General features: G+C 42.9%; 2 protein-coding genes across 3 annotated transcripts; one reads left to right on the top strand and one right to left on the bottom strand.

Moving 5' to 3' along the window:
• Positions 1–28,670: 28,670 nt before the first annotated feature.
• Positions 28,671–46,087, bottom strand: CRELD2 (cysteine rich with EGF like domains 2). Its single transcript, XM_056846948.1, has 10 exons — positions 45,899–46,087; positions 43,761–43,843; positions 41,833–41,943; positions 36,690–36,781; positions 35,734–35,910; positions 33,873–33,968; positions 32,550–32,633; positions 31,408–31,503; positions 29,590–29,730; positions 28,671–28,757 (listed from the first exon to the last, which is right to left on the bottom strand). The coding sequence occupies exons 1-10, from the start codon at positions 46,079–46,081 to the stop codon at positions 28,705–28,707; spliced, it is 1,116 nt and encodes a 371-aa protein (XP_056702926.1). The 5' UTR covers positions 46,082–46,087; the 3' UTR covers positions 28,671–28,704.
• A 659-nt stretch (positions 46,088–46,746) lies between these two features.
• On the top strand, positions 46,747–70,448 carry ALG12 (ALG12 alpha-1,6-mannosyltransferase). 2 transcript variants are annotated; one of them, XM_056846893.1, is made up of 10 exons: positions 46,747–46,770; positions 51,155–51,336; positions 52,914–53,046; positions 53,243–53,416; positions 55,546–55,740; positions 56,381–56,484; positions 57,835–58,058; positions 59,682–59,851; positions 63,162–63,237; positions 70,209–70,448. In XM_056846893.1, exons 2-10 carry the CDS (start codon positions 51,175–51,177, stop codon positions 70,444–70,446), a joined length of 1,476 nt encoding a protein of 491 aa, XP_056702871.1. In that variant the 5' UTR covers positions 46,747–46,770; positions 51,155–51,174; the 3' UTR covers positions 70,447–70,448. The 2 variants fall into 2 exon arrangements, with proteins under 2 accessions (XP_056702871.1, XP_056702872.1); XM_056846894.1 differs by lacking the exon at positions 55,546–55,740.
• Positions 70,449–72,089: the final 1,641 nt, after the last annotated feature.

The raw sequence follows: 72,089 nt of genomic DNA, 5'->3' as shown, positions 1-72,089 counted from the left end.
AACATTCTGGAGTTTGGCCTGGCCATAGCTGCCACCACTCAACAAATCAACAACATCAGTGGAATCATCCAATGTTCAGATGCCCTGGGAAGCATTGTTGGAAGGCATGGCAGTGTGTTCCATCCAAATGACTAGAGCTCTTGGCTGTGGCAACTGCACTTGCTCAAGTGCTGCCAGGATATCAGACTGCTTTCCAGCATTCATGCCATGTCCACTTGGGGAGGAGGATGCCAAAATAAGCAATAGCATATGGAGGAAAGAGGCGGAAATGTCAAGGTTAGAGAATCAACCTCTTCATTATTTGCTCATTTATCCCTTTGTCAGCAAAGAGTGGCAAAATCAATACATTGCACACAACTGCTAACACTTCACTCCCAAATCGGAACTGTGTTGGCTTCACCAGTCTGTTACAGAGAGGCCTAATCCTGCCAAGAAGAAGGATCTCTGCCAGCTGCCTCAACAAAGAAAGAAGGAAATAAGGAAAATGCACTTGACCATTCAATGCAATGATTCTGCCTCCATCTCAGGAGGTCCTGATGTAGTGGATCCTACCCCTATGCTACCATTCCACTGACCAAAGTTGGAAGCCTTCCTCCATCTTAAGGAGTCTTCCTCACTTAAGTGGTTCTTCAGTTGGAGGAAGAGCCATTTAAGTTGGAAGAAGTTTTCTTAGGTTGGAGGAAGGCTCCTTGGAGGCTGGTCTGATACTCCCTAGTAAGTCATGGGACATGCTCACATTTTAGATCAACCCAGATATTTAGGAGAAAATCTTCCCTTCACAAAAGGTGTAATTTGGTGCCTGAAAACCCTTTACTTACCGTGTCACAAGTCATTAACTATCAGGGCAAAGTGAAGCAGAATGAACAAGGATTTGTCACTTTCAATTAATTTTGCCTTGATGTAGCAACATGCCAACACAATTCATGCATTATAGTCTACCTGCTAGCAAGCCCGCACCCACCAGTGCTGTGGAACAACAAGAAAAAAATTAATTAAAAAATTGCTGTCAGCCCATGATGTCACTTCTGGGGGAAACTCGTGTCATCATGTCTCTCTAGGAATCACCTCTCTAGGAACCTAGAAATTCCAAGAGAGGCATGACATCACTTCCAGGTTTTTCCCAGAAGTCCTGGTGTAAAATTCACATGTGAGTAGTTGGTTATCTTCCATTCCTGCATGTGTAGTGCTTGATTCAGATCAAGATTGTGTAGCTTCAGCCTTCCTCCCTGTGCCATTTTCCTGACTTGAAGCAGTCCTGGGGTTGCACTATTTGATATTTTGGGGAAACCCACATGTATACCTGTTGGTTTCCCTAATAGCCCAAAAATACCCCCACAGACCATTTCAGGTGAGGAAAATTGTGTGTGAAGCTCCTTCTCCATGCATGCCAAAGTTGTGGTCTGAATCAGGCACCATACACACGGGAAATGAAGAGAACCTGCTATATCAGGACACAAGATAGGGAATCTGGACCCATCCTGAATACTCTATAATGTGAGAACTGGCAACTGTGTTTTTAGTTTCACCTTTTAAAATTAATCTCTGCACAGCATGATTCCATACATGCTGGAAGGAACATATGGCTATTGATGCATGGGGGCAATTTCAGAAGACTTCTTTCCTTTCACTTCAGCAGCCACCCCCAGTGCAGTTCCAAAGGTTAAAGAAAGAGGTGCAACTGGCAATTCTTTTATCCATTCAACTTTGGGCCAAACTAGACATGACAGCAGCCACGGGGTCAATGACATTTTTAGAGGAGAATTTAGCCATTTAAAATTGTCATGAGGGCTCAACCAGAATCGAGCCTGTAGTACAGCAGCAGCAGGTGATCTTGTTTCCCCTCCTGTGCATTTAAAGTACCAAAACAGCCATGTTTCAGCATTTTAAAAGGCATGAGGGCGAGAACTAGGGCTGTCAGGTCCCTCTTCGCCACCAAAGAGCCTGATTAGGGTGGGGTTTGGGGAGGGGAGGGACTTCAATACCATAGAGTCCAATTGCCAAAGCAGCCATTTTCTCCAGGTGAACTGATCTCTATCGGCTTGAGATCAGTTGTAATAGCAGGAGATCTCCAGCTATTACCTGGAAGTTGGCAACCCTAGTGGGAACAAATCACCTACTGCCACCATGCCATTGGCCCAGTCAGGACTGGTCCCTCTTAGCCATTTTAAAATGAATAAATTATCTTGTAAAATTGAATCAGTGGCCACAGGTGGCAACAATGATATAGTTATTCTTATTGGGAAATGTGTGGAATGGTTTGCAATCTAGTTAAGGGAAGAAAGATAAATGGGCAAAGTCTTCCAGGATAGCTACCCTTTCTGGAAAGTAGGATTTATTATATGGAGGATATAAATCATGCAATCAGTATCAACTGTGTAACAGTCACATCTGACTGGTGGGTTCTCCTCAATTTCCACATGCACAGTGCCCGATTCAGATCATGACTGTGGTGTACATGGAGAAGGGGCTTTAGCCCTACCCCTGCCATGGGTGCTATCTGCCCTATTGGTGAAGTAAACAAGTATACACATGCATTTCCCCAGCAAGTCAATAGGGGATTGCCAGGACCTTTTCAGATCAGGAAAATGCCAATGGGCAGAAGGCTGAAGCCCCTTCTCCTCATATACCACAGTCACAATCCAAATTGGGTTCCATACGTAGGGGAATTGCAACTCATGTGACTGTTGTATAAGACACAAGGTGAGGACCCGTAAAACATGAATTGGACATTGATCTTCATAGAAGCTGCGAATTATTTGCCAGAAAGAAAATATTTCTTTGATATGGAAGCACCTGAAAGCTTCAATTAACTTGCTGAATGTGGGCCTCTTGTTGATTGAGTCACTGGCTGAGCTGCCCAACAAAATGTGTATTGGTCTAAGTGTGCTTTCTACAATTCATCTGAATGACAGCTACCTTTCTGTGTGGCAACTGTTACTGACACTTCAAGACAAAAGCAAATGAAATGCCATTACATAAAAGATCCATCATTTGCACCCTGCCTGTCACAGCTGTTTACTAAAATATGTCTAAATCCTAGGGAAATCTTTTCAACAACACCTTCAAGGAAAGGAAGGGAAAGAATCAACCACTACAAATATCAATCACTTCTGTAATCCTGTCCAAGAAGACGGGAAGAATTTGTCATATACCCACGATGAGCTTCAAAGTAATTTTCCACTGATGTTCTATGCAAATATAATCCTAGTACCTTTCCAGTAAAGGTTAAGTTACTGTTATATCATTCTTTATATTTTTGTTGGCTTTGAAATAAAAACAAGATCTCCTATGTGTTTTCCTAAAAGCAAGAAAAAAAATGTTTATGGCTGTTCATGGCTCCTGGCATATTGCATTGACTGCACAATTTATGCAATTCCATTACAATCTCTAAGAAACATTTATGCAGGTAGGCTTGCTATTTGCCCATTTGTAGCAGGTAACCCCCTGCCCTTGAGAAATTGAGGAGTGTGAGAAAAAATGCCCCCCAAATGGCCTCCATAGTGACACTCTAGGAATTTCCCCATATGGTATTTACCATATAGATTAGGGGAAATTCCTAGAACATCACCTAGCAGTAATGTCGCATCTTCTCCAGACGCCACCCTCCATAGGCACTGCCCTCAAAATCTCATGACGTATGTTGAATCAGTGCTTGCAACCTTATGTGAAGTTGTCACAGAAATCACATAATCAGTGTTGTGAGGTGCATCGCACTTCCACACAGTGGTCATCCCTTGTATAAAGGGGCTTTTGCTTACTGCCCACAGGTACTCTTGATAGTGGTCCATTATAATCCATGTGAAATTCTGTGATAATGTTATAAAGCATCCTATTTGTGTGTACGGAAGTTTACCTTTTTATTCCTTCCTTCTACCTCTGTGATTCTGAGTTGAATAAGAAATGTGCAGTTATTGCTGTAAAGTCTTGGAAGCAAAGATAAAGTTCTGAGGAACTGCACAATTGGGAATCAGAGTAGTGACACAGAGAAAGCATTTTTTTTTTGGCACAGTAAATATTTGTCTCATTTTACATTGCAGGATTCTAACATGAAATGAAAATAGTATTTACGTTGCCCGGTGATTGTCATAACCTTTTTTCCCTTCCTTTTTTGACCATCAAATAATTGTTTCCATGTCTGCTATGGAGACTCTGGCACATTGCAGTGGATTCTGGAGCATGTTTGATCAAGCATACTCATGACCAAACTAGATGTGCACTGAGATTTCCATGTTCAGAGCTGCCAGTGGTTTTTTTTCTTCCCCCAGCTTAAATATTCAGGTGTGTGGGAGCCTGATTTGGATAAGAACAACCACACATTAGGAAGGAGGCTTTAAGCTGGGGCCATTTCAGGTTGGGAAAATTTACATGAAGGTGAGGGCAGGCAGCCCATTCCTGAGCTTTTTGGCAGCCCGGGACAGTGTGGCTGAGGTGCTGCGGCGGCACCTCCAAAGATGTTTCCCGGCCTCCAAAGGCTTCAAAAAGCATCTTTTAATTAAAAAAAAGAAAAAATTGGGTATTTCGCCCCATTGGGAACAGCAAGGCTGTGCCAAGAGAAACCTGGCGCAGCAACGCTGTTCCTGGAGGGGGCGTTCCCAGCCTGGAGGGGCTGTGGACGCTAATGTCATCTCTGCCCCCGGTAATGCCCTGGGAACACGCCCCCCTACACTGGCGCTACATGTCGCTTCCGGGATTTATGTCCCAGAGAGACTGCGCAGCCAGGGAAGCGGCATGCAGCTCCGCGGCACTCAGACGCCGATGGAACTGTTCCCACCACCAGCATAAGTGCCTCTTATCATGGAAGAAGAGGCACTTAAGCTGGTGGCAGGCTCATGCTGCCTCCTAAGCCCAATTGGCCCTGAAACTCAGGAATGAGCCCTTAATCTCTCCCTTCCCAAATGGGGCCCCAAGTGCTTGAAAATAACCTTTAAAAATCACTGTGAGCACCAAACACAGAAATCCCAGCATACCTCTGGATTGACCCTCAGTTTGTACGGAGATCTTTTGGTTCTGTCCATCACTCCTCATGAACTGGGAATGGTCCCCACAATACATCCAACAGAGTCCCACAGGTGAATACCAAAAATGATGTAAGCCATTCTCGGTCCTTGTTGGGTAGAAAGGTGGGCCGTAAGTGAAGTAAACAAAATAAATAAATAACCCATCTATGGCCTCACCTAGTTTATTTACCATCAGCTTATTAACCTACTTAAGGAAAGAATGTAGTAGGCAGCCCAACCTCTACCATAATTTGGGCAATCCACCCTGGATTCAAACTTGGCCAGTGATTTCACTGGCCTTGTTTATCCCTGCCTGCACATGAAACATGCCCACATCCATTCCTAAACCGCCTCCAAGCACTGGTTCAGGGTTTCTTTAGCCTCCCTGGGATCAGCTGGAAGCATGAAATAGTGCTGAGTTTCATCCACATATTGGTGAAAACCCTCACTCAGCAGTTTCATGTAGAAGTTAAGACAAGATGAATTTTGTGGGACCAAATAGGCCAAGTGGGTGAGGAGCAGTCCCCCAGCACCACCTTCTGAAGCCTACTCTCCAGGTAGGGCCAGAACCACTGCAGGACCGTGCGTCTCAATCCCAGTCTAGATAGGGGGTCCAGAACATTTGAAAGCTGCTGAGAGTTCCAGGAGAATTAACAGAGCCGCACTCCCTCTGTCCATCCCCAGGCGCAAGTCATCCACCAGGCGACCAAGGTTGTTTCAGGCCCGTAACCAGGCCTGAAATGAGACTGAAAGGGATCTAAACAATTTGTTTCATCCAGGAAAGCTTGGAGTTGTCCAGCTACTGCCTGTTCAATCGCCTTGCTCAAGAATGGAACATTTGAGACTGGTCAATAGTTATTCAGATCTCCTGGGTCCAGGGTAGGCTTCGTTAGAAGTGGGCACACCACAGCCTGTTTCAAGGCTGGGGCACCCACTTCCTCTCTTAAGGAAGCATAAACTACCTCTCAAACCCAATCAGCCAACTCCTACCCAGTAGATTTAATTAACTAAGAAGTCCAAGGGTCATACAAGCAGGTGGTAGGCCTCGAACTTTCAATGCTCCAATTTGCATCCTCCTACTGAATAAGCTGGAATTTTTTCAAACACTTGGACAAATTGGCAACCTGGACCATCTGACCTTGTCACTGCTAATGCAGAGTCCAAGTCAGAACGATGGGAGAGATTTTATCTGTAAATGCTGAGCAAAATGGTCACAACAGGCCACTGATAGGGTTGCCAGGTCCCTCTTCGCCACCGGCGGGAGGTTTTTGGGGCAGAGCCTGGGGAGGGGAGGGACTTCAATGCCATAGAATCCAATTCCCAAAGCAGCCATTTTCCCCAGGTGAAATGATCTCTATCGGCTGAAGAGCAGGTGTGAAACAGGAGATCTCCAGCTAGTACCTGAAGGATGGCAACCCTAGCCACTGAGCAGTCCACCTCCTGCAAGCCAGATCCCAACAGGCCTCTGACCACCTGAAATGCCTCCATGGGACTATACTGTGCAGATGTAACAGTAGAAGAAAAGTGTTGTTTCTTCACCGCTATCACTGCCCTGGAGTTTGCTTTAAAATGAGCTTTTGCTCAACCACATTCCAATTACATTCCTCAGGTTGTTTCCCTATTCACTGGCTGTTTCCCTATTCAAGGTAGGGTTGTTTCCCTATTCAAGATAGTCAACCCAACATCAACCACAGCCCACGTTTTTTCTATCATACCTCCCATCCTCAATGGGGGTGTGTGCTGTCTCTACAGCTTTTTAGGAGGCTCACCAAGGCCATTTGCTACAGCTATTAATGCGGTGTATCCTGCAGACATTTTGGGAAGGAGAGGGGTCATTAAGGGTTTTATTGTACTTTTGTATATTTGGAATTTGGATTTGTAAACTGCTTTGAACCACAAAGGAAAGATGGAATATACATATTTCAGTCAATCAGTGAGTCAATTCAAATATTGTGTGGAGTCTTTAATAACATTATATTACATGTTCATAGTTGTTAATCAACTCGATAGCACACAGAGGATGGGGGGATATTTCCCTTTGTCCTTTCATGCTTCCAGAATCTTGATGCAGGCAGGGGTGAGGTCCTACTTTTAAACAGAAACAGTGAGTGGTGCTAAACCCTACACACACATACAGATTCTGCACTCATTTCATTCATTTCTCCCTCCCCCCCCCCTTTCTGCTCTTGCCTAACTTGCCAGCAGGCTTTCTTGGCAAAAATTAAATACTTCACACAGCAAGATGTGGTGCTGGATGGCATTTGATTTGTTTCCTTTTGCCCAAATGATCTATTTTTGTAAAACACACACACACATCCAACATACCCACTTTGACACGGGAACAGATAATTTATCTGCTATCTCCGCACCCACACCATTTGGGCTACTTTTAGGCAAGAAGAGAGTTCCAATACCACCTTGCTTGCATCTGTGTATTTTAGAGCTGTTGAAAAAAAAATTCGGTAAAATTCAGATTCAGCAAAATTCAGCCTGTTTTGATTTGGGAAATGCCGAAGTCCAAACTCCCCCGATTCGGATCTGTGGAATTCGGTGCCAAGTTCCAAGTTCGGGGAAAAAATTCGGCCGAATAAAGCCATTAAATATACATTCTAGCCTTTCCGTGGCTCCGGGGGGCATTTTTGGAGGTAGAGGTCCCAAAATTTCAGCTTAGCTGAGGGGACCCTTATTGCAAGAACCCCCAAGTTTTGTAAAGATTGGGTCAGGGTGTCCCGAGATATGGAGCCCGGAAGGGGTCCCCCCAAAAAAATCGCCCACAGGAATAAAGGCATTATACATTTGCACCTTTCCGCGGCTCTGGGGGGCATGTTTGGAGGTAGAGGTCCCAAAATTTCAGCGTAGCTTTAGGGGACTGTTCTTGCAAGAACCCCCAAGTTTTGTAAAGATTGGGTCAGGGACCCCCGAGCTATGGGGCCCGGAAGGGGTCCCCCCATCTGCCCATAGGAATAAAGCCATTAAAAGGGATGTACTAAAATGAATGACAAGTCAGCCCATTGGAAGCAATGGGAGAGGCTGCCCAGCCCATTGAAGATAATGGGGGAGGGGAATGTCAGTTGACTTGCATTGACTCCACTGAAATACAATTACAGGGGATGTACTAAAACGAATGACAGGCTAGCCCATTCGAAACAACAGGAGCGGCTGCATAGCCCATTGGAAACAGTAGGAACCAGCCAGAGAGAGACTCACTGACCCACAGTTAACTCCACACGAAGTTGGCAACCGGTGAAAACAGTAGAAAGCACAGTCCCACCCAGAGGCAATCAAGCCCACCCCCCAGCAGAACAGGTAAACCCACCCCCCTTTGGCTTCCCCCCTCACACACACACACACACACACAATCTCCCCCCCACATACACACACACAGGAAATAAATTATAGAGAATTATAGAGAAAAGCCCCCAAATGGGTCTTACTGTGGATGTCTTCTTCTCTTCTATCAGGAGCAGGGACTGGGAGGACTCAGGAGTAATCCAATACGATTCTAGCAGACTCACACACACATACTCTCTGGCACGGGAGGTTTTGCCTTGGATTTGCCGTTCTCTAGATGCACATTAAGGATTGCCTGCTCCCATTTATTCCAATGGGTGGATGGGGGTGGGACCCCATAACTTGGGATTAATTGCCTTTTAGTCAGACCCCCAGGCCGGGGTAATGGTACGCCCAACTGCCGAGGCAACCACCAGACCAGACCCTCGGGCCGGGGTAATGGTATGGCCCAACTCGAATGTGTTTTTAAAGGCTGTAATGGGCAGATGGGTGGGGGGACCCCTTCCGGGCCCCATAACTCGGGATCCCCTGCCCCAATCGTCACCAGAGCCGCGGAAAGGCACAAATGTGTTTTTAATGCCTTTATGGTTATGCTGCTGATTCGGAGCCCCCGAATTTGCCGAATTTATTCGATGATCACCCCGAACTCGCTGAATTCGGCTCGTTGTTTTCCCGCCTTTTTTAATTTGGTTCCATCCGAACTAGAAACCGCCGAATTGGGGAAAATTCGGCGGTTCTTCGGTTCAGGACGAACCGAATCGACAGCCCTAGTGTATTTGTATTTCTTTCTCTTTTAAAAATATTTAACGGTAGTAGCCTCTACTCTGCCTACCATGAAGCTGTTTTGTACTGAATCAGACTATCGGTCCAACAAGGTCAGTTAAAGGCTGTCTTTCACAGCACTTACTAAACCTTTTTAACTGGAAATGTCAGGGATCGAACCTGGGACTTTCTGCCTGCAAAGCAGATGCTCTGCTGCTGAGCCAAGGTCCCCCTCTGTGAGAATAGAGAATAACACAGAGTAGCCCTTGGCTGCCCACTAAGCAGGACAACTAGGGTTACCAGCTGCAGGTTGGGAAATTCCTGGAGATTTAGGAGATGGAGCCTGGAGAGGGTGGCGTTTGGAGAGGGAAGGGACCTTAGTAAGATATAATGCCATAGAATCTACACTCCAACACAGCTGTTTGCTCCAGGGGAACCGATCTTTAGTCTGGCAATCATTTGTAATTTCAGGAGCTCTCCAGGCTCCACCTGGAGGATGGCAACCCTAAGGACAACACCTTATCTTGCTTTTCAAAGGCTTTGCCTCTTTCCCTAAATGCACCAGGAGTATGGCCGGTTTCTCAGAAGTGAGGGCTTCCAGCGTGGTGTAGTGGTTAAGAGCGGTGGTTTGGAGCGGTGGACTTTTATCTGGAGAACTGGGTTTGATTCCCCACTCCTCCACATGAGCGGTGGAGGCTAATCTGGTGAACTAGATTTGTTTCCCCACTCCTACACATGAAGCCAGCTGGGTGACCTTGGGCTTGTCACACTCTCTCAGCCCCACTACCTCACAAGGTATCTGTTGTGAGGAGAGAAAGGGAAGGTGATTATAAGCCAATTTGATTCTTCCTTAAGTGGTATACAAAGTCAGCATATAAAAAACAACTCTTCTTCTTCTTAGACAGAAAGCCTCTGCTTTGGTTTCCCCCAGGTCACCCATGCTGCCATTGGCTGCATTCACATCTACCTCTTCTTTCCATCACTGGACAGGTTCAAGCAAGCAGTGCCCTTGTGTATCTAGAATGGAAGCCCTCCACAAGCCAGGGAAACCAGCACTGTGATTGGTGCAGCCAATCAGGGTACATGCCTGGACACACGACTTTGGGCTAGTCACACTCTCTCAGCCCCACCTACCTCACAAGGGGTCTGTTGTGGGGAGAGGAAGGGCAGGTGATTGTAAGCCAGTTTGATTCTTCCTTAAGCCTTTGACTGAGTCAGACCCTTGGTCTATTACAGGCAGTATCATCTACTCCGACAGGCTGCAGCTCTCCAGCATCTCAGGCTGATATTTTTCACACCGCCTACTACCTGATCCTTTTAACCGGACATGCCAGGGATTGAACCTGGGACCTTCTGCATGCAACGCAGATGCTCTGCCAGTGAGCCATGGCCCTTTGAGAATGATGCTGTGTGGCATTCTGAACTAGTGTAACTGCAGGTCTGGCAGACAATGTTATTCGCTGACTCACTGTTTCCCCGCAGTGCGTCTCCCCTACCCTTCACCATCCTGGAGAAACAGAAGTTTAAAGACTGCAGGGAAACTGAAACAGAAAGCAGAGCACCACCACCATCATCCAAGCAGTGCTAAAAAGTGGTCTGAGCCAGTCAAGATGGTTCGGATCCAAAAGCCAAAGGAACTTTCATTCAGATTAGTTACGCTTAATAAGCAAGGTTTGCTTGGCTCGGCTTTAGATTAGTGACTCTATGAATACAAATTCCTGCATGAGTTTTGATGAGCTGAATATTTTCTCCAGTATTTGCCTAGCTTTCTTTCCAGCAACGTGTGTGTTCTGTTGTAATTATTACAGTGCATCCCATTAAGTTGTCTGCTCACTCAACCCTTTAAAATATGCCGTCTTTTTCATCCATTTCCAAGCCTCCCCACTTCCTTCCCTGGGGTGCTGTTCATTTTCATGCCGGTCTGCAACAACAGGCATTTTTAAAGCAGTCGGTCAGCCTGACAATGAAATCTAGCCAGACAGGACATGTGATCCATCTGGGACCTGCTTTCTTCTTCTTTTTTTATCCAGGAAAATGCAGATGTCACACTAACTTCTGCTAAAGCTACTGCAACCCAAGGGTACTCAATGACCTGTGCTCAGCAGTTTTGGAAAGCATTTTTTTCATGGGTGGGGGGTAGTGGTGGTGGTAGAATGTTAGCAGCAAGCTGTGATAGATTCTTTTGAAAATCATTGCTGCCCTGGGTAAAATAAATTAAAAGCCAATGCTGCCACCTCGTGGCAGACAAAGAGTAGGATGCCCCATTATTTGAGTTTTGAAGGTTAACTGTAATGTGCAATACAATATATATATAAATACAACAGTCAACATTAGGGTTGCCAGGTCCCTCTTCACCACCGGCGGGAGGTTTTTGGGGCAGAGCCTGAGGAGGGCAGGGTTTGGGGAGGGGGAGGGAATGACAGTTTTAAAACATGAAAAGAACCTCTGAAAATAAAAGGCACAACAATTATTATCCTTATCTACACAGTGGAGGACAATTTTCACATGATTTCAGTCATATTGGCTAATAATTCAGAATGAATTATTCACCACCAGCACAAGGTGCCTGAGAGTGTTGTGAAATCTTTTACTGGGATTGTAAGGTAGAACCCTGTGTTACAATTGACACAGCAGGGCTGAGCAATGTGTAAGGTAATCACATCATGATACAAGGTAAGAGGTCCAGCAGATTACAGGGAACATAGGATGCAGCATTGATTTGCAATTTCAAGCACACTACTGTTTCACACATTAATTTAACAATCCATGTGAACAAGGATCACAGATTCTTCCTTATGTTCCCTTCCTCCCCCACCCCCCAGCAGTCCTGTCCAACCCTAGTAAGGTTGATTGCCAGTGTTGTTGGACCTGCATTGACAAGGGTTGGGAATAGGGTCGCCTTCTCCAGGTTGGGAAAATCCTGGAAATTTGGGGGTGGAGCCTGGGGAGGGTGGGAATTTGGGGAAAGGAAGGACCTTAGTAGGATATAATACCATAGAGTTTACACTCTGAACTGATTCTTTATTTTATTTTATTAGACTTATATCCCTCCCACCCCAGCAAAAGCCAGGCTCAGGGCAGCTTTATGTTGTGTGCGTATTTTGTCAGACTGACATTTTATATATTTATGGTGTGCATGCACACATAAATGTTTATACCATTAGGTCATTTGTAGTACATTGAATGTACTCTTCTCATCTGACTGTATTTAATGCTTAAAAGGGGATGGCAAGATTCCAGGAAATACTACTAAGAAGCTAAGATATGAAGAGGATCAATAGGAAACATTACATTGGATCTTTGAATCCAAAACAGCTGACAAAGGCATCCATGGAAGAAATGGTAAAGACACTTTCCTAGAGTTAGATAATGAGTTTTCCGAGTAAACATCCAAGGTTGGGTTGTTTTTTTTATTGCGCTATCAGGTTCCTTTTTTCTGAATCCATCCATTTCATCTCCAACCCATCACTGGAAAGGTTATCCTTTTGATTTCTTAGCAATGAAATTGTCAGGATAATAAAATATATTTCATGAAAATGCAAGTTGACACAATATATGAATAATTTTAAAAAGTCATGTACAGTGCAATTCTATAGAGTTAAACCCTTCTACAGCATGGATTTAGATGGATGTAACTCTGCACTGGTAAGGTCTGAAGCCAGTGGCTGAATGCACCAACATCTTTTTATGGTACTATTAGTAACAAAATGACTGATTTTCCATGCATTCCTGCTTTCTGGAACTTATAATTCATCTGTCTAGGGCAAACTGGCATCTAATATATAGAATGTGCAAGTGAATTATACACATACAACTGGGGACCCACAAGAAACCTGGGGGAGCAGCTATCCCATTCCCCCCACCTTTGCTTCCTCCCCTCCCCCTACTTCTAACTTTTCTCTCTCCTGTCACCCCTTTTCTTACTCTCCTCCGTGCCTGTCACTTTCTCTCTCTTTCTGCCTCCCCACCTCCCAGCTGCCCACTTGCTTTCTCTCCCCCACCCACAGCAGCAGTGGCAGTAGCGGCTCTCCTGGAATTGCAATGGATCTCCCAACTACAGTGATCCGTCCCCCTTTCCAGCTTGGGAAATTACTGGAGATTTGGGAGTAGAGTCTTGGGCAGGTGAGGGGAAGGAAGTGACCTCAGCAGGGTTTGAAGGCATGGGTATAAAGCCATTTTCCTCAGGGGAACAGATCTCTGTAGTTTGGAGATCAGTTGTAATTCCGGGAGATCTCCAGGCCCCACCTGGAGATTGACAGCCCTAATTATACTACAGTTCTAATCCCTGCATAATAATGCCCTCTTGAACATTTCTGTTTTACACATTCTGTGGAATGATAAACTGTTATGGTATGCTAATAGCCCTAGGCTGCCCTGGAGCACCCAGCAAGGTGTTCAGGACTGGAGCTAGTGTGCAAGGATGGAACAGTTCTTTATAGCCAGAGACAAACAGGGGTTCTCCTGGCATCCATCTTGTTTGTGCCAATGCTGCAGAAGCCGATTGGGCAATGTTCATACTTGTTTGACCATGCTTCCCCCTGAAAGGAACATTGATGGTGCGCTGAAGACAAAGGACAGGCATTTTAACATTTCTTTAGCTCTCCTGCAGTAGACCAGGCACACCTTGCCAAATCTCATCAACTCCATTCAGATGGACACAGTAATCTCATCAAGTAGCCAGCCAAGCCCTCTGACTCACCTTGCTCCAACCTTTCCAGTCCCCACCTCAATCCCCAATTCTATAACCCAGTGCTCGGGTACTCTAGTACCCAGGCATTGTTTCTGATCTGCCTCACCTCCTGGCTTTATTCTACTGCACCCTCCTAATCCAATCTAGAGTTTCTGAGTTCTGTAGGTATTGGGAATTTTGTGTGTATGTGCAAACAAATTCGACTATTTTAATAAAACCCTTAAAATTCACAAAACACATATTCATTCATTCAATGTATACTCCGCCCTCCTCAGCCGAAGGGGGAACCTTTTCCACTGGTATGCTCATCTGGTGTAGAAATTGGTTTTAAAGATCCCCACACCAACCTCTTACAAAGCTTTTCCAGTCTCCAGCTAATTTCCCCAATAAAAGGAGACCCCTCTGCTTGGTGTAACAAAATGTGTGGGAGCCTTTCTGACTTCCTCTGGCAGGCCATTCCTTTAGGGTTGCTGACCTCCAGGTGGGGCCTGAATGACAGAATGACAATTAATCTCCAGGTGACAGATGAGTTCTGTTAGAGGAAATGGCTGCTTTGGAGGGTGGACTGCATGGACTATTAGGCTTTATGCTGGCCCTTAGGAACTAGTGAACCAGAGACTGGTCCTTAGAATGAATTTGAACATGGCTGTGATGTCATTGGCAAGGGTTCAGCTGTCCATTGCAAATTTGGCTGCAGGTAGTATTTATTTGGACAGTGAAGAAAGCTGATAGGAAGAAAATAGATTCCTTTGAAATGTGGTGTTGGAGGAGAGTGTTACGGATTCTGTGGACTGCCAAAAAAACAAATCAGTGGGTTATAGATCAAATCAAGCCTGAACTGACCCTAGAAGCTAAAATGACTAAACTGAGGCTGTCGTATTTTGGTCACGTCATGAGATGACAAGAGTCACTGGAAAAGACAGTCATGCTAGGAAAAGTTGAGGGCAGCAGGAAAAGAGGAAGACCCAACAAGAGATGGATTGACTCAATAAAGGAAGCCACGGCCTTCAATTTGCAGGATCTGAGCAGGGTTGTCAAAGATAGGACATTTTGGAGGACTTTCATTCATAGGGTCGCCATGAGTCAGAAGCGACTTGACGGCACTTAACACACACACAGTATTTAGCCATGTAAAGATAAGCAACATGACTACATCTTCCACTTCTCTTTTTTCAGATGTACCTTTGTTTTGATAATACACATGAATGTGCTAATATATGAAATAGAAAGTATGCTTTTAAAAAAATGGGAACTGCAGATAAATATTCTACCCCATGCCATTTTCTGTATGTAATGTGCCGCCTTCACACTACAGATGCTCACAGTCTGTTGTGAATTAACTTGCATCCCTTTCAGAGGAAACATTTGTCTGTATTTCACACCCTTCTGGACTAGTGACAGCTGGTTACAGGCTTTAAGGAGCTGCCTTCTTGTTTTGAATTTTACCCTCATATCTTCTTCAGATTGACTGGATATAAAAACAATTGCAATGACTACTTATGTGGCACCATATAAAAGTGTTTATTTTTAACCTATGAAAAGCAGTGAAAACTTTGGCTGCATTGGAATGTGTAGGGATTTGTAGGATCTACACATTTCTTCCACAAAGCAAAATTATGATACTTCATCTCAACCCAGATGGCAAAACGTCTGGTTCATGCTCTGGTCACTTTTCATCTTAAATTCTGCAACCTTATTCTCTTTCTGCTGCTGCGCTTCACCCTCATTCCATCTATCCAGCCTCCCACTGCCTCCAAAATAATTATGCTCTCACTATTGTAAATGTGTGACACACTTCCGTAAATCCATACACTGGCTTCATGCCTGCTTCCAGATCCAGTACAAACTCCTGGGGAGAGGCTGTGGATCAGTGGCAGAGCAACTACATGGCATGAAGAAAACCCCAGGTACAATATCTGGCATCTTCAGCTGAAAGGATCAAGTAGTAGGTGATGTGAAAGGTCTCTGCTTAAGAGCTTGGAGAGCCACTACCAGTCTGCATAGACACTATGGATATCGATGGACAAAAGATCTGATTCAGTATGAAGTAACTTTGTGTGTTCCTCATTCTTACTTTGAAAGCCTTTTGGGATCTTTCCACCCTCCTTCCTCGCCACACTCCTACCTTAATATGCCAAACTCCTACCCTGCCTATGACCCTTGCTCTTCTAGTTCTACAACAACCCAAAGAACCACTTCTTCACTCCCTGGTTCAGCTCCTCAAACCCGTCTCCTTGGGTTCTGATGATTTAGTGAATAGAAACACAAAGGAGTTAGGAAGATACTACAAAGCCATCTATTCTTGTAACAAAATAGTACAGCTCGCTTTATATGAGCCACTCACCAGGATTATATTGGACCCATAAACAGACAGCAGATGAGAATAAAATGGACCCTCCCAGCAATGTCTGTGGGACAATAAAACAAGGCCCACCTACTTCAGTATTATCCTGCCCTTCCCTGAGAAGGTCAGATACATAGTTCTTACCTCCTCCCGTTTTATCCTTACAACAACACTGACACGAGGTAAGTTAACTGTGTGACAGACCCAAGGTCACTCAGTCAGCTACATGACAGAGTGGAGATTCACACCTGGGACTCTCCAGTCTTAAACCAGAGCTCTGGGGAAAGGTTTATTTTTTAAAAAACCAAAAACAAACCTCTTTATATTTATATTTAACATTTGCAACATTCAACACTCATAGTAAATACTCTGACCAGACATTACATTACTAGCTAGAAATGGGGGAAGTAGATTATGCCTCTGATCTGCTGTGTCCGTACCCACCCATGGCCAAATATTAGGCTGGATCCTCCAATATTTTCCCACTAGCAGAAGGGAGATTTTTTTGCCAATTCCCAATGTTGTATAAAAAGAAGAAGAGTTGGTTTTTATATGCTGATTTTCTCTACCTGTTAAGGAGAACCAAACAGGCTTAGAATCACCTTCCCTTGCTCTCCCCACAATAGACACCTTGTGAGGTAGGTGGGAGCTCTAAGAGAACTGCGACTGGCCCAGCAGGCTTCATGTGGAGGTCACCCTGCTGGCTTCATGTGGAGGTGTGGGGAAACCAACCTGGTTCACCAGATTAGAGTCCACTGCTCATGCAGAGGAGCTAGGGTTGCCAACCTCCAGGTACTATATACAATTGTCTCAATGACCATCAACATACACAGACAGTGTCAAAAGCAACAAATAAGTGGTAAGTAAAGGTGAGTACACTTCAATTAATAGTCCTTCTATTATATTCTTTTTCCACAGAAGCAGGTATTGATGGATGTAAGGATGTCAGCAGACAAAAGTTCTCCAAGAGGATACGATCGTTTCAAAGTCACATCTTCATCAGTCCTTCATTACAAAAGTCTCATAATTTCCTATGTCATCATCCATATCAGACAGTCCCCGTAGGGTAAACTTTTCAAGGTATTGCAATAATAAATATCCCAAACAGGGTAAAATACAGAGATCTGTATTTTACCCTGTTTGGGATATTAATTGAAGTGTACTCACCTTTACTTACCACTTATTTGTTGCTTTTGACACTAACTGTCTGTGTATGTTGATGGTCATTGAGACAATTGTATATAGTTGCAATATATTTTGCTATTTTCTAACATATTCGCTCCTGTACCGAGTTCCTTATCCTCCAGATATTTGTACAGAGGTGTCTTTTTTCCTCCCCCAACCTCCAGGTACTAGCTGGAGATCTCCTGCTATTACAGCTGATAGAGATCAGTTCACCTGGAGAAAATGGCCGCTTTGGCAATTGCACTCTATGGCATTGAAGTCCCTCCCCTCCCCAAACCCCACCCTCCTCAGGCTCTGCCCCCAAAACATCCCGCCGGCTGGGAAGCGGGACCTGGCAACCGTAAGAGAAGTGGGAATCAAACCCGGTTCTCCAGATTAGAGTCTGCTGCTCTTAACCACTACACCACGATGGCAGACCTCTGACCCCTCCTTCATACTGTTCCTGGAAGGTCCCTACATCCCAGGAGCAGCATTTTAGGAGACATGTTGCATAGCAGCAGGAAGGGGTAGGTAAGGAAGACCCTTCCATCAGCAGAGATTTTCCACAGGACCCAAGACAATCATGGAATTCTGGTGTCTTCTTTCTTTAGCCCAAATTTAGCATTTTTCTCAGTCAGCTTATTAGCGATCAATAGTGACAAGTTGAAAAAGCTCTTGTAAATCTTTGTCTTTTTCCGAGACGAGGAGGAAAATGAATATGCTAACAACAGGATGTAGGCAAATCCCAGAGGAACAAGCCTGGCAACTCACAGACTTCGGTCCCTCCCACTTCCCTTTATGCACACACATAATTCATGGGCCATTTCTCCAGTTAAAGGCTAGCTTTGATGCACTGAGGCTGCCATCCTCTGAGAGATGGTAAATTGCTCAGGTGGTGGTTTTAAGTCGAGGCTTGCACAGTTTATTTGAAGTAATCCCCTGTGAATGATGACAGAAATGTGCTATGAATACCTCTTCTCCTTGGAATTCCAAAACTGCTTTGAACTTGCAGGAAAAGCCCAAAGAATTCAGACGTGGGCTTCACTGATGTGCCAGAGGCCAGCATAGCAGAGGATACATCAGTGTTTCAAGAGAAAATGTCACATAGAGGAATGGTGAGCAGTGAGCTCTCAAGTGGCTGAGCTATGCTGTTCCTCACAGCTGCAAATACTGAAGTTTTGAAAAATCCAGAGTCATTTTTAGAGGTCTTTCCCCCCCCCCAATATGCCATCAAAATCCAGAAATGTTTTGTTCTAGTTTGTGATTTCAAAAGAAGATTCAAAGGAAATTTGGCCATTCTTCAATCCCAGCTGCATAACTGCTCCACGTTTCTTTCGCTGGCTGTCTTACATTTATAACACATGAACACATGAAGCTGCCTTATACTAGATCAGACCCTGGTCCATCAGGGTCAGTATTGTCTACTCAGACCGGCAGCAGCTCTCCAGGGTCTCAGGTAGAAGTCTTTTACATTACCTACTTGCCTAGACGCTTTAACTGGAGATGCCGGGGATTGAACCTGAGATCTTCTGCATGCCAAGTAGAGGCTCTACCACTGAGCCACAACCCCTCCCCTGGTTACTGGCTCTGGCTTGGTGAAATTCCTGGAAATCTGGGGGTGGTGCCTGGGGAGGGCAGAGTTTGGGGAGGGAGCTCAGTGGGGATGTGTTGCCATACAGTCTGCCATCCTATGCTGCCATTTCCTCCAACAAGACTGATCTCTAGTATGAAGATTTGTTATAATTCGGGGAGAACTCACCCCCCTCCCACATTGAGGTTAGCCCTTCACTCAATAGACCTTAATTGTTCTAGTGAAGCAGCCATCAAGGATTGGAGGAGACCACTCCTGCAATTGAAGGGAGTGGGCAGGTGAATGTTTGTGTGAAAAGGCAGTATAATTTGGGTGCTGGAAGAGACAGAGAAGCAGACAGACACCTCTGGGAGTTGAATGAAGCCCATGGAGGGTGCAGGATCTCTCTCTCTCTCTCTCTCTCTCTCTCTGGATCTCATGTAGAGCAGCAGATCAACTGCCCTGTAGGAACATCTCTTTGCTTCACTTCATGTTCTACTTGTATATCTGTAAATGAAGCAAATTCTACAAAAAACTCTAGAAGTCTCCAATACTCATTCCTCCAAAAGGAGCCAATCTAGGGTAGGCACTCGCCCCTACAAATTCTCAACATTCAGAGAGGCAGGTGCATGTAGCCATATACTCAGGAGCAGTCAGTTATGCTTGCAAACACTTAAAAATAAGAAATGATTTGGAATAGTTTTATAATGTATTTAATGGAATGTCAAGAGCACAGCTCGTTAAATAATTTTCTTTAATAGTTGGAGGGCCTTACAGGAAAATTCTGAATAAGGTATTGAATAGTTATATCAGAGGATTATCTGTCTGTCCGTCTATCTATCAATCATCTATCTATCACAAATTTTAATACAAATTTAATACAATTTTTTAAAATGAAAATAAAATTATAGTACCAGAGCAGGGCCTAGAGCAGGATTAGTAATAAAGACAGGAGCTGGAACTAGGGTTGCTAATTCCATCTTGGGAAATATGTGGGGATTTGGGAGTAGAGCTGGGGGATCACAGAATTTGGGGGTGGGAGGGAGCTCAGCAAGAATGTGAATCTGTACAGTCTGCCCTCTGAAATTGCCATTTCCTCCAGGGTAATGAATCTCTGTAATCTGGAGGTCAGTTGTAATTCCAGGAGAACTCCAGACACCACTGGATAATGGCAACCCTAGCTGGAACCCTGCAATTTTATGGTCATTCTAGGACCATTTTCAGTGGTTTACAAAAAAAAATGTTGTTTGGCGGGACTGAGGGTATAATCAAGCACAAAAGCAGGCTACAGTGTTCTACATATTTACCTAGGAGCAAGCCCCATTAAACAATGGGAATTACTTCTGAGTAAACATGCTGTGGCAGAACAGCCCAGCTGACCTGTGAGCACCACTCTGTTCAGCGGCCTGAGGCATTAGGGGCCCATCGACTGTCCTGACTCTCTACCTGACCATATGCCACACTCACAGCTCACCCAACCCAGAGGATTTTCATACTCCTCCTTTGGTATGTTGCCATCAACAGGTCCTTTTAGGAATTACCCCCCCCCCATCCCCCCAAAAGGGCCAGTACTTCCAGCTTCCCTTCTGGCATTTTAAGGCTGCACCTAGAGCCCACATCCAGGGCCGTCTTAACAGCATGATAGGCCCCCAGGCAAAGCCGTGCCCTGGGGCCCCTACCTACACAACCACTCCCAGGAATAAAAATGTAAAGGGTCGATAAATTAAAGATATATTTATTGGTACTTCCAACAAAACCAGTGTTTAAACATTAAAAAAAAACCATGTTGTGCAGCAAAGTCTAATCAACACAAACGTTTGAACAACATATTTATAGTTTATAATACGTTTAGTTTAGTATAGTATTTATTCATTGACAGCAAGTCACAACATACATAGATTAGCATGGGGCCCCTATGCTCTTGGGGGCCCCGGGCAACTGCCCAGCGTGCCCATGCGCTAAGACGGCCCTGCCCACATCTCCCCCATCCGAGGTCTGTTTACCACAGGGATGGGTGACTGCACTTTCACGTTTCTGGGGAAACAGTGGTTTAGCAACAGACTGTCTCCTTTCCCCTGGCACCCATTTTAAATAGTGTGTTTGGATGGTGGAGATCTACTTGCATGTGCCCTGACTATGGCTAAAAGACTCTTGTTATAGCATTGGAAAGATAGAAGCCCACCTGTGGAAAAATCTTCAAATACTATGTCTAGACATAACTTTCCACACATTTCACATGCAGGGATCCTACAATGCAGATTACACCACTGGCAGGATGCAACCGTCTAAGGAGTGTCACACGAAACCCTAAAATAGTAGAAACATTTTTTTCTTTTTAAGTACCAGCCTTGTGTCGAATTGTACATGAATGAGTCATTTTGTAGATCAAAAGGTCTGGGAACTGGTCTTGTTTACCAGAGATGTGTATTCAGGATCTAAGCTTAAAGTGCAGTGATTACACACAGGATCAAAGGGAGAACATCAAATGCATCTGACCCAGCTGTAGTGCACCCACAAGTATGTATATCGCTTTATCATGTCATGCCAAAGTATATTTCCATTTAAAAACAAACCAGATCAGAATGTGACTTGTTGAATAAGGGTCAAGAGTCATCCTCTCTTTTCATACTTTATTCCATGCGGCATTTTTCATGCCTTCTTTCCCTCTGATCCCATTGGTTCAATACGTAATGTCTGATTCTTATGTGATATGCAGCTATTTTCTGCCTGTAGGGATATCTGATGCCACTGTTGTTCATTCCTGAACCATAATGGATTTTCAAAAAAGAAGCTGATTTGATTCTACAAGTGGTACAGGAGTGGCGTAGCCTAAAAACATTTCTAAGTGATTGTTATTGAAAGATTAAAGGGATTCCAGGTTTTAAGAGACAGAGAAAGATCAAATAGCTTCATGACCAAGCAAAATACGTTTCTGAAACCTAAGCCATTGTAGCATTTATTATAGGAATGAGAAACTGGGAAGTATGACTGTGTGCCGGGCTCTAAGTTATTGACCTTAGCTAGCTTAGCACAAAGATGCCTGGGTCTTTATGCATGGTTTTCTATTTATGGGATCACAAAGGCATGACCGAGACATCACGCTTAACCATGATTAGTGAAAATAGCAGCACTTCAGTCCAGACAAGATGATTCCCATTCTCATAACAATAGTTAATAGATTGGGAGCACCTTAATTGCTCTGCTTCTGTATTCTCTTCATCCAATTTTCTTCTAGGATTTTGGAGTTTTGAAATATTTGGTCTTTTTTGCAGAATGAAACTGATGTATTAAGAATTGTTCGTTATTCTTTTTAAAATCCTCTACCTAATTGTGAGCCTGGCTCCTTTGAGGATTGATGGATCCATAGAATGGGGCCAGGAACACACATTAGACATATTTCTGCAGGCCTGGGGGTGGTCTCAGATTTGCAGAATAATGACAACACTTTTTAAAAATGTGGAGCTGGGAATGAAATGGAAAGGCATAGACAACACCAAGGAAAGAGAAGGGATGGTTAGGTATAGGGAAGGTGGCAGTGGTGGAATGGAAGTGGGCAGGGTAGGAGAAGACAATGGCTGGGCTAGAACTGAGCAACGCTGCTGTCAGGAGGTAGAGGGGGGAAGGGAGGAGGTGTCATGGAGGGGAGGAGGAACTGCAGCCCAGTAAGCCAGGCAGGCAGAGGTGATGTAAGCAGGCTGACCAGAAAATGAGCTAGTGGGTGGGCCGGAACACAGGTGGGCCAGTTAGCAAGTAAGTGGGAAGTAGCAAGGACGAGTGAGGTGACTTAGCCAGGTGAGCCCAGGAGGATGGTGTGAGAAAAAGCATGATCATGAGAAGAGGACAAAAAGGGAGGTGGCCGAAGTGAGAGAAGGGATGCCAAAAGGGAGGGAAAGCACCCACAGGGGAAGAAGCAAGAGAAGACAGTGGTGTGAGGCTGCTGGGAGGGAGAACATATAAAGATGGGATTCTCCACCCCTCCTGTGAATCTTACAGGTGTTCTGCTTCTTGTTATTATTTCTGAATTTTGTATGGGATTTTAGACATGTAATTTTCATACTGTCCAGGCTGCCTGTGAAGATTCACTTCTCAAGCCCTGCTCTCATCTCAACCGTAGAGCAGAGGTGAGTGACAACCAGCAACAGGGCTTTTTTTTAGTTGGGGTACCTTGCCTTCCCCAACTAAAAAAAGCTCTCCCCCTTGAAGCTCACCTGACACTTACCTGTCTATTAAGCACAGAGCCAAACCATTGTTGGTGTTTTTAATTAAGAATTTTAACTAATCGCTTTTAAATCTTTTGAATTGATATCCTTTTTAGGCTGTTTATTTATACTCTGCTGTGTTAACGACTGCTTTTATTACTTCTATTGCTGTACGCTTGGTGATTTTAAACTGTTTTATGATTTTATTGTATTTTTATTTGCTTTTTGTTACATCTAAGTAGAGTACATAAAAATTAAAGCAATCATGTTACCCAAATACATGCACTGCCATAAAATCAATGCTGCCTTTCACTGTATTTATTTATGTATTTTGCTGTATGCATACGTTGCATTTTGTGCTGAGCTGCCTCAAGCAGTGCTCTGGAGAGGCAGCATAGAAATTTTCTAAATAAACACTTCCCTGGAACTTCTACATTCTTCAGTTTATGATACCAGTAAGATATTTTACTGGGAGATCTCTTTGTTGCTAACCATGGTTATCTTTAAACTAGGACTTCAATATTGATTATTCAGTTTGGTTATCTTATTGGTACTTTCCAGATATATTCCGGTCTCCTAAATATATCTGGGGTCTTTCGAGAGGCCAAATAATAGGTCACCAAAAAATCCCAGAAATATTCAGGATTAACTGCCCCGTGGCGCAGAGTGGTAAGTTGCAGTACTGCCGTCCAAGCTGTGCTCATGACCTGAGTTCGATCCCAACAAAAGTTGTTTTCAGGTAGCCAGCTCAAGGTTGACTCAGCCTTCCATCCTTCCAAGGTTGGTAAAACAAGTACCCAGGTTGCTGGGGGTAAAGGGAAGATGACTGGGGAAGGCACTGGCAAACCACCCTGCAAACAAAAAGTCTGCCTAGGAAACGTCGGGATGTGACGTCACCCCATGGGTCAGGAATGACCCAGTGCTTGCACAGGGGACCTTTACCTTTTTACCTTTAACTAGGAATACTGAGGGTTTGTGTTGGCAGGCTCCCATGGCTGTTTCCCCCCCGCACGCGCACATACGCGCACACGTTTCTTTCTTGGGGCTTGCTATCAGCTTGCCAGACAGCTTCAGGTAAGATTCTGTCAGTTTCAAGTTGTTGTTTTTCTAAGTTTGTTTATTGCTGGAGTTTGTTTGTGTGGGATTTGCTTTTTTTGGGTGGTTTCTTGCATTTTACATGAAAGACTGTGGCAAACCTCTTCTGTTCGTCTCTTGCCTTGAAAACCCTACGGGGTCGACATCAATCCGCTGTGACTGGATGGTACTTTTCACCACCACATTTCTGGAAACTGCTACCTAATAGTTGTTCTTTTTAAAAAAAAAAAAAAAAGTTTCTTAGCAAAATTTCATTGCTAAAGATATTTTTGTTTTTTTAAAATACATTTGTTATTAAAATACATAGAAAGAAATCGTATCAACAAAAAATACAAAAACCCAGGCCACATGACCAGTCCCCAGGAGAAACAAAATGGACAAAGTAATGATAATAATACTATCTACCATTAAGTGCTGCAAAGACCATCATAAATTGCTAAAGATATTTTTACTGCCATATTCCCAACATGCATGGGCACCAAACAGTCTAGAAAAAAATCTTAAACCTGTTGTAGGAGGGCAAGGATTGGTGGCAACCCTAGAAAATATCTAAATATACAGTAATACGAAAATTAACAAGCAGTTTAAAACAAAACAAAACACAGTGGCTACTCAGAAACTGCCAGAGTTTTAAACAGTGGCTTTCAATACCAAAGTTTCAACATCCCTTTCATGGAACACAGGCTTGGAAATGCAAGATTAATCAAACCCAGGACTTGTGTCCTTTTTTCCTCCAAAGCACTCTAAACATTAATATCTGCATAGATTATATATACCCCATTTCCTTGAGTGCTAGTGTCTGTCCAGTTCTCCTTTACGGGCTCATTTGCACACTAAATTTTCTCCTACAAGCAAACAACCTCAATGGTAATTAGGTGCAATAGCATAGAGAAACTCAGAAGCTTGTTATTTTGGCAAGGAGAACCACTGTAACAAAAAATATTATACAACCTCCAGCACTGTATGGGTCTTCTCTTACCCTTACGGTTCCCTCTTCTGGATACCAGCCATAGAAGCAGTTCAGATTACTCCAAATGCCAGTGTAGGGAACTGAAATGCTACCTCCCAACTAACCTTCAATTTGTGAAGCTCTAAGTACTAGTACGTTGAAAACTAATTCCTGTACTGCTAAGCTTTATCTTTGTTTCAACCACACCGTGGTTACCTGTGGAGAAAATTCAGCCAATATATGCACTTGGAGAGTTTTATTACGATTTTAACAATGCTCATGAAAACAACATGAAAACCTGGGCACCACATACCAAAGAATATTCTCCTAGGAAGGTCACTGGAGTGGTTAAAGGAGATTATGACAACTGAATGATTCCCTCTAGTGGCTGAAATTGAAAATGTTTCAAGTGCTAAACTGCAGTCTACCGCAACATGAGAGGAGTGCTTTTCAAAAGTCAACATTTATCCATCTGGATAAGATATCCTGTGTAGCGGTAGTCCCAGCAGAAGAGGAAAATTTTGTTTTATAACACTGTCCTCTTTTCCAATATAAGCAAACAGAATCTACTACACCCATAGCTATTTCTCTATTGAGTCACTGGAGTATTACAGTCTCTACACACCTCAGATGTTGATTTCTGTATCTCTGTGACTTGCTATTGTATCTGCTTATCTCATTACATCTAGCCTTTATGTTATTACAACAGACAGAAGTTCCTCACATCTCTGCTGAGACCAGACTTTTTTCTTTCACAAACCAGCCCCACCCCTTTCCCCCGGGGTGTATGTAAATAAGTCCCCACATATTAATGACCCGGTGCTTGCACAGGGGACTACCTTTACCTTTTAGAAATCTATACTACCATGTGTTTGATGAAGTGAGCTCTGACCCATGAATTATTCTGCTAAAATAAGTTTTGTTGCGTGTGACTTGACTCCTGTTTTATTTTACAGACTTTCAGGAATCCTAGCCCTGGTTCAGGGGTTGTATTGTCTGTACATGCTAAACATGCAGTTTAATATTAATCTAAGGCAGTGGTACTCACTCCACAGCTTGCTTAGAGCCACACTCACATTTACCATCGACCAAAAAAGCAGTGTGACTGTATGCCCTGCGTGCCACCTCACCAAATGTACAATATATAACAACACATGCCTCTGAGCATGCAGGGTTGTCTCCACCCCTCACTTTAGCCAGCCCTTGAGTATTTGTATTGAGGGGAAGGGCTTCCATCTCGGCCTCCTTGCTCCCTCCTTAGCAGGAGGCACAGCAGAGCAACTAAGAGTGAGATGGCCAAGGTGCCCAAAGACCAGCTGGCTATGGCAAAAGGGGAGTAAGACCACCAGCACCCCACTGTGGCCAATTTGCTCTTTTTCTGGGTGGCTGCCATGATGGTAGGGGTAGCTGTACTCTCTCTGCTTTGTGGCCACATTGCTCTCCTTCAGGTAGCCACCTGGATGAGAGTGCAGAGACTGCAGAGATTAAAGCAGGGTTAACAGAATCTTAGTTGGAAGGAACCACCAGGGTCCTCTAGTCCAACCCCCTGCACAATGCAGGAAATTCACAACTACCTCCTCCCCGCACTTTACTTCCATCTCTGGTCTGGAGCTTGCTGCATACCTGTTCTCTTGTCCCTGCATGGCTGTTTCAAGGTGGAAACCTACTGGTGCCATATTGGGCAACACTGCCCAGAAGAGCCATAGGTGGCATATTGGAGAGCCATGAGTGGCTCCCGAGCCACTGAGTATCCCTGATCTAAGATGGCTTGTGATCACTCACACAGGACTTATTCTGGGAGGGAGGGGAACCCCAAATTTGAATATTATCTTCGGCCTTCATACACATTTATTAAAAGTAAACAACAAATTCCCAACAAGTATGTTGCTTCCAAAAGACATACACTAATCAACTGGAGCCATATAGCTGCCAAAGGTCTGACCAAGTTGCCCTTATGTTTCTTGTATGTATCTCTCCAGGAAAATGGTATAGGCTTTTATACTCCAATATCCCTCCTTGCCAAAGTTCTATACGTGGGGCGGAATTGGATTACCAACTCTGCAGGATTAATCTTTTGGCTACTGCTGCTGCCTGTAGAATCCATAATTGGTTCTGCTTTCTAAGTGAATCACCAGCAATAAATGTGTTGCTGACAGATCTAAAACCAAGTTTATCTGCTTTTTCAGTTCATGCCAGTGTCTACTGCTATCTGGGGCCTCTGTGCAATAGATGACATGACGTAACATTGGAGTTGGGGCCAGCACCTGGTCACCGAGACTATTGGTGAAATTTTTCTCCTAGAAAAAAAAGGGGGGGAGAAATAACTTACATAGCACCTCCTCATAACTGATTGTCAGTTCATCTACATGGTGGAGGGAAAGGGGGAATGATGCTTCTCCACTACAAAGACCCCTGGGTAGTGTATGAAGCGCCCTATGCCAAAGCAGACTGCACATCAACATTGTCTGCTCGACACATGCCCACAGCTAAGGAAATTAGTTTGCTCTCCAATCCAACACAGAAATATCATAACTGGCAGATTGAAAATAATCTACTACCAATAGATGACATTGATAGATTGCTATCAAAAGTGAGAATGAATAGTCGCAACCAGTGTTCTTTACATCCTACCAAACTGCGTGAAAGCATAACACTTTATTCACAGAATCCCTCTTGGAGGACGCTTATCTTCACAAGCTTATTAGGCTGTATTATCCACACTTCATATCCTGCTGACAGATCGCTTGAAGAAGCTATAAACACACTCAATAACAGACCACGTACAGCAACAGAACTTTCAGACAGATGCAGCACGCTGTGTCTTCTTGGCAAGGTTGCCCTATGCCCCTGCAAAATTAGTTTCTAAAAATGTCTAGTTTTTAAACGTGGCACATCTGTCCCCTTTGCTATGCAGATAACAACTGTGCTCTTGCTAATTTTTAAACTATACAATTTATGATGCCCTGGGTCCACAAAAACTATAAAACTTTACATGTGAGCCCACAAGCCATCATGTAGAAAGAGATGCACTGGGCTTCAAGATATCCATTCACGTTCATGGAACTGACGATTAAATAAGAGATGCGTGATAATGAAGGTAGTGATTGGTGAATTAGAACTGCTGCTGGTCACATATCATCAATAAAGGGAAATGCTATGCACAAAGCATACACAATATAACAGCCAAAATAAAATATTTATTGAATGCCCAAACAGACACTGTTTTCACGTACAAGGAGTATCTTCCAAGAAAGAAACAAAGTCTCCGTTTTAACAGTCTTGAAGAGGCATGTTCTAATCATAAAAAAATCCATGTGTACAAAGTGACTTAAGTTTGCCAATCCCCTTTACCAGTTTTTCCCACAAAAGAGCTATTACTCTTAGACTGAATTCAAGGTATTCAACTGCTGCCAATTATTTACCGCCTACTGCCTCTAAGATAATGACTGTGATAATAATAAAAAAGGACAGCCATTTCTATTTATTGAAGAAGTGCAGTTCTAAGGGCAACTTATCATCCATTACCCAACAAGAATCATACTGGCGACCAGCACTTATTTAATACCACGTATACACTGTAGAAGATGTTGATTCCAATAATTTAAGGGCCAGGATACCAATGTCTCTCGTCTTGGAATGTAGATCATAAGTCCTCATGTGTAGCAGGTGAAGATGTGTTTTCTGGAACTGCCTCTTCTGTCAAAAGTAATGTAACCCGTTTAAAAAAAAATATGTTGACACTGTTACATTACTATCATCACCTACGATACGGGCAATACAAGACATTTTCAAGTTTAAGAGACCTGCAGATCCTCCTCCTAGCTCATGCTAGGGGCACCATTTCCCCTCCCAAAGGCCTCAGACAGAGGGGAGGGCATATCAATCACCTTTGCCCTCCTCTCTCCTGACCCTGCTCCCTCTGGCCCAAGGAGCAAGAGGAGACATGTCCTTCTCAGCCTATTTCCTCTTGCTTATGAAAGCCCCCCGTAAGACAGCTATGACTCATGCCCCCGTTTCCCCACCCTTGGTTCAGGACTGCTTCCCAGATGACTGTCTGGTGGTGGGCCTTTCTTTGAAGGGCACATCGCCACCAGCTGCCTGGCCTGCAGGCATCACCTTAAAAGGTTCCACCCCTTCTGCTGTCTTGGTCAGGGGACACAGAGGTTCTCTGCAAGAGACAGCAACCATGGGTGGACCACAGTCCACTTTGTGCCTGCTGGAACCAAATTTTCAACCCTTGGATAATTTTTCCCTGGCTTTGGAATTAAAAAGAAAGCTCAAGCTAACAAACACCCTTGGAAAAGGTCTATGGGATCCCCACATAAATATGAGAAGAGGCAGAAGGCAGAAAAACAAAGGCCTCTGGCACAAGGAACACTCTGTGGGTCAAGGCCTGACTCAGCACAGGTGCTTCCATCAGTGGGGATGGACCTGCTGGATCATCCCAGTCTTTGCAGGTCCTAGCAGTATTAGCATAAAATTGGATTTTCTGCATTTCCCTATCCCAGTGGTCTGTAAACACACTCACCTGTTTTTATAATTTGAGCACAGACACCATCCTTGTCTTCAAAGCCCTCTGCGCACATGCATTTGAAGCCACCCAAAGTATTTACACAGTCTTCATTTTCTCTCTCACACACTTTTCCAGGTAGGACACATTCATTCACATCTGCAAAGAGTAAATAACAGTCATACAATCTAATGAAAGTGAACTGTATTAGGACTCCAAAAATATTTTAAATAAAGGAATGATTGGTTTCTTAATTAGTCAGGTCCTAGTAAGTTTTTTCCCCATTATGTTTAAACAAGAAAACTATTCAAATTCTCCTTCCCACTTAAAAAAAAAAAAAAATTGGGCAAACTGATAACTTAGAGCAGTGGTCCTCAACTCCTTTACATCTGTGGGCATCTTTGGAATTCTGACACAGGGTGGCAGGCACAACTGTAAAATAACTGCCACAAAGAGGTAGAGCCAACCACAAATACCACGGAGCGTGGTTAATCATGACTCTAATATTAACTCTTCAACATTTCAGGAAGAAATTCTGTTTAACAGGATGCCTTTTAAAATGAACGTATTGTTTAAAAAATATTTTCTTACATACACACAGCAAACCTTCAGTGAAGATCCTTCTGCTGTGGTGGCAGCTGCTGCCCAAGCAATTTTTAAAAAAATCTGCACAGCCAAACAGATCTCCAATGACCAATCAGAAGCCCCACCTGGCCCTGCCCACTTTCTGAAAACACTTATCAGGCACCAGAAAAGTTGTTGGCAGGTGCCACGGTGCCCTTGGGCATGTTGGAGACCCCCGATTTAAAGATACTTGCCCCCTTGAAATGAACAACTGTATTATTACAAATGTAAAATCGTCCTTGACTATTCTGCCCCTTTGTTCCTGTGCTTCCTGTTTAGGGCTAAGATTGTCAGTATTTCTAGGACTTCAAAAATTCTAATGTCTGTTTGCTTGCACAGTGTCAGTCCCCCCCAGAATTATGCAGAATGCAAGTTATGGCTATTATGTGCTTATTTTATTTACCACTAGTTATGCTGCCAAAGGAGAGTTGGAGGAACTTGAAATGCAAACTCCTCCAGCTCACAAATGGTCATCCCCTACCTTTCCGAATCCAAGACTCTGATTGCCAAAGGGCAGTTGTCCCTCCTACCCCACACTCACATTATGGAAAGAAACCAAGAATTAAATTTTGAAGGTTTAAGGAATGCATATCTTTGAATTCTTGCTGCTGCATATATGTTTTGTAAAAACATGAATGCTCAGATTTCCTACATCAATTTCCCCTGAACTGCATGATAATATTTTTAAAAAGTCAACGGGATGGATCCAACCATCCTCCAAGGACCCTCCCTTCAATTTAACTGGCTCTTCTTACAAGGGAAGAGCCACATAAGGTGAAGGAATGGTCTTTAGGCTATAGGAATGATTGCCAACTTTGCTCAGTGGAGTGGTAGACTACAGGTAGAGTCCACCCCATTGTCTTAAATGCACTGTACTTGACAGAGGAAAGCAAGCTAATGTACAAATTCAGCTGTGGAAAATATTATGTTTTTCCACAGTAATTCTTGGTTTCTTTGAGCAAAGGCTCACAGAATCAAGCAAATCAAGTGTTGCTTGATTTAATCAAATTACAACTTTCACATAAAGTGCAGGGTGATGTAACTGCTTTTGCCACACATTTAGCCAATAAGTGGATTCTATCACAAAGCAGGCAAAACTGGTTCAGAAATTGCTATGGCGTTTTATTGTAAGTTATCAAGGGCCTGAGAACCAGGGCCAATGGAATCCACCCCAAATTAAGTGTCAACCTCAATGTAAAGAAGAAATCTGACCTGTGCATTTTTCATCTTCCATTTCATAGCCAGCTATGCAGCTTTTACATTTGCCAGGACCTTCTCCCGTGCACTCCAGACAGCTAATATCACATGCTGAAACACAAAATGCAAATTCAAGAACTCACAACTAGGATGCAAGGACAGTTAGGGAAAAAACCTAGCACAGAGAGTGCAAATAAGGCAAAGAGGGACAGTAATGGCTACTCTAGAGTATGAGACAAAATTATAGAGGATACTAAAAACAGACAAAATAAGCTCATATCTAGATTTCTGCAAATTAACCTTTAAGGTTTCAGCCTACATTACTCATCAACCAAACGTACCATAAGTAATCAAAACAAATCAGCTATAAAAACACTTCAGACAATTCCATAAAACATAAACAACTGCAGAACAAAGAAAAGATGCCACATCAAAAGTGTCATGTTAGACTCCCTCTTTTCATTCTCTTCACTCTTCATTTTCTTAACGCCATCCTCTATTTTACCCCATCCACATCCCTACTACCTGAATGGCCTTTTTCTCTCACTGATCCCTGCCTTACCTTCTATTCCAGTCCTTCTTGCAGCTCTCACAATGACAACACCTTCAGATATCTACTCCTGTCCATCTTAGACCTTCCACCCGGTGTGACCAGTTAGGATTTTTTAAAGACTATCTCTATCTCAGTCTACAGAATCTTTTTTGCAGCCACTCTCCATCTCTTGTCTTCACTCCCCGCTCCCCAATTTCCATTACTTGGAATCATCTAACTCACTCTCACTTTCTGAACTCACTCTCACTAACTCACTCTCACTCTGAAGATGCCTGCCACAGCTGCTGGCGAAACATCAGGAAAGAAAATACCAAGACCACGGTTACACAGCCCGGATAACCTACAAGAACCAACAATCTCACTTTCTTATTTATACCTATGGCTAACAGTCCATGACCACCTTGCTTGCCTTGGCTGCCCACCACTGCTTCCACCTTGTTGAACTTCAGCCCCAACTCCATTATACCACTGTTCTCCTTCTGTTCTTATTCTCAATCTTCCACAAGTCTATACTATAAAAAAAAACATGTAAGTAATCTTTTTTTAATCCAATACAAAACTAAATGCTTTACTACTTAGGGTTAAGTATGCACTGAAAGGAAACCTTTGCAAGAGAAGGAGCCATCTGTGTTCAAACAGTATTGGTCACTGCTGCAAGGAGATTCTTCTACAGCACATTCATCCACATCTGAAAAGAAATGCAGAACAAAAGAAAAAAAATCAGACTGGCAGATGAACAGAAAACATCCGGCACTTGTGCTGAACACCAGACCACATTGCTTGGCAGTCTTCTGGCCAAGGGAAGAGTTCCTGTAGCAGTGTGGATTCTTGCTTGTTTGGGCTTAGCTTGTTCCTAGTGCATCTGGCCAGCCATGTGGCTTTGTCTTCCTGCCCTTCCTTGCTGGCATGCCAACATCTTCACAGGTAGACACAACAGGGGTTTGGGGCTAGGGCCAAAAAAGTTGCCGACCCTGTTCTGAGGTATGTCTATGTTCAAAGAGTGTTGGATTAGGGTATAGTGTGACAGACCAGGTTCAAACCCCCACTCTGCCACATTTTCTTTCTAGTTCCCTAGTATAACTGAAAACAGTTAACACCTCCTCCCCCCACCCTGTGTAATCATTTAGCCACAGACTTGTGGGGGGGGGGAAGTACTGGGGGAAGGGAATGCATGCATGCTCCTCTGTGTGTGTGTGTGTGTGTGTGTGTGTGTGTGTGTGTGTGTGTGTGTGAAGTGCCGTCAAGTCGCAGCCGACTTATGGCGACCCCTTTTTGGGGTTTTCATGGCAAGAGACTAACAGAGGTGGGTTGCCAGTGCCTTCCTCTGCATGCTTTTTCATGTACATAAACCCAGCACAGCCAAAACACTGTTCAACACCAGATTTGTAGCAGTTGATTCCATCTAAAGATGGGAATATTTTATTTTTTGACTGCTTGAAGAGCTGGAATGCAGAGCTCAAGCTGATTGAATCCCAACTCCATACTTGATCAGAACACTCTCCTGCAATACCACAGCTGGAAGAAGGAGAGTTGGTTTTTATATGCCAACTTTCTCTACCACTTAAGGGAGACTCAAACTGGCTTACAATCACCTTCCCTTCCCCTCCCCACAACAGACACCCTGTGAGGTAGGTGGGGCTGAGAGAGCTCTTAACAGAACTGTGACTAGCCCAAGATCACCCAGCTGGCTTCATGTGGAGGAGTGGGGAATCAAACCCGGTTCTCCAGATCAGACTCCACCACTCCAAACCACCGCTCTCAACCACTACACCACACTGGCTCTCAATCCATGCAGGTAAACATATTTTCAGTTGTGTCTCCATACAGGGATTTTCATGGTGGTGGTGTCCCCTTTATTATTTCAGAAGTCTATTTCTAAACTGAGCTCTTATTTTGGATTCAATTCCTATCCAGAAGCCTTACTCACCCACACAGGCATCTTCACTTTTGGTCCAACCTTCTTTACAATCCTGGCAGTCTGTATTTGTTGCACCCGTGCAAGTTTTACACGAATCATGACAAACTATGAAGAGAGAACAACATTTTAGATACTAAGAACGTAATATTACATCACACAGAACTTGCTATTTTGCATGCTTTGCATATGGTTTACAAAAAATATACAACGTGTAGACATGATTTATGCACACACATACTTTACATATTGATATCTGGCTTATATCTCAGGAAGGCAATCTCTCAATTCCCCCATATGTTAGTTTTTTCCACCCATACATGCACATATCAATATACCACATCCAGATCCCCAGCAATCATCTCTGTAGGTCACACTTCAAGTAATTTCTTGTAACACATACCCAATCCTCACATAACACCAGCAGTTGTGAGGAACTAGTCAAGTGTAATCCTAAACCCAGCAAAAGGCATGTCCACCCAGTTCAGTTGCCATTTTGATGCACACCTGCATCAGCTGTCAACACAGTTGTCTTTTTTGGGGGGGAGGGGAGTTATTTGTGGATTTCAGATCCTGTGTTTATAGCATCCCAAGGTAGCAAAACAACTATGGATCCTGAACAGTCACACATGGAATGGATTTTTTTTTAAAAAAAACATTCTATTAGATAAACTGAAGATGACAAGTTCACTGCCTTTTTGCATATTTTCTAACACAACACCCAAGAATGATACTTGTTTTTCCATTGCCACAATTTATTTTTCACACACACAAATTGGCATTTAATTGGCTATTCCATCTTGTAGTGCCTGTGTTTAATACTATATGCCAATCACCTGCTTTGTTATTAATTGTGGTATTGCTAAAAGGCTGAGGGGTACACATGTAGAAGGCCAGGTAGTTTCATAAGGACATTATAAAACATGCACTAAATACTTCCAAGGATCCCTGTGGCACAGAGTGGTAAGCTGCGGTACTGCAGTCCAAGCTCTGCTCACGACCTGAGTTCGATCCTGACGGAAGTTGGTTTCAGGTAGTTGGCTCAAAGTTGACTCAGCCATCCATCCTTCCGAGGTCAGTAAAATGAGTACCCAGCTTGCTGGGAGTAAAGGGAAGATGACTGGGGAAGGCACTGGCAAACCACCCCATAAACCAAGTCTGCCTAGTAAACGTCCGGATGTAACGTCACCCCATGGGTCAGGAATGACCCAGTGCTTGCACAGGGGACCTTTACCTTTACCTAAATACTTCCATGGATAAAATCCACATCAACCCTAAGATCTTGACTATATTTCAGCATTTGAACAGCAGCAATCAATTAGCTATTATACGAGATAAAGTCTCAGGTTGGAAAGCGATAAGGCCAGTGAATCCGTTCTGCTAGCACAGGTGCTTTCCTTAAACTGCAGGAAAGAGCAGTTACTAGTGGAATGGATCCAATTCATAGCACTTTTATTTTAAACTGCATATGGGTTTAGTTGATATAATTAAACTGATTTTAAGAGAAGTTAACCAAGATCCTGGTGAAAATAATTAGTTCAGTTTAATTAACACATATGATTAGCATTTTAAAACAAAGTTGAAGGTGTAACACTATAAAGTACACTATCAAGACAGCAAGAAACAATGACTGTAAAATACTATCTGGTTATTGATTTCCTAAAAATTGCTCCATTTGGGCTGCAATTAACAGAATGCATAAATCGGGGGAGGGGGTTGCACTTGCTGCCAATAATCCCAATGGCTTCAATGGAACAAAGCTAATTTAACTTCTTGCCTACCTAGTTCTGAATGTCAACTAAAATAGAAATCCTTCAATATTTAGAACCAGCTACAAAAGCATAATCAATGCACCCAAAGTATATAAATGTACCTGTACAAACAGAATGTGTATCGTTTTTGTGAGAGCTGTAATAGCCATCGGAGCATTCCAAACAAAATTCTCCTTTGTATTCCTTGTTACAGCTGCATGACCCATCACCACTTCGAGTACCATCTCCATCGCAACGGCCGTTTCCATGGCAAGGCCTGTTTGACCCACCACGGCAAGCTTAAATGACACAGGGCAGGATTTCAAGATTTTAGGAGCACAAAACCAACTGCAAATCTTTCTAACGCTTTGCTTACTGCAGCTGAGCTTGTGGTTCGTAATTTTAACTTCACTTTTAGCCAACTACGATAGAAATTATTCCTTCGAACCAGTTGTGTCCTCAACCACTGCCAATATCAAAATTCCTCGTGAGTCATAGTTCTCACACAACTAACCTGTGGCTTGCCATTTTAGGCAGTTATGACAGCTCAGTTACTCTGCCCAACATTCACTAGAGCTCATTTCTCATCATTGACACTCCTGTGTAGAGTCACTTCACTACAAAGAGTCTTCTGGCACTCTGAAGACTACAAACAGTGCATTCCTAAGGAGAGTTACTCCAGTCTAAGCCCATTCATGTCAATGGATTTAGACTGGAGTAACTCTCCTTAGGAATGCACTGTAAATGTATTGTGTTAGTCTTCAGGGTGCCACCACTCTTCTGTTGTTTTTGCTGCTACCAACCCAATGAGTCTCAGGAACAGAATTAATGTGACTGAAGGCAGTTCAGCACACAAGATTATCCTATGAATGCTTAGTTGGTAGAGGATAATGCTGGGATTGCCCATTTTATTCTTCAGGCAGCTGCTCCAGCTGACCAACACTGTACCACTCTTCTTCTCTGCCCACCCCATCCTCATCTAAGATTTACTCTTTAATCTAAACTCAGCACTACAGAAACAAAACTAGAGAACCTCAGCATAAGACATTTCAATACTTTATTATAATTTCTTCATTACCAAGACAATCGGGTCCGTAGGTCCCAGCAGGGCAGCAAACTTCAATCTTTTCTATGCAAAACCATTTAAACAAATCAGGGTTCTTCTTTCTCCTGTAAAGACAATGACATATTTTTAAGGAAGCATAAGATTCCTGTATTTCTAGTTCTATATATCTACAACAGTTTGGGGGGGAGGAGTACAATTTTATACCAAAGGTTCTAGAACATAAAGGCTAAAATGCTCATCTCTGCCTATGACAGATAAACCCCAAACTCATTATAAATGTGTGTGATACATCTGAACATCCACCTGTATTGGCCCTGCACATTCCCAGCACTGGCTTATGACTCTTCTGCTATAACTCCTTCATCTCACACCACTCTTCATGACAAGTCATGCTCCACTACTGTAGAGAGCAGGCAGAATGTGACGTTCCTTATTCTTCCCTTCTGGTTACCAGTCAGAGTTGTTTCTCTATCTCAGAGGCTCATGACCTTATTGAACCTGTGTTCACTTCAGAAAAGGTAGCAAGCATAAAGTTGTTAGGTGGAGTGCAATTTCTGGTTCTGACATTCGCTTTTGTAGATATAGCCTTTGATCCCTCTTATTCACTTTCTGCTTCAATACAATATCTTTGTAGTTTTCTAGTTCACGGTAGTTCTCCATGCATTCTTTTGTAAATTCAGCTGTTGCAAGTTTTTAATTTTGGGTGGTGTTATACACCACAAAGGGGTTCTCTAGCAGGAGGGCAGGAAGGTCTGGGAAGACATTGCTTGCCTTTGAGTGTCCGCACAGTGAAAGTCTGAAATTTTGCTGAACCTCCTTCCTGCCCCTCCTGTCTTCAGATTTCTTTTTCGACTCAAAATGGATGTTTGAAACATACTCCATATTCTTTAAAAAAAGAGAAGCAGCATATGGGATTTCAGGGAGAAAATGGGTAAAGAGGTGCACAAGGTGGGACCAGTCACAAAATGTTGAGCGCTTCCACATCAACAGGGGGAGGCAAATGGTGCTTTCTGCAGATGCAAAGGTGACATTTTCTAGACTCTTCTAAAGCACCTTGAGGTAATCCTTTGTTTTGGGCAGGAGATGAGGTTGGCTGATGGAACTTATTTCCTTTCTTACTTCCTGGCAAGCCTAGTTACAATGTTTTGGAAACAAGATTGACAACAAGAAGTTCCTATATGACAGCAGGCTATTATAAACATAAACAAATAGCTGCTAATTTGGTTCTTTTTACACTGACATCAAACTCTGCCCCAACTTATCTAATAACTTATTGTTACATAATTAGGTATGGTCATCCGAGAACCACATAAAGGCCCGAGAACACTCACCCCATAACCAAGTCAAAATTTGGCTAAGGAATTCAAGATTCAGAAAGTACAGCTGAGACAAAAACATTTCCAGCTGTAAAGGAGACCTACACACTTGGAGGAAGATTTTCTAAGTTGCAGTTAAACTAAATAGACCAAGTTACTCAACATCAATTCCGTAAGTACCTGGATGCAAGACATAAGTTATTTGTGGTCAATTAAGAAGCAAGATGGCGACGGATAAACAGCTTCATCCAGCTGCTCCGATGTTTTAGTCTTTAATTGCTTTTTAATGGACCAGGTTATCTTCTGCACTGGAATACTTGGCTTATTTGGACTAACTGGACTATTCCTATCTATATACATCAAACTGCCAGTCAGACCGCTTTGTTATTTCAGTAAAACGATGAACCGTGATACAAGAGACTGGGAACCTCCTCCTCCCAAAGAAGTAGACTAGAGAGTTCCAGCATGAGGGAATTTGTGGTCAAACTAGTCAAGGCACCAATGAGGCTCTCTTGTTCCATAGATATCCAGTAATTGGGCAAGTACTCAGTAATCGCCAGCAAAGCATGACACACAGTACAGGAACAGGAGATTGTCAAGAGACTAGCTGGCCTAACACTCTGCCTGTTCGGAAACAATGGCTCAGGCTGAGGCCGAGTAAAAATAATAGAAGCTTCTCTCTCTGAGAATCCAAGGTCAAGCTGACTAGTGGGCAAAAAGGAAAGCTATTTCATTGTACTTTTCTCCTTGGCCTAGATTACATCTAACTTTGGGACACTTCTTGATTCTGGGTGGGCCATGCTGGCCAGAGCCCATCTTGGACTATGAAACTTTGGATTCAGTCTTGTCTGGTAACATCTGGATTCAGAACCAGTGCTTGCAAATGCGCTTAGGTTAAATATTTGACCCTTATTATTTTAGCTTCACACTTCTTATATATGGTATATTCCTGCACATTCTGTTAATAAATCACTTTAAATATATTTTGTGGTGTTCTTGGGTTTTGGGGCTTCAATCTGAATCCAGTACTTTAGCCCATACTGACACAGCTACCAGAATAACTGGAACTCACCTTGTAAGCATCCTACCTTGCAGGGGTGACTTTTTGATCTTAGACTCAGGAGGGCTAGAGGCCTAGTCCCTTGTCTGGCTGATGGGGTGGTTAAGGGGACTGGTGGTAGCATTACCCTGGGGTGTAAGGATTCGCACCTCCAGCATTTGAGGTTTTGTCTTTGACCAAACTGTCCCTTTTAAGGAGGCTTTAAGTCTTTGGCAGAAACGCGCTAAGCAGTCATGCTTGACCTAGCTAGAATAGCAAGCCTTGCTTAAGATGAATGTGCTCTAAACAAATGTGGCCACAGTGGGTACAGAAGACAAAGTTGCAGGAAGACACTGTGACTGACCTTCCCACTGAAAACAGCAGAAACATTTTGAAATTTGGAGCACCTGATCCAACAGGAGCTCATAGCACTCTAGGCCTGGAGAAACTCAGTAGACAGCATCTCAAGAAACTTGTTTCTATTCTTTCCAATGCAAGAAGATGAAAGCTAGACACTAGCATAGGTGTCTACTTGCTCCTTCCCTTCCCTGGGAATGCCTAATCCAACGGTGCTCTCTAACACTGCAGTGAATGGCCGACCACCTTGCAGCTTCCTGTAGGCACCACTGGTGCCTGAGGGAAGGGGGGAGGCTATATAACTTGTTTGTGTTACTTTATTTGCTGCTGAGATTATAGAGTGCAATTGTGCTTAATAAACTAGTTGGAGTCATAAATCAGCAGTGTATATAACCTGTATCGATCCTACTCGAATCCTGAGAAGAACCAGGCCAGAGGGAGCTAGTCAGAGGGGTGGAAAGAGACCTAGAGTTACTTTACTTCTGATGCTCTCTTATAAATCTATAAATACTGCTGCTTGTTATATAACTTGCGCTAGACATCTTCCTTTCAAGAATGTATACTCAATGGCAAACGTGTATTCTAGTGTCTTCTAAACAAAGGAAGAAAAAAAGATACAAGATATGTAAAAAGATGTTTTAGCAAATGGTTTTAATACTAGTTGGCTAATCTGGTGTTTTACTCAAACAGGTAATGAGTGAAACTTTTTCTAATCAATAGTTCACCATGGCTATCTCCCCACCGATAGCTTGCCATACATCACACAATTGGCAAATACAGTTTATATTCATGTACACCTGGTGGTTGCTCCTTTGTAAGACATGATCACAGGTTAGTTTCATTACAACAGGCTTGTCATCAGCTTTAGTAGAGAGAAATAAAAGCAATAGCAGTTTACTTTACTGTATCCAGCTGGCTAGAAATCTAGACAGTCTATTAGCTGCATTTTTATTTTACAGAACTCAAGGTGGCTTACAGTGGGTTAGATTACTTCTACCCACCATACATGTGATTCTACTTGCTAGTTGCGTGTGCATGTATGTATAAGGAGACTTACAAGTTATTGCAAAATTAACTGCTTAATACTACAATTCTAGACTTAAGGAGTCCTTTCTTTATATTAAACGCAGCCACGGGCACAGGTAAGTATGCCCAAATGCCTCCTATTCCACAAATAGTTCTGTGTTGAGATTGAGGAGGATACTTAATACATTTTATTAACTGGTAACATACAGTCAGCTTCTGCATATTTCAGTGCTTCTGCATACAGTATACTTGGAAGAGACTTTAGTCAACAGTTAATGTCATTGTATGGGTTACAATTATTAGTCATAAGTATGCAATTTTAAACGATTATTGGCTTACTACCATATGGAACACAATTTGGAATAGGAAAGAACGGAAGCAGATTATCCCAGCATTTTAGTCGGATCCTCCCATTATTCAGAATCATAACAAATTCATGTAGCTGAACTATCTTTTCAATCCCAAACCTATCAAACCTTAAAGCTCAAAATAGCAAGTTTAACTCTAACTTGATTTACACATTTGCATTATTAAGGTTCATATAAGCTATTAACTCCTTTGAACAAAAATAAAGCTTTGTAGATGCAACTGAAAGCAAAAAGCTGGCTTGGAGATTTCTAGAGCTAAGTGAGGATATACAAGGAAGAACAACTTGCCCTTCTGATCCCAGGTGGAGCTGTCAGGGCTGGCAGTTAGATAAACTGTCTTCTGTAGTGGCAAATGAAGCAGGTCTGATCTGGAATTAATAAGAACCTTATCACGGATTCCTACCAAGCAATGCTGACAAAGTTTATCACGTGCACTGCAAGAGCATTAACACAAACCTCTGGAGTCAACTGAAGGCTGCGAGAAAAGAATGCATCGGGTCCATGCAGGAGAGTCAAGCTCCTTGTGAGCTCTTTCCGCACATTACTACAGGGTTGTTACCCCAACATCTACCTAGGCTGGTAATGCAAAAAAATGAGGCTAGCCTGCTGATGCTGGGGGGTAGCACAACAGGTCATCTGTTTCACATACTTTTTCAAACCATGAGACTGGGAAATTAGCTAACTGTTGCTTTAACAGGGTACATTGACAGTGTTTTATACTTCCCCCAGTTGTTCTGTTCATCAAGTTGAAGCCACCTCCAGTCTAAACATACTATGTTACAGAACAGGGAGGAGATGAGAGTCAGAAGCATCAAGCCCATTCATATTTGTTCTGGTGGTTTTGAAAACAGCTTGAAATCAATTGCTGCAATATAAAAGCAACCTATGGCCTCATCTAGGGCCCTCAGACATACCGGATCATTAGAACTAGGGGGCCCATTAACTAGACATGGCATTGCTAGTTTACCTAGATCAACCACTTAAAGTCCCCTGCCCTGTCCCCTTATTTCCAGCAATAAAATATTAAGTGCCATGGCCTTCCTACTTACCATTTGAACCACCAAACTTCAATGTGCTCTTCATGCTCTTCAACCATATTGTTGCATTCAAAGTTGCTACTATCACACAGGTTCTCTATTATCTCTACAAGACGAATTTCACTAAATAACAACAAAAGAACAATGCCGTTGGTAACATGTTTGTGATATTCAGGTTGCAATTCAGGTTCTAAAGTGTGTACATAAATCTGTATTTGCAAATCCACATGCCCTGCTAAAAAGTTGAAAACATAAGCAACTGATACTGCAGAGAACTGCAAACAAAAAGCTTTTTGTATTAAAGGTTAGGATGATGGATTGAGATGGAGAGATTCGAGTTCAGTTCTCTACTTGGCCATGAAAGCTCACTGGGTAAACCTGGGCCAGTCATACTCTTTCAGCTTGATAAAAGTTACTTTCAGAAGTTTGAAGGTAGGCAGCATTTTACATCTAGCATGTGCAGTCAACTGAAAGGTCAACATGCATGTGGGTGGGCGGGCTGGCGGGGGGGGGTTATGCACAAAGAAAGGCACCTTTAGGAAGTTCTTTCCTAGTGAAATGAATGTTTGATTGTGCTTAATTGCCAGCATTTGAGATAAGCATTCATATCAAAGCAAAAGCTGGAAGGGTGCCTGGTAGCTCTTGAGCAACTAGGGGCTTTCAAGTTCTTGCAGGTAACAAACCACTGTAGGAAGGAACAAGGGTAGAAGAGATGCAAAATGCCCAATTCTTCTTTTCCTTTCTGGTAATACTACTCCCATCTCCCCTCCCCCCCCCCTTCAGCCTACTCCTACTTCTTTGCTCATATTTCCATGTAGGGTAGACTGGCCAAAACTAATAGCACAGAGCTATGGAGATTCCTCCCCTGGCCTGGATGCCCCAGGCTGGCCCAATCTTATCAGACCTTGGAAGCAAAGCAGGGTTGACCCTGGTTAGGTACTTGGATGGGAGACCAACAAGGAAGTCCAGGGTTGCTCTGCAGAGTCAGACAATGACAAATTGCCTCTGAATGTCTCTTGCCTTGAAAACCCCACTGCTGCAACTTAACGGTACTTTACACTTCCATGGAGATTCCATGCAAGGTCCTGTCTCCAGACCTTAATGTAAGAACACTTCTGAGTAGAACCACCATAGCTCTCAAAGGAGTCTCACAGAAGTTTGGTTGTCAAGGATAGGCAGATAGAAAGGTCAAGACTGGACAGTAGAAGCATCTCCATGGGGAGAATTGTTTGCAGTACTTCGCAAACGAGAGATCCATTCCCATGGGCTTACATGCTCTCCACTTCTTTCTTGCATCCAGATTAAAATTCTCCCTCTTTTCTCTCGTCTGCTGTAATCAAGTTACAGGTGACTTCTGAACTGGGCTAGCTTTGCCTTATCACCAACCAGGATTTCCTACCAATCATGGCTACAAATGCACTTCAAACTATGATTTCAAGTCATCTGGCGGCAATCCCTGGTGAGTGATAACCACAGTTTGGCAGCTTTAGAGATTCCAGCAAGCTACCAGTAAAATAAAACAAGAAAAAGAGGTGGGAACACATGTGCAAAAAGGCATATGTGAGCTTGACATCTGAAGCGATGCACAGATGTTTTCAACCTGTAACCCAGTACATGATTTTAGTCCATTTCTTCCTGCAACAGAAATGTTTGAAAGAGCGCAACTATGAAGTAGCAACAACCCAGTGACAAGATCTTCAAGTTTAGTTTCAAACATCAATCACATATAACAGAAAATGACAGCTGCATAACAGCCTTACAGCTTCTATTGGCTCTGTAAATAACAAGCTACCAAGCTTTATCATTAAAATACCCCCAAAATTGCTGTAGATTAAAATGCTCCCAACTTACATATACTGCTTTATCTGCTCCCAGGCATATTATAAATTGCAGCCAAGAATTTTGCCTTGTTGAAAGAAGAAAATGCACCCACACTGTACCTGGTCTCATACTTAGATAGTGTTTTTTCTTCCCAAGCTGTATTACCACCTCCAAAGTTCTTTTTGGCTGTATCTGTTAGACCCTGCAGAATAGAAGTTTCTACTTTAAGGCACCAGCATTTTTCAAGAATTGTTGATTAGCATTATTACATCATTGAAAAGTCACTAAAAGCTAAATAAAGATACTAATAACATTATTTTTCACATAATAATTGTTGCGAGTGGATTTACAGAACAAATCAAATTTAAAATGCCAAAAGAAACCAGAACTGTATAGACAAAAGGTACAATAAAGTATTATTTTCAGCCTAAAAGTAGCAATGGTACGCATAAGCTTACAGAAGCTGTCAGTATCAGTTTTGTCTTTAGCACCAAAAGCAGTAACTTGTATCAGTTACTGTATCCGTTTTGGTTTTTAGCACCAAGAGAAGCAGTAAGTTGATGAAACATCTCTGAAGGGGTCTAGCGTCTATGCCATGATGACGCTCAAACATCCCCAAGCTCCCTTGGAAGAAAGCTATTATCTAGACTCATTTCCATCAGGTTCCAGGTCTGGTTCCAAGACAGAAATGGTCCTAGCCTCCTAGGTCAAGAACCTTTGAAGGAGAGAGATCGGGAGTGTAACTTTGAGGCTTCTCCTGGACCTTTCAGCAACTTTCGATATTGCCAAGTATGGAATTCTTCTGGGTTGATTCACCCAGACAAATGTGGGGTGTAAGTCACATGGACAGAGGCACACATGTTGAGAGTAACACATTAAAAAAAAACATGCACACTATAAGCATTAAGGCTTATAGCACCAAGCAAAGATCTTTTTAACTCTCTCACTCTTTTAAGACTGCCTACTGTTGGTTTTAGGCTCGTTTTTACACTGATACTTTTAAACCTTATATGTTTTGTTGCTGCTTTGTAAAACTGTTGATTGTGGTTTGTTGTTTATTATGTTTACCATAAGTCACCTTGGATACAGTTTTATAAAAAAGCACAATGTTCGTAAACAATAGCCACCTGCTTCCATCATCGTACAGCATAGATTCAAAGGTCCAAATGTAATGAAGAGACTTGTGTGTTTCAGATGGTTCCGAAAGTTAAATCAAAGTGTAAATCAAAGATAAATCAAGTGTAGGCTACCTTCATTGCCACTCAGTTCTTTCCTAGCTCACCTCAGTATCTCCTGGCTTTCCAACGAAGGCTTCAGAAGTCAAACATAGATCTGAATTAATAAGGAGCAGCACAGTCTTTTCTTCTGGGAGAATTATTCAACAATGCCTGGGAAGGCAGTTTGCATACCAAGGCAGAGCCAATCCACAGGTAGAGTGAACTCAACCCTCTCTGTAACCCTAGCTAGGGCACACATAATGCTAAACACACATACATCCTGCATGCAAACATCAGTTTGTTAGAAAAACTCAACACGTATTTACCTGAGATATAAAATTAGGGACCAGTACTGGGAAAAATCACATAGTTTAGCATTGAATGTCACAAGAATGACTCAACACACGAAAAGAAAGAACACATGAGCCATGTTCACACACACTTGATTTATCTTTGTATGCATACTGAATAGTGCTTACAGTATTTACCAGAAAGGAAGGCAACCCTGAATGTAAGATTTCCCCCCCTTAAAAATGCTACACCCACCCAAAAATCATTGGCATAACTAATTTATTTGCCAATATAAGACAGCCCCCTCATTTTTTTTACTGGCATACCTGAGGGGAAAAAAACATAGCCTTGCATTTGAGTAAATAGTATATTGCATTTAACACATGCCCACTAAATGCACAGTTTAAAGCACATCTTTACCCAGGTACTGCTGGCCAGTTTTAATTGTAAAGTGCACTGGCTTTTTCACTGATGAGTGTAGAGCATCTGTTTGGCATGCAGAAGGTCCCAGGTTCAATCCCCGGCATCTCCAGTTCAAGGGACTAGGCAAGTAGGTGATGTGAAAGACCTCTGCCTGAGACCCTGGAGAGCCGCCGCCCGTCTGAGTAGACAATACTGACTTTGATGGACCGAGGGTCTGATTCAGTGTAAGGCAGCTTCATGTTTTCAGGTGGACGCGCGACGATGCAACATCTCCGCGCAGTCACTGGGGAAGGGCTATCACGCGCGCACAAAACTAATGCCCTTACCTGCTTGAATCGGTCCGCGATAGCGCGGCAGGTGCTACACGCCTGCCCGGACCGCGGCTGGGAAGCGCCCAACCCCGTCGGCGGCACCAGGAGGAAGAAGAGGGCGAGGGGCGGGAGGGCAGCGCTCACCCGCCACTTCCACGCAGCAGCCCTGCAAGGGCCCAAGCCCGGCCACCTCCTCATAGCTGCTGCCGCAGCCAAACAGCCCCCCGTCCCCTCCTTCAGTCGGCAGCCTCCCCTGCCCGCAGAAGCCGAGGCATGATGCCACAAAGGGGCCGCCCGAGAAGCCGGCCTCGCGCGGGGGCCATTCAGAATTCCGGCCCCGCCCCGGTTCCCCCCGCTCTAGCCAATCCGCTTCGCGCTCGCGAAGGCACCTCGTCGTTCGGGCCGCCGGCACGTGGCCCAATCGGACCGCGCCACGCGCCGAGCCAATGAGAGGCCCACGTGTAGGCCCGAAGGGTGGGGGAAGTACGACGCGGGGCCGCTGAGGCAGGCTGTCGTGTGGATCCAGGGCGGGGATTAACGGCTGCCACCTTAAGCCAGGGCAAGGGTTCCTTTGGCTGCCACTTTACGTCCGGGCAAGTATTTCTGTCCGCCATGTTGAAAGGGAGGTGAGCGGTGGGCCTCTGAAGTAGGAATTAAGGGGGGGAGGCTTTACCGGTCAAATTTGAAGCGCTGTTGCGTGGCAAAAAGCAAAAACAAAACACGTTTCGTTTCCTTTGCCCGGGTCAACGGTAGCGGCAGGCGCCTTCCTCCCTCTTTCAGAATTGTCACCTGACTTTCCTGGCCCCGCCCCCTCCTCTTTGGAGCGGCGGGGGTCACGTGACGTGTGGGGCTCCCCGTCTTGAGAGGCCACGTGGGTTGCTTTGCGGGTAAGTCCGGGTTGGGGGAGGGGGCGCAGAGGAAGGAAGGGGTGGGAGTGGGAAAGCGGCCGCCGCGTGGGTTGTGTCCGTTGCCCTTCGGTTGAATCTCGCCGGGAGGATGGAGCCGAATAGACCGGAACCTCTCCTAATGAATGGGAATAAACTTTCGAATTAAACACTGAGCCAGGTTTACACGAGAGAAGGGAAACTGGAATCGGATCGTAGGATATTGAAGCAGGACAAAGACAAGGATGTTTTTTGGAAGTCCTAAAGGGGCCAGTGACGAATCTCATGCATCTGAATCTTTCCCTGGTCAGGCTGTTATCTCTGCTGAACATGTGTCTTCTTCCCCAAAGACGATGCATTTTTTAAGATGACCTTTGCGTTGAAGCTTATTGCAAGTGTGCATGATACTGAATGTGCCTCTGTTTGAAACATTACAGTTGCAAAGAACATCATTGCAAATTTTTGAGTCCTCTCTTATGTCTCTCTTTTAAAATCCTCGCAAACAAAAATCGAGCACAGCAAGAAAAGAGTATAGGTAGAAAGGAAATCAGAGCAGTCTTCAAACTTGTGGTCCACTGATCTGCAAAAGAGGAATTCCTGAAATGATAGAGTTGGATGCCGGAGGGGAGGGAGCAGCCAGGACCCTCCAGTGCTAAAGCTAGGACTGTGGGCAGTAGACCGAAAGAGCTGGGGACAGGACATGCAAGCCGAGCACCAGAAGGTGTACACTACTGACTTGCTGCCCCTTTTTGGGTGCATGCAGAGAGAAGAGGTGGTGTTGCACCCTGTAGCAGATCTTTTTGAAAGACATCAAAAAAGGTGGCTCTGTAAGAGGCTCGTAGCCCAGTGGAAGGACCTCCACAGCCTTCCCAAGAGGGACTGAGCCATGGGTTGAAGGCCACTTTTGACTATATATTGAGAATAACGTGAAGCACTGCAGAAATACCTATCACATGGGTGCTTTTCATGGGTGCTGATGGTGAGGAATAAAGCTTTTCAAAGGCTGCTGGGGAAGACTGACAGTGCAATCCTAAACTGGACTCTTCAGAATCCTTCTGATGTCTACTCAATGGGGCTTGCACCCAGAAGAGTGTCTTTAGGACTGCGCTGTGAGTCAAGCTAACAGTGTGAAAGACCAGAAACAGCACAGAACCCATACTGGATTTAATTTTCAAAGGTCAAGCTCTTCTCCCCCATCAATTAATTCCCCTGAAAATGTTCAAATCCCACTCAGTTGCCACCAAATAAATTTCCTACCTAAACCCACCTTAAAATCAATTGACCTTCAATTCATCCCCCTCCCCCCAATTCCCCCTGTCGTCACAGGAAAGAAAAATGCTCATTCTGTTAGCACCGTCTAACCGTCTCTTTTTCTCCACTTTAAGGAGATAGCATTACATCGAGGAAGTCATGAAGGGCAGCTGGTCTGTCATCAGAAGCAGTCAGTCGTTCCCTTAAGAATCAGCTTGCTGCTGCCACTACCTCTCCCATTACCTATCACTTTTTATTGCATTCTTCTTCCAAGGATGTCAGGATGGCACACATGGTTCTCCCTTCCTCCAGTTTATCTTCATAGCAGCTCCTATGAGGTAGGCTAGGCTGAGAGAGAGTGCCTGGCCCAAGTGAGTTTCATGATTGAGGGGGATCTGAACCTGAGTCTCCCTCCAGTCCAGCACTCCCAAGAATGCCACAGCAGCTTTTCCACCTAGCCTCTGTATTGGGTGATTGTGCAGAGAGCATCTCCAGCGTCACACCCAGCCAATGTAAAGGCATTTTGTACTCTGTCCTTCGCTAGTGCTTTGGTGCTGGAACTTGAGGTTTCAACCATCATCTTTAATTGAAACAAACAACACAAAACACGAAAAATCACACTGATTTTTACTGGCCTTCGTCTTTTCACCCAGAATAGGATGATTTGGTTTCTAGGCTGATTTATTTGGCCATGCAGATACATGTTTCTGTAGCATTGAGGCTAGACTACATGAAGCACTAAGACGGGCTCCCTTGAATACAGTCTGGAAACTTCAGTTAGTGCAGAATGTGGTGGCTCATCTTTGTGTGAACCTATACATTTGCTTCGTTCCTCCCAATGGTTTCTCCTCTCTATTCTTTCATATAAGCTGATTAGACCCAGCTCCACTATATCACAGGCTTTTTCAGCTATGGCTGTGTTCAGCTGGAATAGTTTTCCTGAGGAAGTGAAGAGGGCCTCCAATTCAGGAAATGCCTTAGAGTAACATTATTCAGGAACGTTTTAGAGGAAAGTTAGTCCTTTATGATGGCAGGTATGAGGGGAACTTGATGGAGCTTGCTTCATGTGTTGTTTGTTATGGTATTAAATGTCACTGGTGGGCTGTGTCCAGATTTGCCTGTTTTTTATTTTTTGAGTTGCATTGTGTCTTTTTGGGGACAAAGCCAAATATAAACATGTTATTTAATTTCTTAGCTGTTAAAATAAAATCTATCACTTGAGACAGTTTTTTCCCGTTTTATGTGCTGAAATGTACACATATTTATATGCCGATGGGTTTTTCATTGTAGCAAAAAAAAGTTTGCTTGTGGTAAAATGCTCTGTCTCTGTTCTAACTCTGGAAAATTGGGTCTGACTAAATGCTCACCCTTTCTAAATTTAAATTTCGGGTACTTTTATCCGTGTAACATCACATTTTGTAGTTAAAGTACTGTACAGAACTTGCTAATTGCCTTACAGATGTTCAAGGCCTGAATTTTATTATGTTTTTTTAAAGTAAGGGGAAATGGTTCATTAAATTAATGAAGGGTAGTACATTTCGATATAGCTTCATGCGGACTCATTTAATGCAATGCTTGTTCTCTTTTTTAAAAGGAAATCTTATTCCTTTTGGCATTTGATTAAAGCTTGAAATAATAAGATTTGATTATATAGGACGTTGGGCTTTAAAAACAAATATTAATCTGCATTTTTATCACCTTTGTCATGTCTTGTACATTATTCTGGTTCTTTCTGAGCTAGAATGGAATTAAATGAATAGCTGTATTTGTTTCTTATCTACTGTGGTCTTCCATAGCCTGGGGAAAGGGAAGGAGATAAGGCGTTATACCAATAATGATTCAGTTATCTTCACTCAAAGCTGAAAAATGTTTGATGGCAAGCGAAAGTATCCTAATATAAACTAATTTCTTCTGTGAGAGGATCGGGGGCACAGAGTTGCCACACGGAAGGGCTGCTATAGAACTATGGTTTGGCAAGGGTTGGTGGGGGTGCTGGAGCGGAGAAGGGGGGAGTTTGTTCTGGCAGACAACGCCTCCCCCTGGACCCCAGTGGGAGGATGGCTGGATCACTTAGGCCTCAGACACAGAGGTAAGGGGGTTCTGCTCACCTCTGCCCTCCTCCCATTGGGGTGTACCCTTCTAATTTCCTCTGGCCCTAACCACCTCCTCTGGCCTGTAGCTGCAAGGGTTCAAAATGCCCCTTGCCAGCCCTACTCCCGGACTCCTGGGCCAGTTGGCCCTTTATGGCTTCTCACACTGAGACTAATTAGGACTCTGCCCCCAGGGCCCCTCCTAGCCGGTCAGCCCCGTGGTCATTGCCTTGTCCTCTTGCTGTACCAGGCCCATATGATGCTATGTGGGCATGATATCACTTGTCACCTGGGCCATGGTGAAGGGGACAGTGCTGATCTACACCATGGATGTGTCCATACCTATCAGCTGGACTGTGGGGGCATGCTTTGATGAGCCCCTGGTGACTAGCTGAGCCATAGCTAGCTGAGCCATGGGCTTCAGTTCTCGTGGCTGGCATGGGGGCCTTGCAGTAGTGAGCAGGAGCAGTGGCCAGGATGGGGTAGGGGTGTTCTGCCTTCTCCCAGACACCTTTTTTTAAAGCTAACAAAATCCATTGTCTTCAGTGGACTTAGAAAAGTGTAACTCTGCTTCAGATGTGTACGTGAGTGAGAGGGGGATAAGTGTAAGGCAATTCCATGTTTCTTTATAAGCAGGAGTGATACCATATGGTCTACCAATCCAGTGTGATGTAGTGTGCTGGATTATGACTGCAGAGACCTGGGTTCATATCCGGCCAGGAAATTCATCAGGTGATCTCAGGCCAGTTATTTTCAGCCTAGCTTCTACCTTACAGAGTTGTTATGAGAATCAGATGAAGAGAGGAGTGTAATTTGTGCTGTCCCAAACTTCCTTGGAAGAAAGACCGAATAACGTGAAATAAATAAATATCTAGATGCCAGTGTGGAGGCAGTGCAAATGGATTACGTTGCTGTGATATTTTAGAATAGACAGTGTCGAAGTCATAGCGAATGATCAATTTTATGGTTATGGGATCTGCTGTATGCTCACATTGTGGATTTTTTAAATGATTTTTTTCACTTTTGATCTCACAATGATAATGTAGATGGGAATTTCGAATCCAATATGGCTGAGAAGAAAACAACTGGAGGACAGATCCTGCTGCTTTTCCTGATCATCGCAGTAGCTTTCACACATTTGGCCGTTTGCCCATTTACAAAAGTAGAGGAAAGCTTTAACTTGCAGGCCATCCATGACATTGTGTACCATAAATTGGACCTGGAGAAGGTAAATTTAGTCTTTGGCTCTTCTAAAAATTTATTGCGAGCGTGCCTTTGAGTTGGGGTTTTTCAGGAGCAGAAAGTGAGCTACCAACAACCAGCAGGATCTTTAAAACCTATTATGGCTTCATATTGGTAGGCTCCAAAATTACTTATCCTACCCTAGATTTCTAGGGGGGGTGCAGAAAATTGGGAACAAGGGCCTTCCACTACCCCCCTTTGCAAATGTGATGCTTTGTTTTGGAGAGTGTTCTTCCAGCACTTTGTGCTGCCCACGTGTCTTGCATGAACAGAAAACATCTAACAGTGGAGGAATGGCACTCAGCAGTCTCTGCAAAGGAGGACAATACTGCACAAGCAGAAGGAAGGTATAGGATCCAGGACACTGGACGTAAACCTCAGGGGCAAACCCTACATACTTATTTGTATGTTATTCTGTTTCTTCACACATGTGCCTGAAGCAGCTTACAGTCTTATACAAGTATTAACAAATGTCGTTCATATATCTTGCTCCACACTTGGTTGGACTTTGAGGCATGTGTCAGTCATTTGGGTGGCCTCAAAGATAAACACCATATTTTCTACAGGAGGTGGTGGTGGTTGAAAGAATAAGAACTTAATTCTTATGCATTGTTCATATGTACACAGTTGAGTACTAATGGAGAAAAACATGTCACTTCAAAGGTTTGACATCTTAATTTGACTTTCTCTTAATCAAGACTATGAATGGTCAGTCCACAGGCTAGTTAATCTGAAATACTTGACTTAAAGGTAGTAGCGGGTTGTCAGTCAGATGTGACCTCTTCCACATGTTTGTTCGTGACCATATCTGAAGGGGAAAAAAGCAGATTATATGAACCAGTGCTGCGATATTAAGCTGAGAGATTTCCATAGCAAACAGTAGAGATTTGGCCGCTTTGTGTGAACTTATTCCATGTGTTCATTCCTGACCATCCCTGAGAACAGTGACCACACAGATTGGGTGAACTGGTGCACGAAGGCTGCAGTTTTCTGCTGCAGCGTTCATGGATGTGGCAGCAGTACAGAAATTGTGTTAAGAGGGTACCCTTGGTGTTGCTGGTCTGTACCAAAATTTTCTTCAGACAAACTCTGTATGTGAGGATGTTCAGGAGGGACTCCATTAAGGACATTCATACGTGTGATCTGATTCTTAGCTTGCAATCCTCTGCTCATTTACCAGGTAATAAGCCCCACTGACCTCAAAGGGACTTCTGTGAGATCATAGGGTTGTTTATTCATCTGATCTCAGTTGTGGTGCACAGTGAAAACGAGTTAAGGTGCTCATTCTGGCAAGTGGTAGTTGTGTGATTATAAGTCTCACTGGAGCTATTTGATTTTTTGTTTTGTTATACTACTCATTTCACAGTGCAACCCTAAACCAAGTTACATCCTGCTAAGTCCATTGAAGTCAATGGTCTTAAAAGGAAGTAGCTCTGTTTAGGATTGCATTGTTGGAGTAGTTCCATAAATGTCTGCATGCTATTTATGTAGAGAACTAGAACAAACGAATTTTGTTTTCTAGTTGTGATTGTCTCTGTATTTTCTTTTATCTTTTAACTGTAGTATGATCATCATGAATATCCTGGAGTTGTCCCAAGAACATTCCTTGGTCCAATATTTATTGCTCTGCTTTCCAGCCCAGCCATCTATGTGCTATCTCTGTTGCAGATGTCTAAGTTTTACACGCAATTGATAGGTATGCAAACTCTTATTTGAATCAAGGAGGACTGTTTTTATGGTTAGATAATCTCCTTTAATGCTGTTGTTAATTCTCTGTAGTCCCCAATGGTGTTATGTAGTCAAATTAATGTAGACATTTTTGTCAGGTAACATTCAGCTTTACAGTATTACCATAGATGATAAATCCATTTTCTTTTTTGTTCTAATCTTAGTTCGCGGAAGCCTGGGGCTGTGTGTTACTTATGCCTTGTGGCGGTTGCACAAAGAAATCAGGAAGCAGTTTGGTTCAACCGTGTCTGTGGTTTTCTGTCTGATCACTGCGACTCAGTTTCACCTGATGTTTTATTGTACTCGGACCCTCCCCAACGTGTTTGCCCTTCCTGTTGGTAAGTTATTATAACAAGCCTTTTCTTTTGAGGGAAATAATGTGTAGTTTCAGGGGTGTGTGTGCTGTCAAGTTGCAGCCGACTTATGGTGACCCTGTAGGGGTTTCAAGGCAAGTGACGAACAGAAGTGGTTTGCCATTGCCTGCCTCTGCATAATAACCATGGACCTTCTTGGTAGTCTCCCATCTATGTACTAACCAGGGCTGACCTGACTTAGTTTCTGAGATCTGATGAGATGGGGCTAGCCTGGGCTTTCCAGGTCAGGGGTGACCAGTATCTCTGTAAAACATCATGGTGAAAAAATAGCTTGAGGATCCTTTAGCAGTGCTAGTCTCAAGGAAGAAAGAGTTGGTTTTTGTATGCCGATTTTCTCTACCTTTTTAAAAAGGAGAATCAAACTAACTTACAATCTCCTTCCCTTCCTCTCCCTACAATAGACACCTTGTGAGGTAGGTGAGGCTGAGAGAGTTTGGAGAGAACTGTGACTGGCCCAAGGTCATCCAGCTGGCTTCATGTAGGAGTGGGGAAAGCAACCTGGTTCACCAGATTAGAGTCCACCACTCATGTGTAGGAGTGGGGAATCAAACCCAGTTCTCCAGATTAGAGTCATCTGCTCTTAACCCCTACACCATGCTGGCTGTCAGAATTTTTGGTGCAGATGGTACACACCACCAAAGTAAAAGAGCCTAGAGCACATGTGTAAAAAATCTGGATGAACTGCATCCTGTCCGTTCATGTGCTTATGTGAATAGGTCCTTCGCGTGGTATCAGTTCACCTTGCTGTGTTCGTGGGTGGGTGGAGGTGATGGTTGATGAATCCTACTTAAGTTTCTAAGCATGTTGCAAACTTGAAACTTCTGTTGACAGTGTCCTAGAAATACAGCCTACATGCTGTGGTATAGTGTCAGCCAGACTTCTACACAGTTGCTTGTGAACATTGATCTGAAAGCAAAGCATTGCCTGCAGACTGAAGCTGGGGCAATGGGACTTTGCTATCCTCCCCGCCATAGCCCATGGATCACCCCAAATTCTGCTGAAGAACAGCATGGAAGGCAAACTGGAGGCCTTCAGTGGGAGAGCTGAATCAGTAATAGTTGATCTCTCCTTCTCCATCATGAGAATGGCAAGCTTGGATACAATCCAATGTTCAGGAACAGTAGAAGATACCATATGCAGTGGACCACTTAAGGAATTTTGTGGGAAGACCAACCAGCCCATCATCTCTTGTGTTCCAGGGCTCAGTTCAAGGTCTGCTTGTTATCTGCAAAACCACCTATGGCCTATCTGGCTTATCTCATAGAATATGAACCCACCATTCCATTAAGAGCATCAACAGGCCCGTTTTATGATAAGGATAAGCCTAGGGGTGGTGTGTACAAAGAAGGGCCCTATCAATTTCAGTGCCCATTTTTACAGAATTCCTAACAGGGTCTATGAGCCTAGTCCATGGGTCTGCAGCCTATTACAAGTAAAGAGCCAAAACTACATTACAGTTCAGAGCAAAGGATCAACAGAGGCAGTGTAAGAAACTGCATTTGCATATGTGGAAGTATGCAATTTTATGTCACTCGTATATGTTGATTCATAATCCATACATTTTCTGCAGCCCTAACACTGTTAGTTGCCAGTCCCTTGTTAGGTGCACACGAGGTCTCACGATAAGTCGTAAATATACACAGGAGCATGCTGTGCACTTGTTTTTAGTGCATTGGTATAAATCTAGGCATGGTTGCACTTGGATTACTGGCAGTTGTTGAGTGCTATCATTTCCCTTATTGTAAAGCATCTCTATTGTATCCCCTGCATGTACAGCATCCCACCCACCTCTCCAAAATGCCTTGATTTACAGATTTATTTTTCTTTAATGAAGAGCTGTGTTTGTTTCCGTATTGAGACACACTGGGTTCTTGAACCATAGGTTCCAGACCTCTGGTCTAGATAACTTTAGAAGACAATGGGTTTTCATTTAAATGGGTTTTCAGCTATAGATTAACTGAGGCCATTTTCAACTGGGTGCTTTAGATGCTATCATTATTATTCTTTTTTAAAAATGTGGTTGTTAGCTACCTTGCCACTTCTGACCCTAACATAGGGCCTTTTTGTTGTTGGTTTGTTTTTTTGGTAACCAGTTCTACTGGCAGTTACGTCATGGATACAGCAAAGGCAATTCCCATTTATCTGGTTCTCAGCTTTGGCAATTATCGTCTTCAGAGCCGAACTCTGTATCTACCTGGGCCTGATGCTTCTAGTGACCCTGTTCAATAAACGACTCTCTATTCTGAAAATGCTTTCCTATGCCATTCCTGCTGGAGCTTTTTGGTTAGGTAAGTCCTTTTGAACTCACAATATGACTGGTCCTTGAATTGAGCCCATATACCAGCTAAATCGACTTGGTTTTGAACCAAAGTAGGGCTTGTTTACAGATGGTCCTTTGTGTGCACTTTAAACACAGGCACATATGTCTTATATGAACTGGGGAGTACATATGCACATTTGGACGCAGATATATTCTTTACATCTGCTCTGACCATTGCAAAGGAAATTGTGTGGACAGGGTGCATTTCTGCATAAATCCCAGTTGCTATACAGTGTTCCATGTGACCTATGAGTATGGTTAGTGCAAGCTCGAGGCTTACTCTGAAAGCCCACTGTAAAGTAGTCCTTACACACTAGGGCTGCTTATAAACCCATCTTCTGCTTCCATTCTACACCACTAAACCGTCTTTGATCCAGTGACTTCTTGTTAACAGTGTGGCTCAGACAGTGCAAAGCATGGAGCTGCCCAGTAGAACACCAGTGATGTTGTAAGATATACATCCTTAGCCTACCAGTGTCAGTTTGGTATAAAGGCTTTCTGGGAACCATGATCCAGATCAGGACCACTTATGTATGAATCAAACAGATTACTGTAAAAGCCAAGCTTCTCTGTCTAGTTCTGTCTTTTTTCGATTTTTCTTCTTTTAGGATTAACAGTGGCCGTAGACTCTGTGTTTTGGAGGCAAGTTCTGTGGCCTGAAGGAAAAGTACTGTGGTATAACACTGTTTTAAATAAAAGTTCCAACTGGGGTGTATCCTTTAACTGTTGAACGTATAATGCAACACGAAGCTGCCTTATACTGAGTCAGATCATTGGTCTGTTAAGGTCAGTAATGTCTACTCTGACTGTCAGTGGTTGTCTTTTACATCACTTGTCCTACCTGATCCTTTTCATTGGAGATGCTGGGGATTGAACTTGGACCTTCTGCATGTAAAACAGGTTCTACTGAGCTGTGACCCTGTCCAAGGTTGAATCAGCAAGTCTGACTTATTCAGGAGGTTTAATTACAGGTGGCTAAATAATGGTTTCAAGAAACCCATCAAAAAGACATCCTTGGTGGCACATTTTCCCATATCCAACATCATCTTGTAGTATCAGAAACCATTGTTCAGGTGAGATGGTTTTGTTTGACCCAGTTCTGAAATTTCTTTTTCAATCCAGAATCCCTAATTACTGAATTATTGTCTACACCATGGGGAGGAAGTTCTGGATCTCACTTGTCCTATTGAGGTCAGCAGAAGGTGTTAAAGAAGACCCGTTTCTCACTTCCTTGGAAGCATTTCTGAATTGCAGTATTGAAACTGCATGGGAGAATGTAGACAACAAAAATATGTGTTCTTTGTGCTTGGAGCTGACTTGAACTGTAGATGGCTCATAATTTCCACAACACTTCTGTTGAACACCGTTTTCTTATCATTATCACTGTATCTTGAGCAGCTTCGTGGAAGGAAGGCGTTCAGCAAGTGTTACCTTTTGCTACAGCACTGAAACAGTTCAGCTGTTTGAAGGTGACTGGAATGCTACGAAACAATTGAGAGGGAAAGTCGAACTGCTGAACTGTGCTTTTCTCAAAACTTTGGTATTCCCAAGAAGGCGAAATTGGGAATATGTGTATGTCTGTATTTGTGCAGATTCACTAATGTGTACCCGCTTTGGATGACACGTACTAAGGAGTCTGGCCTAAGGAGTCCAGAGTTGGGTTAAATCCAGGGGCTTCCTTCTGCTTCCCTGTTGGAGGAAACTCTTCCCTTGCAGAAAAGGAGGTCCAACCCAAAACAAAATTATATTTTTTCTCAATGGCAAATTTGGATGGTAATGATAAGAGCCTTCAGCAAGATTTGCTAGTGGAGCAAAGCTTGCAGAGTGGGACTTTCCCTCTTCCCACTTCTATTGAAGTCCTTAAGCTCTCTAAAAGTTTGTTCTTGGGGATCAGTGTTCTCCCATGAACAGACAGAGGGCAAAGTGGAGGTCTGCAGTGGAAGAGCCAAATGGGCAGAAACCTCCCCCATGACAGAAGTGCCCTCCCATTATCGGAAGCAACTGGTAGGATACAAGCCAATGTTTGTTATAAAGAATCCTTAACTCTTTTTTTCTCTTGAAGATCTCCCCTTTCATGTGGTATTTTTATTCTGCCTTGCCTCGAGGTCTGGGGTGTAGTATTCTTTTCATACCACTAGGTGCAGTAGACAGAAGGACCCGAGTGTTGATTCTACCAACGATTGGCTTTATTTACTTGTATTCGTTTCTGCCACATAAAGAACTTCGGTTTATCGTATACACTTTTCCAGTTTTCAACATAGCGGCTGCCAAAGGCTGCTCACGAATGTAAGTTTAGTATTACCTGCATGCATAACTATATTGCCTTCACACAGGAAAACTGTTCATAGCTTGTTTGTCAGGTCTTTAACCACTTAGAAGAAATGGGTTTTAATTTGTCTTGTTCCATTATATTCCAGAGTTTAGCAAGCTAGATGAAATTGATCGAAATCCTGTTGTTAAGATGCATGTCAGGAAGTAAGGTGAAAAATTATGGCATCATCTTGTGAAAACTTGTGAATACACAGAAAAATAAGTAGAATAAATGTATAATACACCTAAAAGAGTTAACAACATAACAAACAATGGATTTCAAGTTCACTTAGTTTTGAGTAGATCTTTATCAGACCAATTCAGTTATATCTTGTTTATTCAGTTAAAAAAACCACGCAATTCAAAACAAGGAGCCCAAAAAGGTCTCTCACCCATGCTGGTCAGATGAAGAATCTAATCAAAATGGAGTTTGGCTGGCAATCCATAGATGGCCATGTGGTTTAATTCCTTTTTGATATATTATGTACTTCTACAGTGGCACTGTTTATTTTTCTGTGCATTTTACACACTTTATTGGCACACTGTTTATATATATACTTGTCACATTTATTCATATTGTGGGTTCAGGTGATGTTTTTGGTTTTCACTTTACAATAACCCCCCATTTTTATATACCTTCTTGTACTTTTTGTTTGTGCATTACTTGAGGGTGTTCTTCCTTGTTTTCTCCAGTCTGTGCCATTAATGGCAGTTCTGAACACAGTTATAGCCTTCTAAGTCCATTGAAGTTAATGGGCTTTAGAAGGGTATAACTCTATTTAGGATTGCACTGTAATTGAGCACAGACCTTTGCAGAAATCTCAACAGAAATCCTGGTTGGGGAGTCAAAAAGTGGCATGTGGAGTAGATAGATCTATTTGCATGCACCAGCTGACTGCATTTAATGTAGCTGGGATTTAAAGAGCCGTGCACATGAGTGGAAGGGATTTCTTTGCGCATACAAGGGGTGGTTTGTAGATGTATCCCCCCTGTGATGAATTGCATACCATCCCAGGGTTACTGTGACCCTCAAGTTATTTCAGGTGTGTGTGTTCTTGGGATCTTGAGGAAGGAAGTAATTCTATAAACTGCTGTCTCGTTACAATGTGTCAAATTTCCAGTCAATTGCAATTAAAAGTTTCCATTTATCAGAAAAGATCCATTATTGCTGTCTAATACTAGAGAAGTATTAGCCCATAAAGCATTATGTTGAAGAGCTGTCCTTACAGATAACAAAGTTGTCTCCAAGGATATCTTGGAGATGTTAATATGAAGCATAGAAAAAGACCAAAGTATCGAAATATTCTGGAGGGAATATTGAGCAGTTTAGTAAATAATGACATTGCTTAGGGGAGAAATAATTAAAAGACTCCCAGTGCAAGCTAGCATCTGGGAGATCTAGGCTCAGATCCTTAGCTCTTCCATAGAAGCCCTTCAGTGGGATTAGAAGAGTATAAAGATGTTTAGGATTACAATGCAAATTTGGCTCCTTCAGAAGAATCCATAATTACTCTCTCCTGTTACTTACCACTCCTGTTTTCTGGTACATACGTAGAGGAAAGAGCACTGACTCTGGTGTAATTTTTGTTCTCTCCACAGACTAAACAATTATAAGAAATCTTGGCTATATAAACTGGGATCTCTCTTTGTTGTAGTGCACCTGCTAGCAAATGCAGCTTACTCTGGAGTGTCGCTCTACGTATCACACTTCAATTATCCTGGAGGAGTTGCAATGCAAAAACTGCACCAATTGGTGCCTCCAAGCACACGTGCGTAAAGCTGAGGTGAAACTGACATAGAAGTCTTGTAGCTTGTACGCTTGACAGTCCTTGCTCCAAACAATGTAAAAGTTTAGATTGCAAATGCTGGGAGGAAGGGAGGGGGAATCTGCTTGTAAGGGGTGCTGTTTGGAGAAGAGAAATTGAATAAAAAAGGGTTGTTACTGTTGGGCATTTATTGGTCACTTCTCTAGAGTCCTACTTGAGGTAAATTAAGGACCCTAAACCTTCTCCACCATGAATCCTCCCCTCTCAAAACTACTTCTTTCATTTATTCGAATATTAATATCCCACTCTTCTCCCCAGTGGAGCCCTAAAGCAGCTTATAACATCGTTTTCCATGATGGTGTAACGCTGTGTTAATAAAATAGTTGTAATATTCAGAGTGCAGGCCATTGTTCACACAGACCAGAACCATAGTGATTGTTTGTGGTGAGATGAACTGTTTGGCAGAAGAAGGAACTGTCACAGTCAGGTGAGAGGTCCTACAAGGAACTTTAAAGCAGCAGGATGGCAACTAGATTGAGATCCTTGAGGGAAAATCTGGCCAGAGCCAGGTAGCAAGAGTAGTAGAGTTGGAAGGAGTCTTACAGGCCAAACCCCTTCTCTGTGCAGGAAATCTAGAGGTAGAGTGTTCCCATCAGATGTCGGTGCAGACCATCAAGTGAGTGGGATCCCACACTGCTCCCCTAAGGCTGAGACAAACCTCACGAGAGATCTCTGAAGGAAGATTTTCAGCTGACAAAGAAATATTGTCGAAGTCTTTCACGGTCAGAGTTCATTGGTTCTTGTAGGTTATCCGGGCTGTGTAACCGTGATCTTGATATTTTCTTTCCTGACGTTTCGCCAGCAGCTGTGGCAGGCATCTTCAGAGGAGTAACACTGAAGGACAGTGTCTCTCAGTGTCAACTGTGTAGGAAGAGTAATATATAGTCAGAAAGGGGTTGGGTTTGAGCTGAATCATTGTCCTGCAAAAAGTATCCAAGGTAATGTGCTAATCATTGACCTGTAAGTATCAAGATAATGTGCTAATGAGGATTCATAAGGATAAGGATTCCGTCCCACTCCGACCCATTGTGAGTGCCATTGGTTCCCCAACATATGAATTAGCTAGATATTTGACCACCCTCCTACAGGACCACATTGGAAAAACCACTTCTTACATCAAAGATTCAACTCACTTCATCAACAAAATCAGTACGTTGAGACTCAATCCACAGGATATATTAGTCAATTTGATGTATCCCTTTTTACCAAGGTTCCAGTAAAAGACACAATCTCATTGATTAACCAGATTTTTCTAGAAGATATAACAGCCTTATTTCACCATTGTTTGACAACAAGTTATTTCCTATGGGATAAAGAATTTTATGAACAGATTGATGGAATAGCTATGGGAAGTCCACTCAGTCCAGTAATAGAAAACTTACATGGAATATTTTGAAAAGACAGCATTAGAATCGGCACCTTACAAACCTACAGTCTGGTTCAGGTTCGTAGATGATACATTTACTATTTGGAGCCATGGTGAAGAAAAATTAATGGACTTTCTAAACCATCTTTAATATCCATCCAAACATTCAGTTTACCATGGAAAAGGAAACTGAGGGCAAACTCCCATTTCTTGATACCCTTGTCATCCGTAAAACAAACTTTCAGTTAGGTCACAAGGTCTACCGGAAACCAACTCACACAGATCGCTACTTACACAAAAACTCCAACCACCACCCCCGACAGAAAAGAGGAATAATCAAAACATTAATGGACCGTGCAAGACGGATCTGTGAACCACAGTTTCTCAAGGAAGAAACTAATAATCTAAATCACGCACTGCTAGCAAACAGCTATTCCAAGAATGAAATCAGAAGGGCCATTAAACCAAACAAAAATCAGAAAACTCAGGAAAAACAGTCTCCCATAGGAAAGGTATTCTTGCCATTTATTAAAGGAGTCACTGATAGGATGGAGAAACTTTTGAAAAAACATAACCTGCAAACAGTGTTTAAACCCACCAAGAAAATACAATAAATGCTACGATCAGCAAAAGACAAAAGAGACCCCCTCACCTCTGCAGGAGTATATCGTATACCTTGCAGCTGTGGAGAAGTTTACATCAGGACCACAAAACGCAGCATACAAACAAGGATAAAAGAACATTAAAGATACTGCAGACTTGGCCAACCTGAGAAATCAGCAGTGGCTGAACATGGACTGACACAAACAGGACACAGGGTCTTATTCCAAGACACTGAAAGACTGGACAATTCTACCAACTATTTTGTCAGATTGCACAGAGAAGCCATTGAAATTCATAAACATCAGCACAACTTTAACAGAAAAGAAGAGAGTTTAAGAATGAATAAGGCTTGGCTTCTTGTCCTGAAAACCTCCAGACTAACAAAGACTACAGTCCACAATAGCCATGCAGATTAGTTTTGGATTTCACACATTAACAGATCACTTCAGGATACAATGGTTCCATATTAACATACCACACCCTCATTAGCACATTATCTGGATACTTACAGGACAATGGTTAGCACATTACCTTTGTTACTTTTTGCAGGACAATGATTCAGCTCAAACCCAACCCCTTTCTGACTATATATTACTCTTCCCACACAGTTGACACTGAGAGACACTGTCCTTCAGTGTTACTCCTCTGAAGATGCCTGCCACAGCTGCTGGCGAAACGTCAGGAAAGAAAATACCAAGACCACGGTTACACAGTCCGGATAACCTACAAGAACCAACAAAAAAAAGAGTTTATCCTAACACACCTGGCAGTTCCCCAAAAGTTCTCGACTCATTCTATGATGAGAGTGAAGTCTGTTTCCTTCATCGCCTGTCCCCACCCCCCTCCATCCCATCCTCACTCCTTCCCTTGGAGTCCTGTCTCTTCTTTCTTCACTCCTATTCTTTGTTGTGGCCATTTTAAGCCTCCTGTGGATTCCATCAGAATGGCAGCGATTAGTTTTTGGAACTGAGATAATGGAGAATTCATGTTCTGTCCGAGACTGATTCTCACAGAAGCTTGTGTAGACTGGTAGCTGCCCTCTGTATTGAAGAAGTGCTAACAAGCAGATGTGCTTCCTGTTTTACATTTCATCTGCAGTGTCTGAGGGGAAACTCATTCAAGGGAGATGGACAGATTGTATCCAGGGCGGTCGCTTTAGTACCTTGTTCCCCCAGTGGACATTGCAGCAATGCTCACACTTCTGTTTGTTGGTCCTGCCAGTATATACTGTATATAATGCTCTCAAGTATTCCTATCTTGAGGCGCACTTTGTTCTTTTTTCAGATGTTTCTGTCCACATTGATGCAGCCTCAGCACAAACTGGAGTGTCTCGATTTTTAGAAGTCAATTCAAATTGGAAGTAAGAAGCAGCGCTTTAAAAAAATCTGTTTTCTCTGCTTAACCTTTCCTGGAAATGTGATGATTGCTTTCCCTTGTCCAGCATACTTGTCAGTTCAGGGGTAACACATAGTGCTCCAAACCTTGCTAAATCTGAGGATTGTCAAGGAAGCAGATGATAGGTCTAAGCTTGGTGACACAGGAAGGGCCTTCTCCTCAGACTCCCAAGCAATCTGCTTCAGAGAAGGCGAAAAAGCAGAAAACACTGTGTGAAAAGACATGTCTAAGACAGGTGAAAATGGTGCTTATGTCTCTGTATACCACTTTTGACCTGGTTGGTGCTTCTTCCCAAGGTCAGAGTCACTACAAAGGAGTTAGAGGAAGAGAGTACCCTGATGGAGCCCCCACTGGGGCCTCTAAAATATCCCTTCATGATATGGACAGAAAAGAGGTGGTCAAGTTGGAAGCAACCTGCTTAGTCTCATGCCACTTTAGGCTTTGCAAGGCCTAACTAGGCCATTCCCTGTCAGGTTAGAAGCAGTATATAAACTTCATGCTGCTTCTGTTTCAACCATTGTCCCTTCCTGTGTGGTGTGACAGGAGACTCCTTGAGGGTGTTGCCTTGTCCTGTGTGCTTCATTTTCTTCACGCTGAGAATTGGGAAAATGGGGGGAGGAAGCCCACCATCATTTGTCAGATGTGCTCCTTAAGTTTGACAAGATTTGCCTAGAGGTAAATAGTTGCTTCTTTTAAGTGATGGGTGGATATACCTAGATTCCAACCATCTCCAGAGAAGCTGGAAAACACAATTTGAGAAATGTATAAATTTACTTACAGAGAGTAATTCAGGGAGAGGGATTCAAATCTCCTTAATTTTCTGCATGGAAGTAGAACATTTTCCAACACATTAGTTATTTATATTTTTGGCAAAATTTAAACAAGTTCTTTTTTCTTCCCCAATTTAAGTTAATGATAATCTAGGAGAAATTTTCATTTAGTCCAGCAAATGGGAGTGTGCTGATAAACTGAAGAAACATAACTTTTACAGACTCTTACTTTTGGCACTGGGATGTTTTAATACCAAAGAATATGAATGTGTGAAGCACATTATCTAGAAGCCAGGAATTTGAAATCCCAAATGTGAAGAAAACTGGTTTAATAGATTTTCAACAAAAATTTACTTTAGTAGACTATCTGAGGGGTTTCCAAAACTGGGGAGTAGTTAATCTTTAAGAAACAAAAACATTATGATAAAACACAGAAAAGATTTAAAATAGATGCAAGCTTGCTATCTTCAGTCTATTTGTTTACTTAATTTATACCCTGATTTTCTCCCCAAAGTGGCTTACATTATTCTCTTCTCTATTTTATCTTTACCGCAATCCTGTGAGGTAGGTTAGGCTGAGAGTGTGATTGGCCCAGGGTCACCCAGCAAGCTTCCAGGGCAGTGTGTGAGATTCAGACCTGGGTCTCCTAGGAATTTTAAGAACAAATCGTGGGTGCCATAAAAAATGGCTGCCATGGTAGTGGCGCCAATCAAAATCTGGCTTCCGTGGGGGTTGGTCCAATCACAAAATCTTGGCAGATTGCAAGCCACAAGCATCCTTTTATAATGGAGGTGTTCCCTAATGGGTGCTCCCTGCAATTTAAAGTTAATTCCTCCTGGGTCTTTCTGAGCCACCTCCAACTCCAGTAAAGTGAAAGAAAGCCAGGATTGACTGTTCATACTGGAGAAGAGATTCTTTGGGGAAGAAGCAAGTGGACACCAGGAAACATATAGGTAGGCACCATAGCACCCATGGGGACCACATTGGGGATCTCTTGGTTATGCTCGTAAGTAGACAGGCATTTAGGATTTGAGCATTTAAATAAGCTCATCGGGGACATCTGAACCATTTTATTGCCATGCCTAGATTTGCCTTAAGGGGAAAAAAATAGGCTCTTGATTATCTTTGTCCAAAGACGTGACTGCAACTACCTTGACATGAATGCTAATTCAAGGCAGGCTGTCTCATCCTGGCCTTTGTAGTCCTTGCAACAGGATGAAAGGATTTGTCCATGTAGGGAATTTTAGAATAATAGTATGTAAGGAGGCTTCCATCCTAATAACAGCTTCTGTAGTATCCAGAAGCAAAGTATCGCCTGAGGCATTGGCAGGTGCTCAGTTTTGCTAATTACCTGCCCAGACTTTCAGCTACAATTGGCAGATGAATCTCATATGCTACCCAGCAGCCTGAATGAAGTTTCTGAGGAGGGTAGCAAATTTGCCTTGTAATCAGCTTGCGAAACCAAAATCTGCAGAAGTGTGTTCTCTGCCATTTGGGACATTGGTTTTAACTTCATATGGCACAGAAATTGCTGCCTTTCCCCCCAGACTCCGCTTATCTAAATGACCACAGTCCATGCTGTGATCTAATTGAAACTATACTGTTCTAATGTGCTGTAAATAGGGCTGCCCCTGAAGAGAACACGTATGCTACAGATGGTACAGAACATGGTTGTAGTGGTTTCCAGTTTGCTTCCATGTTCAGTTCTAGGTGGTGGTGTTTACCTTTAAAGCCCTTCAAGGCCTGGGGACCTTCATGTCTGTGGAACCACCTCCTCCCATCTGTTGTCCATAAGGCAGCTCCAGTCGTTAGATCAGGGATTATTAACAATTCCCCCACACACAGGTTACCGAGAACTGTTTCTGCTCAGGCTTGAACTTTCTTGGTGGTCATTTTTGTTTCATGGAACAGGCTTCCTGAGGATGTGAAGCTTTGCAGAAATTTCAGAGGCTGACCTGACCTGGATGGCCCAGGCTAGCCAGATCTCATCAGATCTCAGAAGCTAAGCAGGTTCAGCCCCAGTTAGTAGTACTTGGACGGCAGACACCAGGGTTGTTATGCAGAGGCAGGCAATAGCAAGCCACCTCTGAATGGCTCTTGCCTTGAAAATCCTCTGAGGCTGCCATAAGTGAGCTGTGACTTGACGGCACTTTACAGACACTAAGGGAGAGCTTTGCCAATGTGCTTTTGGTGGCTTGTGAATGGAGATCAGTTATGAGGTAAATCATTTGCTCTCTTCTTGCTATTTGTACTGTATTTTTGTGACATGAGATTTTTAGTTGGCTTTAATGACATAAGCCTCTTTGAGTCCTGTTGGAAAGCAGGATGTAAGCACTTTCAAGAAAGAAAAATACATGGTCACTGTTCACAACCTGCCAGAGTGGCAGTGACTGTGAGGGAAGTTGGCAGGAAAAAGTGACTTTTGTAGTGCTTGGCAATCAGTTAAGTATGAAACAGAGTTATGGATAGCAGTGGATAGGGCGGCATTCAGCAGTTGTGGGCTGGACTGGTATAGGGCTGAGGGCCTTTAATTGGTGTGATTAACTGGTGCCAGCCAGCCAGGCTCTTGTTAGCTCCCCCATTGCCTGTTTCCCAATACAAGCTTCTCTACCCTTTGCCGATGCTGGAGGATTTCTGTGTTCCACCCTAACGAATACTGCCAACTCAGTCCTTATGAACAAAGAAAATACATTGGGAATGACCTTATCTTCCATTGGAATTACCTTGCACAGTGGAAGGAGAGAGCAGCTCAGATAGATGATGCAATGATCTGTTGTAGGAGCCTTTATGGAATGTGCAGTGGAAGCTTCTCTGGGGCCAGAAGAGATCTTTTTGCAACTAGAAGCTGCAGAACAGGAGTCATGTTCTAGAAATGTTTTGAGATTCTGCAGTACCAAGCCTTCTTACACCAAATAATCTGCTGGCTTAAAATAGTTGGAAATAATGTATTGGGGATTTATATATTCATAGTTCATCCCACACTACAGTTCACAAGGTTGCACACAGTTGTATTGCTTGACAACTCAAAAGCAACTTAATCAAATTTCGTTCCCCAGATACCAGGTTTCAGTTCTGTTGTTATGGCTTCTGGACATTTTACTAACATGCTCCAAATTACCATTTTCTAATCTACATAACCTTCTCCTAAGTGAAACTGTTTCTGGCAGTGTTCTTCACTGACATTCCTGCTGGTTGTTGTGAAATACAAGAGTAAGCATGTCTACCAAGAGTTTCCCTGCTGATGCCTAAAATAATATGGGAAAGCTTGGAGTTGACTTGGATTTTGACTGAGAAAAGATACTAAGTTGAATGCCAATTTTGATAATTTTGACACCTCTTACACTACCTGGGAAGACAGGGGCTTGGATCTAGTGGAGCATTTCCACATAGGGAAAGATTGCCATACAAAATTTTCTTGCCTTCCATTACAGCCCAAGATGCCCGCAAAATGATGTTTAGGTGCAGTATTTTGGATTACAGCACGAGGGGGGGATGAGAAAGTCCTTCGCATCTGGGGGAAATCCTTCTGTTCACAGAAATGGTCAGGATCCTGCAATGATTCCTCATGTTCTTTTCTTCTCAGGGCTTGTGTAATGTTTTCTATGTGGGGCTGCCTTTAAAGATATATCCAAAACTTCAGCTGGAGCAATCCATGGTGGCATGTCACTCTTATTTTAAATAATTGCATTAGTTATCAGTTGATTTTGACCTAATTGGACCTGGTATCTAAAAGAATGTCTCATGTATCAATCTGCCTGTACTTTACACATGTGATACTTACTCAGTGGCTCAGGAGTAATACATGGCTTTTTGAGATGTCACCTGTGGCGCTGTTGAACACTGTGCCTCGATATGGCACCTGCCTCAGCTTTCAGGAAAGTGGACAAGGCCCTTGCCCAGTGGGGTTGGGGTTGGCAGTTGGTTCCCACCTTGAAACAACTGCTGCCAGAGGAATGAGGAAGCTGCAAACCTCCCTGAGGTGCAGGCTTCATGCTGGGGGTGGAAGTAAATGTAGCTCTTCTGGTTGATGGGAATTGTGAATGTGGCTTTCCATGAGCTGCGGAATGAGTTCCACTGCTTTACACCTTTTTGCAGAGACCTCTCAAGGTACCCTGGCCTTCTGAGGTGAGGGTTCAGCACGGTACAACTTTCTCAGTGGTGGTGCCTTCTCTCTCCTTTGACACTGATCTGGTTCCTTCTTTGGTTCTGTTTTAAGCACCAGGTAACAACTTGGTTATTTCATTTGGTTTTTGGTTGAGTTGTTGGTTTCATTGCCCTTGAGTAGTGTTGTCAAGTTTTTAAGATCCAGAAATACTGTCTTTTTTAAAGTTTTATCAATCAGTTGTGTCTTTATTGCATCAGCAAGTAAGCCATATCAACAACAGTTGCATCAAAATAAAAACAAGAAATTTCCAGACATTTTCATAAGAAAAATAAAAAAACATAATAATCGTTTAAAATGTCTCAAAATAAAACCACCTTACAATCCAAATGTTTTTTTCTGGTGCTTGTCCCATTTTTTTGTGATGAGAGTTCAAATGTTTTAACACCTTTAGGAGTTGCTTTGAATTTTAAGAAAATTGAAGAAATATATTAAATATTTTTTAAAAGTAGGGAATCGTTTTGTTTAGAAATCACTTTTTTAATTGGAGGCTACACACAACAGTAGATGCATCTGAACTGGTTGTGGGCAGCAATTAATGAATGAAAAGTATCCTGTTGCTTATTACAAGTTCCAGAGCTGAGTTGGCAATGATGTCCACATCGAACTTCAAAAAATTAACACAAGAGGGATTATTATTCACAGAGTTCAGGGCGGGTATTTAAATCTTAACAGAAGAGCAAATCCCTTGGCTTGTAACATGAGAGGTATACATAAAATCCAGTTTCACTAAATGTTGGTGCTCTTACCTGCGTTCAGAAAATAGTGGAGCATTCAACCACAGAAGCCTGTTTATAAACTACATGCATTTCTCTGACATATCACCAGTAATTCAAATGGAAGTTCTTATTATGTACACCCTGTTCCTATAGATAGGGGCAGTTACCAAAGCGTGCCTGCTTCTGTACATTAAAGTTGGTGCAGATTTTCCCTACTGTTCTATATTCTAGCTCTGTTCATTGGGGAAAGACTACTACTGTACTCATATTGTAGGCTTCAGATAATGTAGAGCAGTGGTACTCAGTCTGTGGCTTACAGAGAACCACGTTCACAATTGCTATCAACCAAGAGCCACACTTACTTTCATTCCTGGCATGAGGCATGCATCTTACCCATTCCTCTGGTGGTAGCTGTTTCAAGATGGGAACGACCTGCTAACCACAAGCCCCACTAGACAAGGGCCTTGCCCACTTTCCTGAAACGTGGGGTCGTTGCTGCATTGGGGAATGGTGCTCAGAAGAGCATTGGGTGGCATGTCAAAGAGCCACATGTGACTCCTGGCATCGAGTATTACAGATATAGAGGCTCCACAGTAGCTATAAAACCTTCAAGGTGGTGGTTTCAGTGTCTCTCATCTGTCACTACCAGTCTAACCACTTAATGTTTGAACTGATGCCTGCACCAGATCTTTACTTAAAGTTCAAAGATCCCATACTATTTTCCGTAGTGTCTTGATTGTTCTATAACCAACTGCTTACAGTTTGTAGATTGTGTGTCTTCAGATGGCATGGTCGAGTTTTTCCCATTTGAAGGTGACATACTGGTGGTGGCAGCTTCCCAAGGTATAGATTGCAACTCACTGGAACACTAGTTGCTAGGGCAATGGAAATAATACTGACCACTCTGTCTTCCCACCAGTCTGTAGTTTGCTGCTGCCCTGTGTTCACCCACTGCACTTGGGCAGCTCAGTCTCACAAGTTCACAACTTCTCCCAGCTTCAGTAAGAAGACCCAGTATGATGGCTGAAGATTACAACATCTATTACTTTTTTTTAAAAGCTTGATGTAGTTATCTCACAGTTAGCCACATGTCAGATGCCTTTTAGAAGCACATACACAGCTTTTTGTGCTAATACAGTATTAAGGGTAGTGTGGCATGGGGATGGAGTATTATCAGGAAAAGAGGTCTTATAACCCTTGACACTACACAGAGCTAGGGATCTTTAGAACAGGGCAGTTGTATTTTCATGCTTTTTGCAGTGGTTAATTTCTTGTTCTGTTATAGGTATGACAAACGGGAAGACCTGAGACCAGGTGACAAGCTCATGTTCTCCTACACACACATACTTATGGAGATGGACCCTGTTCAGATGATACATTACAAGACGACCCACCGCATACTTGCACACATCCCTGGGACTACTGGGATTACGTTGAATTTCACCATATTACCTCCATTTACTTTAAACTTGAAATCCAGACTAGTATTATTGGAAAAGCTTCCTACTTCATCAGGACCATAATTTTGTTTTTTTACAAGGCTTCACGTTTTGGAAAAGAAAAGAAGGGGGGCGCACCACGGCAAAACAAAGGCAAGGAAACAAATGGTGCAGAGGGAAACAAATTATTTAATAGTTCTTGCAAACCTTACACGTTTTGCGTGTAGCTTCGTCAGGGGGAATCCTTCAGATTCTTTTTAGTAACGTGCCCATGCATGTCTTGCTTTAATGCATGCATTGGGACATTACTAAAAAAATGTTTTTCCCTGACGAAGCTGCACACAAAACGCGCAGGGGCTGCAAAAATTATTAAAGAAGTTGCTTCCCTGTGCACCATTTGTTCCCTTGCCTTCGGTTCACATTTTGGAGAGCAATTGGTGCACTAATTCAAAACCAGAAGGCAAGAACTGTGAGAGGCTGAAAGAATCTTTCAGTATTTTTTTCCAGTCTATGAACACTTCGGTGCGTTCTAAGGTGGTCTACCTACACAATGATATATAATCTAGTTGTATATATTACTATGTAATTGAATGCAGAAATATTCTACATAATGTCTATGTGACACACAGTTTAAATTTACATGATATACTTCTAATAAATTGTGTAGCCCTTTAATGTAATTGTGTTTGCATTTATTATGTTTGGTTAAAGGATATACTATTATATATATTGCGCTATTAACCTGTCATGTGAAATTTTAATGTGATTTGGTTAATGTCTTATCTAAATTAATGCTAAACTACTTCAAATGATCTTCTAGCCATGCAATATTGAAAGCCTCCTTCTCTATCCATCGAAAAGTCCCAACACACATTGCCCCCAAAGTGTGTGATTGACGACCTATCTAAAATTCAGGTATCTGTCTACATGTTTGGGATATTTTTTGCACCTAGAGAATTGGATCCAGTCAACTTATTTGCTAAATCTTCTTCCTTTCCTCTTTATTAAAGCCCCAGTCAAGCATGGTATCTCTTCATGCAGATCTCGTGGTAGATTTCTCCAATGGAAAAGCTGACTAGATCGAACCTGAACACTATTCAGATGCAACACTGATGTATGTGTTTTAGGTGGGCAGGTGCATTCCCATTGCCTCACCAGCCAGAGCTAAGACGACATTATGGGGCCTTTATTTTACACATTATAAAATGGCATCATGGAGAGTAAGTTGCTTTTGAACATGTTGACAAAAGACATGCAAATCAAGAAGAAAACAGTATATCCCATTGCCAAGAACAATTTGTCCTTATTAATGTTTCTATCAGTGTAAGGTACAGTTTTAATAATTCCTGCTGTAGAATGTACAGCTTTTCAGCAGGGTGGAATTCAATTATCTGACCAGTTGCGTAAATAAATACTTTCATTACATTTTGTAAAAAATTTAAAAAAGAAAAAGAAAAAAGGAAGGTGCTTTGAAAACATGCAGATAGATGATCCAGTATTTTAAGTCATGGACACAATTGGTTGGATCTGGTTTTCTCAGTGGTCACAGCAATAAGGACTGCCTAGAGATCCATGACCTTTAAAGTAGGCACAAAAGCACCTTCGCCTGTAACCACTGCTTTGTAATATTTGGGCTGAACCGGCCATTTGGAAAGAAATGTGCTGCTTGAAACTACTCAGTTCATTTTTTCTTTCTTTCAAAGAGTTAATCATAGTGCTGGGTGTAG

This window comes from Euleptes europaea, chromosome 3 (assembly GCF_029931775.1).
Source record: "Euleptes europaea isolate rEulEur1 chromosome 3, rEulEur1.hap1, whole genome shotgun sequence".
Classification (NCBI taxonomy): Eukaryota; Metazoa; Chordata; class Lepidosauria; order Squamata; family Sphaerodactylidae; genus Euleptes; species Euleptes europaea.
The sequence above is the reverse complement of the archived record's forward strand: the minus strand, read 5'-3'. Positions and strand labels throughout refer to the sequence as shown.

Excerpts from the sequence above, each read along its gene's own strand:
- CRELD2 (XM_056846948.1), bottom strand. The coding sequence starts at position 46,081 with ATGAGGAGGTGGCCGGGCTTGGGCCCTTGCAGGGCTGCTGCGTGGAAG. Across the intron at positions 35,911-36,689 it reads CTACGGACCCGATTGTCTTG|CTTGCCGTGGTGGGTCAAAC; the intron begins GTAATGAAGAAA and ends GTGTCATTTAAG. Across the intron at positions 33,969-35,733 it reads TACACATTCTGTTTGTACAG|TTTGTCATGATTCGTGTAAA; the intron begins GTACATTTATAT and ends CTCTCTTCATAG.
- ALG12 (XM_056846893.1), top strand. The coding sequence starts at position 51,175 with ATGGCTGAGAAGAAAACAACTGGAGGACAGATCCTGCTGCTTTTCCTG. Across the intron at positions 56,485-57,834 it reads ATAAAAGTTCCAACTGGGGT|ATCTCCCCTTTCATGTGGTA; the intron begins GTATCCTTTAAC and ends TTTCTCTTGAAG. Across the intron at positions 63,238-70,208 it reads GAAGTCAATTCAAATTGGAA|GTATGACAAACGGGAAGACC; the intron begins GTAAGAAGCAGC and ends GTTCTGTTATAG.